Source organism: Chenopodium quinoa, unplaced genomic scaffold, assembly GCF_001683475.1.
Source record: "Chenopodium quinoa cultivar QQ74 unplaced genomic scaffold, ASM168347v1, whole genome shotgun sequence".
Taxonomy (NCBI): Eukaryota; Viridiplantae; Streptophyta; class Magnoliopsida; order Caryophyllales; family Amaranthaceae; genus Chenopodium; species Chenopodium quinoa.
Genome location: NW_018743331.1, coordinates 2,831,389 through 2,893,360, shown reverse-complemented (window position 1 = coordinate 2,893,360; position 61,972 = coordinate 2,831,389). Strand labels below are relative to the sequence as shown.

At 39.3% G+C, this 61,972-nt stretch overlaps 1 protein-coding gene across 2 annotated transcripts; it reads right to left on the bottom strand.

Moving 5' to 3' along the window:
• Positions 1-19,071: 19,071 nt before the first annotated feature.
• On the bottom strand, positions 19,072-30,584 carry LOC110737755. 2 transcript variants are annotated; one of them, XM_021918101.1, is made up of 9 exons: positions 30,144-30,584; positions 25,244-28,065; positions 23,539-23,662; positions 23,031-23,110; positions 22,603-22,844; positions 22,097-22,183; positions 21,821-21,920; positions 21,420-21,621; positions 19,072-21,323 (listed from the first exon to the last, which is right to left on the bottom strand). In XM_021918101.1, exons 2-9 carry the CDS (start codon positions 27,962-27,964, stop codon positions 19,108-19,110), a joined length of 5,772 nt encoding a protein of 1,923 aa, XP_021773793.1. In that variant the 5' UTR covers positions 27,965-28,065; positions 30,144-30,584; the 3' UTR covers positions 19,072-19,107. The 2 variants fall into 2 exon arrangements, with proteins under 2 accessions (XP_021773793.1, XP_021773792.1); XM_021918100.1 differs by having other exon boundaries at positions 21,411-21,621; positions 30,144-30,582.
• Positions 30,585-61,972: the final 31,388 nt, after the last annotated feature.

Here is a 61,972-nt window from a genome sequence, read left to right as displayed (position 1 = left end):
TTTCTGATTGCCGCCTGACTCGCACTGAGCGTATTAGGGTAACAGGCATATGGAGTCTGAGCCGGCCTACACCGGCTGACTATACATGTTTTTTACCAGCTGGGCTACCTTGGGGTAACAGCCATATGAGATTGACTAACTTTTGATTGGGAGTTAGATAGAATTTTTCACCGCCTTAGCTGCCTTGAGGCAAGAAAGGCTACAACGTGAATGTGTAATTTTCCCGTCTGGGGTATCATGGGGTAACAGACCAGTCAGGATCTGTTGGAGGTTGGTTAGTGGGCGCATAAGCTGGCTAAGTTGCTTTTTGGCAATAGCCGCATGCCCAACAAGATTTGATTTTGCCGCCTGTATTACCTTGGGGATAATGACAGGTCATCTTGTTTGCAAAAGGTCATTCGGGCGGTCATGCGATTAACCTAGCTGGTTAAGACCGTCCGACGTTGTGACGCTTAGAACAATGTACCACCCGGAAGGGAGATGCTCTCTTCGACAAATTCACCCGGAAGGGCGTTGCCGGATGCCTGTTCATGGGTAGAACAGGCGGTTTACTCATGTTGGCCATGCTTCTTTAAACGGCTAAGTTAGGTACTTAGCATATTTTTATTTTTTTTTTATTTTTTTATGTTTGAGGCAAACGGATGCCCAATCTTTAGAAATACACAGAAATTGAAATAGGGCATTTCTCATTAATTCTCTGTTTTACAAAAAATGACTACATCCTCCTAGAAGTGGTACTTTTTCAAGTTATCCACGTTCCAGGTCCTAGGTAACTTCCTACCGTCTGGAGTTTCCAGGCGGTAGGTGCCGTCTCTGACTTCGTCATATATCCGATAGGGGCCTTCCCAATTAGGGGTCAGCTTCCCTTGCTCATTTGCTCTGCCAGTGGCCTCCATATTTCGTAGTACGAAGTCCCCCACTTTGAGAGGGCGCTTGCGTAATCTTTTGTTGTAAGCCCTCGTCATCCTTAGACGGTATATTTCGTGGCGTAAAGCGGCATTGCCCCTGCGCTCTGGTAGTGACTCCAATGCTAGGCGCATGGCTTCCTAGTTAGCCTCCTCGTCATAGAGCATGACTCGAAGGGTTGGCTCATAGAGCTCTATTGGCAGAACCGCTTCAGTGTCGTATGTCAATAGAAACGGGGTTTCACCGGTTGCCCCCTTCTCAGTTGTTCTGATGGCCCAAAGGACGTGAGGAAGCTCATCGGCCCACAGACCACCGGCTCTTTCGATCTTCTTTTTTATGCCGTCTGAGATGAGTTTGTTGAAGGCCTCAACTTGACCGTTTGCTTGGGGCCGGCCAACGGATGCAAAGCAATGAGAGATCCCCTGATCTCCTAACCAATCCTTGAGAGCAGGCGTTTCAAACTGAGGACCGTTGTCAAAAACCATGGACATAGGCACCCCAAACCGGGTGATGATGTTTCTCCAAATGAAGGAGATAACGTCCTTTGTCTTGATGCCTTTGACCGCCTCGGCCTCCACCCACTTAGTGAAGTAGTCTACAGCCACCAAAATGTATCTTCTTCCGCCTGAGGCAGGCGTGTAAGGACCTAAGATGTCCATACCCCACTTCGCAAAGGGAACCGGGCTGTAGATAGCCGTCAGGTCGGTTGCCGGACGGTGTATCAGCCGGGCAAACTTCTGACATTTATCACACTTTTTCACTAAGTCCATGGCATCCGCCTCAAGAGTCGGCCAAAAATATCCTTGCCGTCTGGCCCTCTTTGCTAGAGTCCTGCCGCCTATATGTGAAGCGCAAAAGCCCGCATGCAGGTCCTCTAACACCTCTCTTCCCCGCTCTGGGGTTACGCATTTCAGTAACGGCTGGAGTTATCCCCTTCTAAAGAGTTCCCCCTTGAACATTTCAAAGCTTAAAGCTCTCTTTTTAAGTGCTGCCGCTTCTGAGGAAGCATCCGGCAGGGTGCCGTCTACCAAATAGTCCCGGATGGGGTCCATCCAGGTGGAGCTTCGGTCTAAGATTCCGATGGGGTCATGCTCAATGCTTCTTTTTTCCATGACCTCCCAAAAGACTGACCTAGGCGTGTCACAAGTGGCGGATGAGGCCAGTTTGGACAGAGCATCCGCCTGGTTGTTCTCAGACCGGGGCACTTGACATAAACGAAACTCATCAAATGCCCCCGCCTCCGCTTTGACCGCCTGCAGATACTTGATCATTGTCGGATGGGTGGCCTCGTAGTCACCACTGAATTGGCTGACGATCAATTGGGAGTCTGAGCAGGCGTCGACTTTCCTTGCCCCTGCCGCCTTGCACATGCGCATTCCGGCTAACAAGGCTTCATACTCAGCTTCATTGTTTGAAGCTTGAAATTTGAACCGTAGTGCATATTCGTAAGTATCTCCTTCTGGAGATTTGCAAATTACTCTTGCACCACAGCCGTTTGTCGTAGAGCTTCCGTCTACGAATAACTTCCAAACCTGCCCAAGATCTTCCGGCTGGGCCGGCCTAGTCATTTCCACAATGAAGTCAGCAGACGCCTGACCCTTCACTGCCCGTCTAGGCTCGAAAGTTATTTCCAGGCTCTGGATCTCAACAACCCATTTAATCATTCGGCCGGATGACTCCATGGTGGTCATTGGTCGTTTGAGTGGCTGATCTGTATAGACAGTCACCGGATGGGCCAAGAAGTATGGCTTCAGCCGCTTGACTGCTTTGTAGAGAGCCAACCCAAATTTTTCAATCACTGGGTACCGGAGTTCAGCATTTCTGAGGATATGGCTGATGAAATATACTGGAAGCTGCTTGCCGTCTCTCTCAGCAAGGAGCACGGCACTAAGGGAGTGGTCTGAGACGGCAAGGTACATGTAGAGAACCTCCTTGGGTAGGGGGCTCACAAGTCTGGGCAACGAGTGTAGATGTTGCTTTAACCTTTGGAATGTCGCCTCAGCCTCTTCTCCCCATTCAAATCTGGACCTCTTCCTGATTGCTTGGAAGAAGTAAAGGCACTTTTCGCCTGACCGGCTGAGGAATCTTCCTAATGCCGCCAGGCAACCGATTAAATTTTGGGCCTCCTTGACAGTTCGAGGTGATTTCATATCAATCACCGCCTGGACTTTCTCCGGATTGGCCTCTATGCCTCTTTGATCAATCAAGAATCCGAGAAACTTCCCAGACTCAACACCAAAGACACACTTCTTGGGATTAAGCATGACCTTGTGCCGCCTGAGTGTGGTGAAGGTTTCTCGGAGGTCCGTTAGGTGATCCGCCTGGAGCTTGGATTTGACTATCATGTCATCTATATACGCCTCTACATTCCTTCCGATCTGATGGGTGAAGACTGTGTTGATCATTCGTTGGAAGGTAGCAGGCACATTCTTCAGCCCAAACGACATCACCGTGTAGCAGTACAACCCCTGATCAGTGACGAAGGCCGTCTTTTCCTGATCCTTCTTCCATAGGGGAATTTGATGAAAGCCTGAGTAGGCATCCATGAAACTCATCAGGGCATGGCCGGCTGTCGAGTCAACCATACTGTCTATCTTGGGAAGCGGATAACTATCCTTTGGACATGCCCTGTTCAGGTCAGTGTAGTCTACACACATCCGCCAGGTACCATTCGGCTTTTTGACAAGTACCACATTAGCTACCCAATCCGGGTAGTAGCATTGCCGAATGAACCCAGCGTCAAGTAGCTTTTTGACCTCGGCGGCTGCCGCCTGAGACCTTTCCTCGCCATGATCCCTCTTCTTTTGCCTAACTGGCTTTATCTTGGGATCAACAGCTAGTTTGTGGACAGCTAGATCCGGGCTTACGCCTGGCATCTCTTCCACTTCAAAGGCGAAGAGGTCTTTGAACTTTTTCAGAAGTTATGGCAAGTTTGCCCCCAACTGTTCAAAAGCAACCGTCCCAACTTTAATGGTTCTATCAGGACGGCTGTCGTCCAGGACGACATCAATGCTTTCACCAGCCGGCTGGGGCCGAGAGTCATCCGGCCTTTCCCCGGCTAGTGACTGCTATTTCATTTTCTTGGCGAGGGCCAGTTGGTCCGCCTTTCTCTTGGTACCGCCTGCCTTAGGGACAGGCCCGGCTTCTATGTCTTCGAGGTCAGTAGGTTCCTCGCGGGGGCCAGCTGCATGGGCAGTCGGCCTAACGTCTGAGAGATAGCACTCTCTAGCCGCCTTTTGATCCCCACTTAGGGAGCCTACTGACCCATCATCCCTCTCGAACTTAATCAGCATGAGAGAGGGGATGATTACCGCCTTAGACTCATTGAGAGTTGGACGCCCCAATATGAGGTTGTAGGCAGTCAGCTCTTCGACTACCAAAAACTTGACGACCATGTGTCGCCCTTCTCCCTTGCCTCCCAGCCGGATGGGCAGGTCAATCCTACCTACCGGATGCACTACCCCACCTCCAAAGCCGACTAGGGGGTGGGGGGCCTTGTGCATACTGCTGGGCTTGTATTTCAGCTTCGCCAGGCAGCGGTAACTTATTAGGTCAGACGAGCTCCCGGTGTCGATTAGGATCCGGCCAACTCGCTGATTGGCAACTTTACATTCGATGACAATGGGGTCATTGTGGGGCCGCCTGACTGTACCCCTGTCTTTCTCAGAGATGAAGACTTCTAGGAAGACGTCTTTCGACGCCTGGCCTTCGTCCCCTGAGGCGGACAACTTCCTGATGTTGTCCTTGGCACCCCGAATGGTAGGGCCACCACTAGAGAAACCGCCTGCAATGGTGTAGATGTGCTCTTCATCTGTGTCAGAGCTCACCACCGTCTTCTTAGACGACTGCCCTCCATTTGCAGGGTTACCCTTGGACTTTGTCAGGTAGGACTTCAAAGCCCCCTCATCGGCCAACCGGTCCAATAGCCGCCTGAGGCTATAGCAGCCATTGGTGTCATGGCCAATGTCCTCATGGAATTGGCAATACTTGCTCTTATCCCGATTCTTGACAGCGCTCTTTAGGGGAGCCGGCTTTTCAATAGTCAAGCGGTTTTTTATCTCCATGAGGATGGAGGAGCAGTCCTTGTTGAACTCGTACTTGGGGACGTACGGGTCCAACTTCTTTTGCTTCTTCTGGGATGACTGACCTGGGCGGTCAGCTGCCCAGACTTCTTTTCTTTTCTTTTCTTCCTTTCTGGCTGGCTGCTGGAACCGGCTTTCTTTTACGTCAGACCACCTGGGTTCTGACGTGTGCTTGACGGCACAGAGCTCCGTTGCCTGTATATAGGCTTTAGCTTCCATTAGGGCCTCCTGGAGGGTAGCGACCCTCTTGCGAACTAGGTCGAACTTGAATGTCGACCCATCCTTCAGACCCTTGAAGAAGTCTGTGTACTCAACTTCGTCAGACAGTCCTTGTATCTGAATTCTCATCAGATTGAACCGCCTGACATAGGACCGAAGTCCCTCCTTGTCACCCTGCCGGATCGCCCCTAGGTCGAGGCTGGTTTTCTTGGCTGGGATATTCATGGAGAAGTTGGACGCGAACAAATATGCAAGCGTCTTGAAGTTATTGATGCACCCAGCCGGCAAGTTGCCGAACCACCGTTGGGCTATGCCCTTTAGTGTTGCCGGGAAACATCGACACCAGGCGGCGTCGTCCAACCCCTGTAGGTACATGAGGTTGGTGTATGCCATCAAATGGTCTTCTGGGTTGGTGGTGCCATCGTAGGTACCAACCAACACATTCTTAACCTTGGCCGGTTGTGCCGCCTCGGTTATTTTGCGGGAGAAAGCCGAAGGCTGTTCCCCTAAGTTTAGCAGCCTGAGCTGCCAGTCCATGGGCTGGACGGTATTTGTCGCCATTCTCCCAAAAGGAGAATATTGCATGTATGGTGATCCAGCTCCAAATGGCTGCTGAGTCCCAAATGGAGCCTGGTGGATCACATGAGGGGCAGTACGGACGGACGTGCCGTGCGTGTGGCTCCTCGGGTGAGTTTCCGAATGCTTGATCGAAGAATTACGGAAGCTGTCTGGGTATGTCGACGTTGAAGCCGTCTGGGACATACTCTGACCTCTCTTATCTTCGATAAACAGCCGAGCATCTGTGAAAGTATTTTTTGAACCATCCGGCTGTATTTGCCGGATGGCCTTTCGCTGCCCTGATTCGGGGAAACGAATCTTTGAGAGGTCAATTAGGGGCCCCTCTCCCCCTCCAGGCTTTGGATGAGGAGTAGGCACCCGGTCTTTGGTGGGCTTCTTTACTGAAGCCCTCTTGGCCGACTAGCCCTTGTTGGAACCAGCTGACTTTTTGAGGATGTCGGTGATTTCCCCTTTGAAGCTACTCATGAGGTTCATGAGCTCATCTCTGGTGACGGGGGCCGATCCCTCCGCTGCCTGGGTCTGTCCGGTATGCTTGCCGCCTGGGTTGTTGGGGCAAGCCTTGTCTAGACCTCGTTCCCTTCTTTCTTTGGAACGAGTGCGCCTGGAGCGGAAAGACCCGTCTGGGGCCATATAGGTTTCGACATTGCAGTCGTCCCCACTTCCGCTTTCATGATCCGTGTGGACCACAGGGTCAGCCGTGGGCCGGCTGCCCTCTGCTTTTGGTACATTTTCAGATGCCATCCAAGTGGTACTCTCCCCACAGACGACGCCAAATGTTTCGGGGGTTTTTGAGGTGTCCCACGGGAGAGTTACAGCACCGGGAATGTACGCCTGACTTCTGTACCTGAAAACCACAAAACTCCGGTAGGGTGGAGTTTCGCCTCCGACAGTCAAGTTAGAATAACTTCGGGTGAAATAACGTGCAGAAGGTAAATTGGTTCTCTCGGGTTCCGGGAGATTCCGCAATTAATATTGCTCGGGTCTTGTGGGTGTATTTCTGAATGTCAATAAATGAGGTAGATTCCTCTATTTATAGCAGATGGGCCTGCTCCCCCATTGGGGGTACGATGCCATGTGGCATCCATTGGTTGGATGCCCATGGTGCAATGGGGGGATGACACGTGTCAGATCCCCATAGGGCCACGTGTCCAGGGTAACTTTTACCCTAAACAACTGTTACAATAATTTTGATTCTAACTTTAAGAAATAGAAGTTTAACTTTAAGAAATAGAATTATAACTTTAAGAAATAGAAGTGTACTTTAAGAAATAAAAGTATAACTTTAAGAAATAAAAGTGTAACTTTAAGAAATAAAAGTGTAACTTTAAGAAATAGAAGTATAACTTTAAGAAATATAAGTATAACTTTAAGGAATAAAAGTGTAACTTTAAGGAATAAAAGTATAACTTTAAGAAATAAAAGCATAAATCTAAGAAATAGAAGTGTAACTTCTTTTTACAAAAAATAAGTTTCCACAACTTTAATGCCATTAGTTACAAAAGCATGGTATCAATGTAAGTTCTAACTACATTACAAAATATGCATTAAAAAAGCATCAGTACATACTTACAAAAGCATGAAAGTACTAAAAGTTCTAAGTTTCTAACTATATTAGCTTCCCTTAAAAAATACTACAGTTGCTAACACAATATTTACTTCCCCTTCGCAGATTTTTCTTTCTTGTTGTCATCTTTCTTTTTTACCTCTTTACTCAATTTTTTTGCTGCTTTTCCTTTTTCCTTTTTTCTTGCATCATTAACTTTCTCCTTTTCGCAATTTCAGGTGCTAGCTCCAATCGACGCGGATTAAAATTGCATAAAGAATCCAACACTGATTGTCTGCCATCATTCATATCAGACAATACCAGTGTTGCACATATCTCTGCTCAAGGTACAACTCTTGAACTGGGCTGTAATTAACAACTATATATATTAGTATCATGTAATCATAGTAAAAAAAAAAAACAAATTAACTTAAAAAAGTTGCAACTAACCCGCATCAACGCATCACAACTAAAAGAAGCACCTTTAAACAGCAACATACACATCATAGAATATATTCCACAATCTTGATCGTGTCCTTTATTATTCTTCCAATTAAACATCACCTCCTCCATTTCATAATTTCCAACTTCAACAAATTCAGGATGACCAAGACTATTGAATAATGTGCTAAAACAGTCACACTACAAAAAGAAGAACAAAGTACAATTATTAAACATATAATAAACAAATGTAACTTTAACCAAAATAAGTGTAACTTTTACAAAAACAAGTATAACTTTAACAAAATTTAAACAATTACCACTATTTCAAACAAATGCTTAATTGTTTCCAAGGTAGCTTCTTCATAGACCAAATTGTCCAATAATTGCATTGTTTTTTTCTTCAAATTCAACGCAAAAATCCAGAAGTGGTGAAACGCAAAAATAGGAACAAACACCTATCATTTGTAATTTAAAAATACAAAGCATTAGAAAGAAAAAAAAATGATGACACGTGTGAATTAAAATACACAACAGTACAATAATTATTACCAAATCAACAATACTGATATCAAAATTGTTGTTTGTGACTTGAATCCATTCCTTCCAACAATGTTGAAGTTGATCAATAACTTCAATATCATTTTCATCATCCCAAAGCTTTACCAAATTAGCCTATATAACAACAAGACAAAAAGAAATCCATAAGAATTAACTAACTATACACACATTAATTAAAAGAAAATACATATAGCTACACATAAAACTTACACTGCTTTCAACACCAAAACAGAATTTTTTAGGACCTCCATCACGCATTCTTTCATTCTCATTCAACATCATTGCCCAACACTCAATAACTGATTGGTAAATCTCCAAATTAGCAGCTAAAGACACCATGTCTTCTCTTGGAACAGTATGTGTAAGATCATACCACACCAAACACTCACTAAAAAATGAAAAACCAGCTAAAAATTACAAAAAAAAAAAAAAAAAAAAAAAAAAAAAAAAAAAAAAAAAAAAAACTATAACTTTAAAATATAAAAACATAACTTTAAGCAAAAATAATATAACTTTAACTAAAATATAAATGACTTACTGATTCACCATTTCAGTATCATCTAAGAAGCAATAATCAGCAATCTCCTGATACAACTTTGGTAATTTTTTCAAATATTTTTGATAGTTTTTCATCACATGTCCAACAAAAACAACATCAACATCACATGGCCCACAACCTAAAGATATTTTTGCCTTCCCATTACCCAAAGCATTCATAATAATAGATGAAAAAGAACTTTCACCATACTCCAGGTTAATCTTTTCCAACACATTCAGAACAATATTATCAACAAAATCACCCCTAGAAACATTTTCCTCCCTTCCAACATTCTCCTCACCCCCCAAATTCAAATCTGCAGTAATATCTGAAATACCGCCAGACAATTTTTTCACTGATAGCACAATATCAACAATTTCATCAATGATCTCAAACATTCTTGGATCAAAATCCTGACTTTGCAAGACAGGAGATGAACTACTAGAAGCACGAGCCACATCATGCTTCATTAAAATTTCAACCTTCTTCAAATGGTAGTTTGTAACAACTTCTATGTTCCTCTTCATCAACAAAAATTGCTCATGAATAGCCTGAAAATAACAAGTGAATAATTAGAAAGACAACTTTAGGTACAATAAGTATAACTTTAAGAAATAAAAGTATAACTTTAAGAAATAAAAGTATAACTTTAAGAAATACAAGTATAATTTAAGAAATAAAAGTATAACTTTAAGAAATAAAAGGGTAACTTTAAGAAATAGAAGTATAATTTTAAGAAATAAAAGTATAACTTTAAGAAATAGAAGTATAACTTTAAGACATAAAAGTTTAACTTTAAGAAATAAAAGTGTAACTTTAAGAAATAAAAGTATAACTTTAAGAAATAAAAGTATAACTTTAAGAAATAAAAGTAAAACTTTAGCATTAATAAGTGCAACTTTTAACTTACATCAGTAGCAACAGACTGTATTTCTTCATCAGATGTCATAGTAACAGGAACATCAAACTTAATGATCCTTTTTCCAAGTGATACATCATCAGCATTGTCAACTTGAGAAACTTCAGTTTTCTTAGCTTCAGGTGCATTTCGAAGAGGCAGCTCATCTCTAAACACAAAATTCTCAGAAATAGGGTATGTAGTAGTATCCAAAATACCACAACCAAAGGACTTAGCCTCAACCTCTTTTTTCACCCTATCACTGATTTTCTTATCAGTCCAGTGTTTGATAAGAGGCAAACTACAATCTTGTGCCTCATTTCGGAACTTCAAACGCTGAAAATAAACAACCTCCAAGAACAAAAGACAACCACCAACACTGTCTCGACTCTTAGTTTTTTTATACTTCAAAATCGCCCTACACAATCTTTCATGAACATATTTACACCAATTGAACTTCTTAATTTCATCAACATTTACAAGGGCTTTAACAATACTCAAATCAGCAGTTCTATTTGCAATAGGTGTTAAAAATGAAGCAAAAACAACCATCACAAACAGTTTCTTAAACAACTCTCCACCATCCTTTAACAGAACAATCCTAGCCTCTAATTTATGCAAAGGTATGCCTGCACTACCAGAAACATCAAACATACTCCTCCATTCTTGTTTTAATTGAACATCAGTACCTCTAGTACTCTCTACAACATCCATCCCTTTAAAAGGTAACTGAAATACATCATAAACATCATAGGGAGAAATAACAAATTCCTTCCCTGGACTTATAGAAAACATCCAACTAATAGGATCAAAATGATCAACCAACCGAGGAAAAAAAGTTGTAACAGTTCTAGTCAACTTTAAATCCAACAAACCACCAAATCCTATATCAACAACTGATTTAACTTGCTCATCATAAAGATTTTTCATGAGATCTACTAATGTGTGTGGTCTGCAATGAGTACTGAAAAACCTATCCAATCTGAATCAAAAAAAAGAAGAAAAGATAAATAAAATGAACAATTATAACTTTTATTATAATTGTCAGAAGTGTAACTTTAAGGGCATTATCCATAACTTTTAGAGCATAATCCATAACTTTAGAAATAAAAACAATAACTTCAGAAAAGGGTACTTACATTTCAACATCAGAATCAGAATCATCTCTCCCTGATGCACTTTCAACAGTTTCATCTTTTTCAGCATCAGAATCCGGTCTTTTTTTTTCCAATTTTGACAGCCTTGTGAACCACTTTCCGCTTCTTCTCAGCCAGACGACGATATTCTGTTTTTGGTTTTTTCTCAACATGAGCATCATTGGATGCCTTAGCTAGCTTTTTCTCAGGACGTCGATCATCCTTTGCTAGCTTCTTTGCTTTCACACTCAATATTCTTTTTTTCTTATTTCTATCAACAGATTCAGCCTCACTTCCCTCCTCATCATCACCCTCATCCTCTTTTGAACCCTCCTCATCGTCATCTTTTTTTGAACCCTCCTCATCCTCATCATCATCTCGATCCTCTTTTGAAGAATCCTCATTATCACCTCCAACAGCTCCATCATGTTCAGAAAAATTATCCTCGTCACCTCCATCATGCTCCTCTACTACAGGATCCTTTACTACAGGCTCCTCTACACTACCTCCCTTCTTTCCACCCTTATCCACAACAACAATAACTTCTTTGCTTACATCATTAGCACCTAAAGAAATTAATAGTATTAAAATGCAAATCATAACTTTAACTACAAAAATTATAACTACAACTATAATTAACATAACTTTTATAAAACAATCAGGTATATGAGAAAACATAAAGCTTAACTTAAGCAAACATTTATATAACTATAACAAGCTGACGATGCTGAAGTTTAAGATTAACATAACTTTAACTCAAAATAGTATAACTATAACTATAATAAACATAACTTTATAAATCAATCTGACATATAATAAAACATAAAGCATAACTTAACCAAACATTTATATAACTATAACAACTAATTCTGTAACTTTAAGAAAACCTTGAGCAGCATCAGATCCACCAACAGAACTTCGCAAACCACGTCTCCTTTGAAAAGTCGAAAAACCACCTCTAGTCTTCACCATCGCAAATTCAAGAAATTAAACCCTAAAATTCAAAATAAGAATGATTAAATAATCAAATACTGATATAAATAACAAATTGAATGAAAATGCAAGAAAAAACTAAACACAAAACTACTAAAACATTCAATCTAATATGAACACAATTAACCAAAAAAACCATAAAATATGAACAAAATTATGATCAAAAACAAAAAACCCAAAAATCAAACTAATATACTTACGAAAACAACAAATTACAACAAAAACATAGAATTCTACTTTAAAATTCAAATAAAGTAGAGAATTACAAGTTATTAACACAAATGTAAAATGAAAAACCATAACAAATCAACAATTACAACAACTAATGAATAAAACATAAATTATACGATTAAAACCAGAAGTAATTTAAAAACTAACCTCAAAAACCAATGAGAATCCAAAATGTAATTCGTCAACTAAAGAAAATGAACAAACAAATAACAGGGAAGATGAAGAGAAATTGCAGAGAAAGATAGCAGAGGAGAATGAAGTTGCAGAGCATTAAAGAAGAAAACTGAACAGGCGCTAAAATGAAAACAAAAAAAAAACGTAAAGAAAAAATCGTTGGACTGGCACGTGTGAGCCCAGTCCAGATGATAGAAGTGGGCCGGTTTTACACTAAGTTAGTGTAAGCCGGCCTTTTTCTAGAATTTGTGTATCCTCAATAATATACTAGGTAAATTTTTATATATACTATTTTATAATTAGAATTTACCTAAGTTATATTATCATTCTTTTTTCTCAAACTTTATTTTTTGGCTGTAAAATTCATTTCATTAAAAAATTTATTTTGATAACATATACTCCCTCTGTCCCATAATACATGAGACATTGGATTTTTTTTCATTATTCATGCATTAAGTTTGACCATAATTTTTTACTAACATAATAAATATATATATTTTATCATAAAAATGTTGTTAGATAGGTTTTAATATAAATTTTCATAATATAATTTTTTGAATTAAATTCTCATTAATATTAATTACATATAAAAATAAAGTCAAACTAGTGTATTGACATGTGTGTCATGTTTGACTGTGTCACGTATTATGGGATAGAGGGAGTATGATGTATAAAAAAAACACGAAGGGTAATAACTTTGATGTCTATGATATTGGATATAGATTTAATTTAAGTTATTCGCATTGGTAAAAAATAATTTTTTTTTTGTTAATACATTATATAAAAAATAATAATTCGATATAAAATTTAAGATAACCGTGCGTGGCACAGGACTCTAGCTAGTTTATATATAATAGTATGTTGTATATTTATATATTCTTTTTAACCAAGAAAAATTAATCTATTCAGAAAAGAAAAAAAAACCATACGGCAAGCTTGGCTAATATGTTTCACTTGTATTTGCGTACGACAGGCTTGGATGATATGTTTCACTTGTTGGCTGATACTCCCTCTATCCCATAATAATGACATAGTCAACATTGCACACATGCCAATACATTAGTTTGACTTTATTTTTATACAATTAAATATTAATGAATATTATTTTTAAAATTATATTATGAAAATTTATATTAATACCTATTTAACAACATATTTTATGATAAAATATGTTTTTATTATGTTAGTAAGTTTTTATTATGTTAGTAAAAAATTATGGTCAAAGCTAATGCATGAATAGTGAAAAAAATCCAACGTCTCATGTATTATGGGACGGAGGGAGTATGTTTCATTTGTTGGTTATATATATATATATATATAATTGTCTTATATGTTTCATTTTGTTGGCTGATGTGTTTATTTTGTTGACTTATCTATTGCTTTATTTGCTGATTTTATCCTTTTGTTGGCTAATATGCTTCATTTGTTAGCTGATATGTTCCTTATGTTGACTGATATGTATCTTTTGTTGGATGATATGTTCTTTTTGTTGGCTGATATGTTTCATTTGTTGGTTGATATGTTCCTTGTGTTGACTGATACGTTTTTATTAATATCTGATATGTCTCTAATGTTGAATGATATCAGACATCAATTGGCTGATATGTTTATTTTAATGGCTAATATATGTCATTTGTTGGCTAATATGATTAACAACATACAATATATTCTTTTCCTTCTCTCTCCTCTTTTACCCTTCCTCTCTCTTTCAAATGAGTATGGGGTTTCTTCCCCATACAAAGTATTTTGTTAATATTGAATCCACACACCCCTGCCATTACTAGAGGTGTCCACCGTGCGGGCTGTGCAAGTTGGGTTAGGGTTAGGTGGGTTGCGGGTTGGGGTTTCATGACACACGACACGACCCATGTAGGGTAGGGTGGGCCAGGTCGTGTGTTAGGTTAGAGAAATTGGACACACCAAGGTTGGGTTTGTGGGTTAGACGGGTCGTTGGTGGGTCGAGCTTGGTTTGTGGGTTAGACGGGTCGTGGGTGGGTCGAGCTAGGTTCGTGGGTTAGGTGGGTTGGAGGATGGGTCGAGATAGGTCGGAGGGTGGGTCGAGCTGGGTTTGTGGGTTAGGGTCGGGTGAGCCAAATAGCTAAGTGGATTGTGTTGGTCAAAAAAATATACAAGTTTGTTTTTATAATAGTTTTGAACTTTAATTTTGAAATTATTTTTTGCACATATTTATTTTTAAGGTTGTTTAATTTTTACAAAATTAACAATGATTTTTCAAATCTTCAGCTTTGACACCGGGGTCAAGTGCAGTAGAAATTCTATAAATAATTGAGAATTCACTAAAATAAGTATGCCACTTAAGTTTCATGCTATCAAAAACGGTACGAAGTCCATCAATTTTCATATGCTCTTCAATGGTGTGAACAACTTTAACACACTCCAATATAACTAAATGAATGTTAGACTCATAGATATAAGAGAAAATATGAGTTGCATGATCAAAAGCGTATAAAACACACGAACAAAAGAGGCATTATATTCCAATTAGGGGTGAGCACGGATCGGATATCCGATTCGAAATCCGTCCGTATCCGAAATCCAGATATTTGATATCCGATATCCGAAACTTTCGGATCGGATAACTCGGATATCCAATATCCGACCCTTGTTAGGATTGTAGAGTCCTGATATGATGATAACTTGTTTTCTACGATTAAAATGATAAGGAGAAGTTCGGAGGTGGTGGTGGGTGGAAGTAGGAAGATGAGATGGAGTGAATTCCGACCTCCCACGTGGCGGCGGCGGTGGTGGTGGTGATAAAAAAACTTCCCCTGCTAACCCTCTTTATCCCCAATGGCAGGCCGGCAGCCACCCCTGTTGTTTTCTGGGTTTCAGGAGGTGGGGGGTTTCGCGGTGCCGGAGTTCTCAATTTCAAGGGGTTTTGCGGTGTTGCAGTTCTTAATTTCAAGGAGGTGGCCTGGGGGGTTTCTGGGTTAGGGATCAGGTTGGCTGGTTGGGGTTTCAGGTTAATTGGGGCATGATTAACAGGAGCCAAAACATGCTCAAGCCTAGGTGGAGGCTGTTCCGCCCGTGGTGGGAGTTCCAAAACCCGGGATTTCGGCCTCGGCTCAGGCTCAGGGCTCGAATTTCTCAAGAAATTGCTCCGCCAATGTATTAACATCATGTCTTGTTAATTCAAGAGCAGGGAGGGTGCTAGAGAGGGATAGGAAGGGGGATGGGATGGTCGGAAAATCGATCTAAGGAGGGCAAGAGAGAAGAGGGGAAGAGAGAGAAAGTCAGAGAGAAAGAGAAGAAGAGAGGCGGGTGGGGTCTGGGGAAGTGGGGATTGAGGGTAGTTTTAGGGTTTGTCTTTTTTTATATGGGTGATTTTTTCGGATATCGGATCGGATATCCGATATCCGATATCCAACTTTTTTCGGATATCGGATATCCGTAATCCAAAATTTGGATATCCGATATCCGAAAAATCCGGATTGAATATCCGATGCGAAATCAAATTCGGATCGGATATCCATAATTTTCGGATCGTATGCGGATCGGATCATCGGATTTTCGGATCTTCAGATAGTTTTGCTCAGCCTTAATTCCAATGGCTTTCGGTTATTAACTCACTAGGATCAACACGGGCCTCATTGTAAAGTTGGGTCAAAACATCACGATACTTAATAGCATCATTCAATAAATTGAAAGTAGAATTCCAACGGGTAGGGGTATCAGTAGACCATTGTCTTTTCTTACAACCTCTCTCTTTACACATAGTCTTGTACTTTTCATCTAACTGAGGAAGTAAGCCTAATCCATTTTTTATAACAATTCTTATTCGGTTTAGCAATGGTTGCAAATCACCGAGACCCTCTTGAACAAATAAATTCAAAATATGTGCACAACATCTAACATGCAAGAGATTACCACCCAACAAGAAATTCAACTCAAGAGTCATTTTTCAAATAGTCAATACACATTGTGTTTGCAGTTACATTATCAAGAGACCAAAAAAAAAAAGAAAAACAAAAAAACTTTACCATTCAACTGAAATTCTTTTAAACAATCCATAATACGAACTTTGATGTTAAAACCGGTATGCCTTTCTTACATAGCTTGTAAACAAAGTATACGTTTTTGAATAAACCAATCATCATCCACCCAATGAGCAGTAATGCAAAGAAAAGGTTCGCTAAAACAAGAAGTCCATGTAACACTTGTAAAACTAACACGACCATCAAAAATACGAAATAATTCAATCAAACCACTCCTATACTTATAATAAGAAATTCTATGAGCCGTGCGAGTTGGGTGGGTCGTGGGGGTTAGATGGGTTGGGTGGGTCGTGCGTGCGGGGTGAGCTGAGTCGTGGGCCGTACGGGTTGGGCGTGCAAGGTGGGCTGGGTCGTGCGAGCTGGGTCGGGTTGGGTGGGTCGAATTAAATGGGTCAAAACAGGTCCTGCGAGTTGGGCCGAATTAAATGGGTCAAAACGAGCTGGGTTGAAATAGGTTGTGTCGAAAATTTTGGACCCACGATACAACCCGAGCTAAACTCGGGCTGTGTCGGGTTGGTACCGAGTCAAAATCGGGTCGAACGCACGTGAACCATTAGCCGTGCGGGTTAGGGTGGGCTGGGTCCAACCCGACCCACTGGCCACCTCTAGCCATCATTACCATACCAACACACAGCAACATAACAAACAATCAAAACCCCTTAATCATCTTTCTCTTTCCTACTTTTCACACCAACGGCCATTTTCACAATACCATGACTCTTTCACTCTTATCAATTTCCCAGATTTATCAAAACCCCTTAATTCTTCTTCATCCTTCAAACAATCATCAATGGCGTCTTCACCATCTTCACAACCCAACTTTCTCTCTCCTCCTTCACCTCACCTTCACCACCACCATCATCACATCACAGCTTCTCGTCTTCTCCCACCTCTCCTCGGTGCAACCAACCGCCACCAGCAGCAAACATCCCACCGCGAAAGCAACCAGCCCACTCCCGAAAAACCCATCCCACCCCGAAAACAACCAGCCTACTCTCAAAAACAACCCCCTGCCTACCCGAAAATAACCTTACTGTTGACCCTAAGTTTTGATGATGACTCGAAGGAACCTAAGCAAAGTCATAAAAGTTTATCTTTCTATCTTATGCTCTTAGCTGTGATTGATGAAAGGTTCTTGATTGGACTAAGTTGTATGCTACGAAAATCTGGAGTAAGAAAGGAGCATAGAACAATGTTTGAAGACAGTTAATGAAGATAAGAAGAGTAATGAAGACAATCAAAAGTCAAGTTCCTTGAGTGAGGAACAGAAGCTTCAGAGGCAAAGTTTCCTAAAGAGTGTTCGAAGAAGTTTAATTTATCTTTTATATATTTTAGGCTTCTTATGTTCATGTTAAGTACTTTGATAATTAATAGGAGTCAAGTGGATTTTATTTTATATGATAAAGTTTTATTTTCCATATATTGTCTTAGATATTTTATTTTAAGAAATATTTTGGAAAATATCTTTTTCAGTTAAAAGATTTTCTGTTTAATTGTTAAACTTATCTTTTGGAAAATCAGTTTTTGGAAAAAGGATTTTATACATGTGGTTTTACTTGGTCAAAATCGGTTGAGATAATTTAAGGAGCAGTAAAACACTTTTAGCATTATTAGAAAGAAGTGTGTTTTGCTTGCTGCCCAAGATCCCACTACTTGCAGTTCCTATTCTTAAGGAAGTTGTGATTTAGTGGAGCTGAAGCAACGACAAAATTAACCACCTCTCCTCTCTATAAATAGACTTGGTTTTTCTGTTGAAAAACATAAACATACTTGAGCATTGCAATATTTTCTAGTTTTCGAAAAGAGTCAAAATCCACTTGAGTTTTTGAGTGTCTTTGTACTTAGCATTAGAGTTTAAACTTGAGTTGTATTGGGGTAAGAGTTTGGGTAAGAGAAAGAGAGAATTTTAAGAGTTCAACTGATTGAGGGATCGGTTGAAGGGGAACTCGAGTTCGTTGAGGAACTTGAGTTAGAGTCTTAGATTGTAATAGGTTATTTGCCCTATTATAATTAAGAGTTGAGTTTTAAAATCCCTTGTGGTCGTGTGGTTTTTCTTCTTGATTAGGGCCAAGAAGTTTTCCACGTAAAATCTCTCTTTGCACTTTAAGTTTCTGTAAGTCTTATTTTATAAATTCCACAAAAATTACCCTAGTTCCTCTACAATACAATTCAACCCCCCCCCCCCTGTATTGTTCATTCGAGTCAACACTTACCCACCCAAAACAACCTTAATTAACCACCAACATCAACATAAAACAACCAAATTTGACCACCTCAAACAACCCTAACCACCCAAAAACGCACAAAACATCCACAAATCGAGAATAAAACGCCCACAAACACATGAAAATTAAAAAAAAATTGAAGAAATTAGTAGCCTTAGATTCAATCGCACCACCAATTTCGCCTTGTTGCTTCACATTTTCCGACGAGGAAAGAGAAATGAACATGCAATGGAGTTTTTTAGGTGGAAGAAAGAAGAAAGAGGAGAGAGAAAGGTTCTGCAATTTTCAAAGAAAAGAAAAGTGAAGAATAATGGAGAAAGGAGGAAACATAATGTCTGCCGCACGAAACATTGGGTGCGAACTGCCGCACCCAATAGTTTGTGAAACAAAAATCAATGTTGCTTTGAGACCCGTATATTGATCTAAAGCTTGGACCCAACATAGGTCTGTTTGAGCTCACCTTGACTCAAGCTTTGATCAAACAGAATCTGAGAACACGGTGACTATGTTAGAGCTCAACAGCAACAAAGACAAGAAACATTCAGAATATGCACTGATATTATTACTACGGAGGTAAAACACTAGCTTGCTGAGATTGTTCAACCACAGAAAGCTGGTTTTCAGCAACATTTACATACTGGGTTTCTTGACCAGATTCCCCCTCTTGGATTACATTATATTCACAATACAGTTCCGATGAACGCTTTCCTAAACTAAATTCATCGTGGTCAATGAGTTCAGGACCTAATTCCATAGCTTCAACAGCAGCTTCATAGCTGTCTTCCTGAATTGTCCCTGAGTTAATTAAATGAGGAGTCACGACATCACTTGTGTTATTTGCGGTGATTGTTTCCATGCTTTCATCGGTCTTTACATGATTAACTGCCTCTGAATACACCAATATAGTCATCATATTTGCACTATCATTACTTGCAGCTTCTGAATCCATGGCTTCAGCAGCTTCCTCTTCTTCCTTCACCACCTCCGCATTAACCAACTTTTCTTTTGATAAATCCATGTTAACCAACTTTGTTGTTGCATATGCGTACAAATTACTTGAGACCCCAAGGTTCTCGATTTCCTTCATCACCTCCAAACTTGCCAACTTAACAGGCACATTATCACTCAGAATACTCGCAGCTCCAATTTTAATGCCTTCTGTATCTTCATCATCCTCCATCACTAGATCCGAATCATCCGATTTCACCAACTTAAATGTCAGATTTCCGCTCATATTATTTAGAGCACCTTTACCGTCAGTCCCATCTTCCTTCACTGTGTCTGCCTCAGAATCAGCCAACTTGACCATCACACCTTCAGTAAGATTACTTGTCGCCTCATCATTCTCCTTCACTGTTTTCAAATTCACCAGCTTAGTTTTCTCATCTTCCTTCGCTGTTTTTAAATTCACCAACTTAGTTTTCTCATCTTTCTTCACTGTCACCAAATCCACCATGGTCAACATGTTTTCCCTAGTGTTACTGGCTCTTGCAGCCCCTGCTTCCTTGCCTTCTGCAGCTTCCTCTTCTTCATTCACGACATCTAAATTCATCAATCTATTTACCATAATATTACTCATATCACTCGCTACTACTATATCTATGCTTACAGAAGCTTCTTCATCTTCCTTCACAGCCTCTAAATTCATCAACTTAATAGTCAGACTTTCTCTCACATCAATAGCTCCAGAAGATTGCTCACTACAATTAATGCCTACAGCACCTTCCTCTTCTTCCTCTGCAACTTCCACATAATCTGACTTAATAGTCATGGTTTCTCTCACATTACTTGCAGTCCTGACTTCAATACCTCCAGGAGATTGCTTATCTTCCTTTTCTGCCTCCAACTTCACCATTTCAGTTGCCACATATTCACAAATGTTACTTGAAGCATTAACTTTCATGGGTTCGGCAGATCCTTCATCTCCCTTCACTGTCTCTGAACTTTCAAACTTAAAATGCACATTTTGATTCGTTTTACATGCATCATTGGTGATCTCACTTTCCCCACCCTTACAACCCACATGATTTCTGAGCTCTAAAACTGATTCAGCTTCCATAACCATGCTTTCAGCATTAGTTGCATCATCAAGCAGAAGTTCTACATTTTTTTCCATTTTTTTGAAGACAAAATCATCTAGACTCTCCCTTGTGAATTGGTTCGAAAGAGAGTTGTCTAAATTTATATATTCTAGTAATTTTGGAAATCCACAAAATTTATCTGCGGTTAATATTTCAGCTCTGCTATTAGGCTTGTTCTGGGCAGGTGGTGTTTCCATGCATTCCACAGCACTAACAACATATTGGTCATTGGCAGCTCGCAAACGATTGCTCTGATCTTCTATATCAAGTCCAATCTCTGACCCCACGGCAGAAAATTGGGATTTCATCTGGCTATCACCTTCACTCGTTCTAAATAAACCAAATTGCAAAATTTTCCTATCCTCAAACTCATTTGTTTCTATTCCACACCCAACTGATACATGGAAAACCTCCTCCTCATTTCTAAAACCTGTTGTTACATTTGTAAGCCTATCCTCCTGCTCCAAAGAACCCAAACCATTGAAAATTTCAGTATCCATTTCATCAGCAGTAGCACTATGAGCTTCACCTGTCTCCATATCAGATAAGCTCACCGGCTTAACTTCTAGTGCATTTGCATTTCCATTAAAAGGATCGTCTCCAGCATTTCCATACATGGCATTTGTTTCAGGATTCCCTTCCAAGCAATTACCTACCTTAAAAGACTCATCACTGCCCACAGCAGAGAAATCTTCAACTCCTGAATTGGGGACAATTTTGGTCAGTATCATTTTATCATTGTAATTAGAAAATCATGTATGATAAATGACTGTGACTATCATTGAACCTAAATCACCATTTGGTAGAGCTGTAGCTTGATTCACGTAAAGTGTCTTTTTAAGCATCACAGTTCCTGGAAACACCATCAAGTTGATTTTGTTCAAGCTTCTTTTCTCTTCTTCCTCCACAGGAACAAAGCCAAAACCAATGGTCCAAGTTTCTACTAAATCAGAAATTGCAGTAATCACAAGCTTCTCAACTTTCAGGGATATGAGCATCTACAGCCATAAAAGGTTAAAAGAAACAATGAGTTTCCACATACATGAAAAGTGGGGAAACACACAAATCCAACTTTATTAATATAAATTCTGGTTAAAGTAAGTATAATTGGCTTGTGCAGTTATTAATACCAGGGGTAGAAACAAGTCAAACAACCCCAACACCACATAGAAGGCAGCCAAATACAAAGTAAAATACCTTTTCAATAGAATTTAGCAAACTTCGACACATTCCCTGTCGGCGATATTTGCTACAAGTTGCGATGAGTGGCATCTCTGCAACAGCTACTCCATGCACTCTGTAAACGTTGAGGTTAAATACTATCATTAGTTGTTAAGTACAGCAATAAAGCACAATACCAAGAATAAGACGATGACAATTAGGCATGGAAAGTGAATTGTAACTTTCAAATAAATCATTCAAGTATAATGAAGAAATATGAGCCTATGGGATCATAAAAACCACTTATAATACCTGATAGATGCAACTGATATCAGTACATCATCTTTCTCTAAGACAGCAGTATAAAATCCATGATAATCTAGTCTTGGAAATTCTGACCTGGCATCAGTAACATCAAAATCAGTCAAAACAGATGAAAGAAGAGTGCTTCACAGAAATTTCCTTCAAGCCAATCAGTTAATAGCAATTTGATGGACAAAGCATGATGGTCAAATTACAGAGGGGCAGAAAGAATATTTTTTCTGAATTTTCATGAGTAATCCTATTATTGAAGTTGGGGAAGCTTAATGAGATGTTTGGCCTTCATTTTTTGTTCCAATAAATCAGAGACTTCACTCAGAAAACTTCACACTATATATGCATGCTATTAGATTGTCACCAAGGACTATATACGCGGAGTGGATCATGTAGACAAATTAAGTATGACCTCAAATTTACAACTGCATTCATAATTCAGGTATCGATACATGGGGAAAAAAATATATTATTGCTATTAAAATTCAAACAACGGTACTTGCCCCCAATTGTACACCACTTGTGGTATCATATCTATGCCTGTTCTTGGATCGATCATGGAGAGGAAGCACTCCTCCATAATGGTAACAGCAGCAGCTAACTTAGAATTGCATTCAGCCTTTAACGCGAAACGTTGAGCAGAAGAAACTTTTTGGTCATCATGGATGCATCTCAGAAGGGTCCAGGAATAGTCATCAGTAATTTTGTTCAGCAAGCCAATACGAGATTGTAGACCACCAAAGACCTGCATAATCATTTGCAGAAGGACTGTGAAGGTCAACCAAAATTGAGGAAGATCCATGAACAATTTAATTGTCTAAATGGATACCTTACAGTCTACCACTATCTTTCATAATTTGTCCTACATGTAACAGCCAACATTAACATTTCTGATGGGAAAGTTGGGGACTTAAGTTATAGACCTGATTACCTCTTCACAATCTGAGCCACAGAACCAAGGTGCACCACCAAGCTTACTCATACTCTTGTCTGTCAAGCACCCTTGATGATCTGTTGGCAGAATTGACAGTCATAAAAAAAACTTCACAAAGGAAAGGATAAATTACTTATTTACTTATCATGCCCATATATAGAGAATCTCAGGAAGACTTTAAAGTGTAGTATATTTTATTGACAAGCCACTATCACCAAGGTTGATAGCAATACTTCGTTCCTGTCTCTTTAAGATGTAAATTTTAATAAATTAATACGAAGATTAATAAATTCAGTGAATAAAAAAAATATCGAACAAGGCCTACCCTTGTTCAATTCACAACTACAGTTAATCCTAATAAGGTCAAAAAAGTTCAGAAAGGACAACCAGTTAGATGATAAGTTCAGATAAGGACTAACCGACTAATCTATTCAGAAAGGGTTTTTTAGGTGAAAAGAAAGAAGCTTATAGCAAAGAACATTCTAGAACAGTAAAAGAAATATACACTTTTTGTCGCATTGGAAACACTTCAGTGCAGCATAAGAACTTGAGGTTCCTGCATCGTTGGTTAGAGCTCCACATACCTCACAAGTGCAGTTTGGGCAATACCAACTTCCTTCGGGAAGCTCCTGTGCCAAACAAATAATATTCAGAATAACTTCATATTGAGGACGCTATATTGTAGAAAAAGCAAAACATAATTTTTTTTCCCTGCGTGTTACACTGACTTTGAGCATCATTCACATACCCTACTTTGACCATACATTCTCTAGTAACAAAGAAAAAAAATGTCATTATTTAATTTATATCGTATTATATTTTTTAAATATCATCCTCCTATAATTTTACTAATACATGATAAAAGATATTAAAGGTTAAAGTTGTGTGTTGGCAAAAGTGACATGTCAAATTAAATAAAGAAAAAAGTATATACTATATACACAATCACCAAATCTTAAATCATAACACAGGAGATTTTACAGATTTCAACAGCTAAGACAAATACATGATAGGAGCATGCACAGCACATGCTTCTTACACAGGCACAAATACCAGTCCTGCCAATGATTTTCACATGAAGTATCATTGTGGCAGATTCAACTATTATATTCTATACTGATACCAGTTCATATATTCGAAAGTAGACCAATTCATTCAGAAAGTAAGAAACAAACACCTAAACACATGCAGGCTAGAGAGAAAAACTAAGCATACCAAGATTTACGCCACAACACGACAGTAATATTTGAAGGTGAAGACTTCTACCAGTTGCACCTTCACCCATATTAGCAAGTGTTCATAGATTCAAAGTAAAGATTGAAAGTATCAAATGGATAGCATTATACAACATGCAAAAAGGATATACATAGTAGCCTGGTAGGAGATCTTAATCTTCTTACATGGAGATTGACATCTCCAATCATGTATATACTTGTACAGTCTCTAGTTCTCTACTTTAATTCAAAGCTCATGTTACTCTTTGCATAAAAGCTTACCATACTCGAGTAATCTGTATTTAAAAGTCATTTTACAATTAGATAGCAGGGAAGTTTTTGTGCCAGATAAACTTTTTTATCTTGTATTCTTCCATACTGAAAGTGTCCCTTATTCCTAGGAGGATAGGATTGAGTCATTGAGATAACTATTTATGGTGTGAAGCCTGAAACATCTATTGATACATGCTCAGGACCCTCATCAATCAGGTCAATGAATACAAAGATACTTCCAGCCTAAAATATGGCTGCTCCATTTTCAGAAGGTATTGATCAACAAAATGAGAGCAGTGGAAAGAAACTCTGGCAGCAAATGGAGTCTTATATTAATTTTAGTAGAATCCATTCTGAGACCTATCTTTAGGCAGACCCAAAAAATAATAGCTAATTACCAGTCAAACAAGTTTTGGTACCAATTTGAGTGGCGTAAACAACATAATGCATGCAAATTTCCCATCCAAATTAGAGCCTGAAAGTACTAGAACAGTTTACATCAGCAACAATATAAAAGTTCAGAAGCACAATTTTATCCAGTTAATATTACACATAATTCCTACTCTTGACACAGGTCTATATGGCTATTCTGCAACTGGTGGGCAGATGATGTCATCTAAAGGAGTAATCAATAATTTTATTTTATTTTTTTAAAATAGCCAACGTGATTAGGAATATTAATAGTAGAAGGAAGAAACATAAGCAAATAAGCCACAAACAAACCTCTGCTGACAAGCATGACTGATGAAATGTAGAAGGACAGTTATCACAACACAGCAATTCTCCTCCATCACCACAAAGTCCACAAGAATCATCATTTTTGTCAAACCTATCAGCTGACACATGTCTTGGGCCACTTTTCCTGATCTTGTATTCAGCCGACCATGCTTGAAGCTGGCATAGAGTATATGGCCTACCAGACCCCACAAATAGATTCAAACAAGGACGATTCTGATTAAAACCTGCATGGATTTTAAACCTAGAGACAGAAAACACCTTACTGCAACAATTACAAAGAATCCCATCCTTTGTAATAACACCTTCTTTAGCCACAGCATCATCCTTCGGGTCACGGTATTGAACTACTTCCTTTACAAGTATAGCCCCAGCACTAATTACCAATGCCAAAACCGTCCTATTATCAATCAATGTCCACCTATCTGTGACATGTTTCCCACCCTTACCAGTGCCCCGCAGAAGCAACCTGCAACTACCTTTCTGAGTCTTGCGCTTCTGCAGAGATTTTAACTTAAACTTCCCAGGCTCAGAGCCGCGTTCATTAATGCTGGATTTGAAGCTTCTTTTCTTTATTATTGCCGAGATTAACAAGTCGTCATCCTTAAGCCGGGAACCCATTGATCGCCTCTTGCTGCTGTGATGCTTTTTAGGCCTCATACTTTTCTTGCAGGACTGAGATTCAAAAGATCCATCATATGCATGGGGTTTATTGGTATCATTGCCAGCTTTTAGATTTTCTAAACAACAATCACTAAGATATCTGCTTTGGTGAGATTTTCCAAGTATAGACCTTTTTAATCCATTTTGATGCTCAAAGAGGCCAGTTGGAAACTTATCTGAGATTCTATCATTGGCAGCAAAATCCATAGACCATCCCTGGACATCAACCAACTTCAATTGACTGCTCCTATCAATGGTCAGACGAATATCATCAGCTTCTGATTGGCATAGCTTGGAGAGTTCAACACCAGAAAACCCTTCAGTTTCACAGTCCATTTTCTTCAGTCCTGCATTAATGACAGATCTTTCCGACGGTTCAGCTCCTTCCTCCAACAAACAAACTGACGATTCTTTGGAGCCTTCCTTGATAAATTTTAGGTTATGTTTATCAAAGCTTGGAGAGCTCATACAATTCCATGGATGAGATAAAGGCTGTTTATTGATTGCATGGGTCTCAGTAGAGCCAACAGGAACATCATACAAATAAGCAGGATGCTGTAAACATGTGCTATCAGAACCACATGCTGATAAGCGACATGGATTCATACTTTCATCTGTACAAGCTCCCACATAGTGATTTCCAGTGTTAGCAACTGTCTTTACAAGACGCATGCTATGTCCTTCAGAAACATAAAATGATTTGGTTTTATGAGTCTCCACAGTATTAACGGCCATGGAAGGCCTCTTCTTATCACCTTTCCTGGATTTTGGTCTAAAATCTATCCCACCTTCTCTGTCCACGTCAGGTACATAACTTTGCTTTGCTTTGACTACAGTTCCAGCTCTGAGTGCATGAATCTTTCTGTTCACAAGAACCACATTCACAAAGGGATCCAGAAGTCTCCATTGACAACTCAATGAACACTTAGGCTTCCCATCGGGCATTATACTATCAATATACCTTAGTGTCTCATACATATCAGAGCAGAACTGATGAACATTAGTCCACTCTTTGTCACTTACTGTCACTTTACTGTTGCCATAGGCAAATAATCTCTGACCAACCAAGTCCCAAACTTTTGAAAATTCACGAACAAGCTTTCCATCTGGTGATCGGTAAACATATCTGTTCCTCCCATCATTTCTTATTCGCTTCTCAGGAGACCATCCAGCTTTTTCAAGCAATAGGTATACTCGGGAACGAAGAATAGCGTGGGCATCCTTCATGTTGTCACAATTCAATATTTCATCATCTTCGCATTCAAGATAAGTTGCAGCATTTTTAGTACTTATGTCAGCACGCTCTAGTGACCCACACTCACTAACTGCAACGGCCGTGGGGCTGGGGGCCAAAAGTTTGGTAGCAGAACTTTCCTGGGAAATTGGTGAGGCTATAGATTTACTACAACCAACTTGCTTTACTTCACTTCCATCCAAGCCTGACAAGCTACCATTAAGAGTTACGCTATCTCCTAAGTTGCCATCTTGGTCTGATTCAGAATATTGCTTTAACAGGTAACAACTAGATGTCACGCCTTCACAGCACGATTCAACCACATGGCACATAAGAATTTGGCAGGGAGAAGGCAACACAGGATGATAAGTTTCAGAAACAACTTGCTTCAGCGGAACAGATGAAGCCACAGCCTTATCAAGGTAAGGTTTAAAATTAGACAGCTCATTCACTGAATATCTCATCCGCTTTGCATGAACATCATGATCAATCCTTTCATTCAGAATAGATCCTTCTGTGGAGCTTATTGCTTGAAAGTCCCTTTGGAGTTCATCAGAAGCAGCCTCCTTCTGACTCAGATCTTTTGAGGAAGCTTCATGGGTTACGGCCGAGTTTTCACTGTGAGAACTAGGTGAAATCTCTAGCATTTCATCATGCTCCTTTAAGGAGCTGGTAACTCCAGGAATCTCACATTTTTTACTACAGGCAACCGCAGCATTTCCATAGAACACCTCCTGGGAAATGCGGATCTCGTCATTTGAGTCCTCAAAGCCATCATCTCCTATATCAAAGATATCCTGGCTGAACATCATTTCTGGTCTTAGGCTATTTTCATTTCACTAGAATGCACCTTCCCTCCAGCTTGCAACATTGAAAAGGTCAGATTCAAAATCTTTGTAAAGCATCTCAAACCCTGCACCAAAATAATAGAGGTAATTAAATGTCATATTCACCCTAGCAACAATTTTTGACATCTTAAATTGCTATATTTTGTAGGCATCTTTACATCTTAAAAATAATATAGTTACTTTCTTTCTTCTCTTTTAACTGCAACAGAGGGGATGGGAGGGAGGTGAGAGTCACGAAAAGCCCATATGCTGAGGACAGAGATGGAGACAGTCAAACAGGCAAGTCAAGCAACCCATGTGATGTGAAGAGAGATAGAAGTGACTTAAGCCAAGAAAAGTAATGTCGCAATTCAAAAAGACTGGATTAATTATTTATTAAGTTAACACTATGATGTAAATATATTAAATGTCCTAAAGTTGCATTAGTTTCTGAAGTAAAATTAATTTCCTCCGTTTGTTTTTTTAGTTGACAGGTTTCTTTAGTCCCGTTTGCCAATGCACAACTTCAACCATTAATATCTCTAATTACCGATAAACAAAAATTATAAAAAGTTGAAATTTTGAAAATATATATTGTGACGAATCTAACAAGATTCCACATGACTATACTTTTCATCAGGCATAAAGCACAAAACACGGTCAAAGGGGAGTGAGTGAATAGTGCTAAAGTCAAAACGTGTCAACTAAAAAAAAAACGGAGGTAGTACTTCATAATAAATATCACCTCGAACAGAACTTTTGATAGTAAAATTTAGTTGAAGTCATCTAAAACCCTGGATTTACACTAAATCGTACAATAATGATTCAGTTAGGAGTTAGCTTAATACTATTTACTACGTAGTACGAATGATACAAACAAATAACTCAACTGACTCAAACAGGCCCACCTGTTTGAAAATGAACTAATAATAATCAATTGAAAATGAACTACAATAATTCAACAAAGCTTCAGAATTCCCAAAAAACTAATATCCTACAACATAACTTATGGAGAATTGTGATGTATTTGGCAGTTGAATACATAATTTATGGAGGCAAATGTTTGACAACTATTCAAGAGGAAAAACTTTTTCAGTTCCACATTATGATATAAAACCAAAAGATGCATTTAAAACTAAGCTTGAGTTTACAGGGAAAACAAGGTTTCGCCCAAAATAATTGTAAGCTTTGAATTGTACTCTTGCAATAGTGAGCCAAGACTAAAGCTTCTAAGATCAACTCAACTTGCTGTGGGCAGAGTCAAGCTACCTAAGATCGATTCAGCTTGTTATCATCCCTAGGTGTAGTGTTAAAAAACACGATTCTTTTTCTTAAAAAAAGGGGGGGGGGGGGGGGAATCCCACTACACAACAGACAAAGAAGAATGAAGTCTAATAAAAAACATACTATTCCACAGAACCCACACGAAATAAGCAATGAAAGGACATACTCTAGTAACTTTAAGTCATTTCTTTCCAAGAACAGCAACTACACTCTGCAAACAAACTGCAGGCATAGAACCTAGATCAATGTGTCATACAGTCTATACCACAAACCAAGTAACGAAATCACGAATCAGTGGCTTACATCCCCCCCCCCCCTCTCCCCGGTAGGCCAGTAGTCACATAAGCTAGCCACAAGTAAAGAGCTCACAGATAAGCAGCACTTAGTCTCTCCATTATCATAGTACATGAGATAGCTCTAGTCACTTGGTTTCTCAAGCAAGCATTACATCAATTACTTCTCTGAATACAGTATTTAGCTAAATATGTACATATTTTACTTTTTTAGCAACAAACTTCTTCACAAAGTGCAATATAATATCTCATAAACACAAGCATCATAGTATACTAATTATGGAACACAACCCATAAAAACATTAGCCATAAAATTCCTTTTCTGTGCATGCAAATATCACTATACAGAATTCCCATTTCATTACAAACACTAATTATGAACAAAACCCAGAAAATATTTCCAAAATCTAACATCAACCCATCAAAAAAAAATAATAAATTCCAAAATCACCAATAAAATTTTTACAGAAATTGCTAAAAAAAAATTACATAATCTAACCGAAAAATTGAGAAATAGTATAATGAAAGATCTGAGATTAAGCTAAGAACAACACTTAAATAAAATGGTAAAGAATAGATCTACTAACCTTTTTAAGAGAAATCCCAAAATAACATGCAAATTGAGCTCCAAATGGTATGAATTAGGGATTCAGAAATTGGGTAATTTTTTTCTTCGAATTTGCCGAAAAGCCCAGAAATTTCAGTGCAAAATCACAACCCAACAACAACAAAACTGAGCAAAAAGGTGTGAATAAATATGATTATATAAAAAAAAATAAGTGAAAAAATCTTGGTTTTTGAAGCCGAATTCTGCTGAAAGCTCAACAAATGGCAATGGGTTTCTCTCTCTAAAGTGGCAAAGTTAAGCCATAGGTGAGGTGAAGTCAGTTGGGTTGGGTGTGTGCATGTACTATTGTCTATTCTATCTTCAGACCACTTATCTTTGATGTTAATTAACTTATTATCATGAATGCTTTTCCTAAATAATGTTGAAAATTTCTCTAATTCCCCAAATACAACAACTTTTTTTTTTATTCCTACTATACCGTCCACGTCATCGGTCCAGTGGAAATTTTTTTAAATTGATTTTTTTTACAAACCGCTATTTCAAGTAGCGATGTACTGAATAAAACCGCTACTTCAAGTAGCGGTTTTCTTAATAGAAACCGCTACTTCAAGTAGCGGTTTATATTTACTAAGTTTTTTTACATTCAACTACGCATGGGAGGTAAAGGCTGGGTAAGTGACCTCCTTTCACTTTCCCCTTCTCCTCTTCTCTCTCTACGCCTCACTTCTCTTTCTCTCTCCTCTCCTCTTTCCTCTTCTCTCTGAACTCCTCTCCTCTTTCCTTCTCTCCTCCCTCCTTCTCTCTCCTCCGCCATTGGAGGTGCTGTCTACGCAACCTACGCTCCTTGGAGGTGATGTCTGCCTTCTTTCTCGCCGGTGTCGCATGGTAATTCAGGTCAAATTCGACCATGAAACCTCTAGATCTAGAGGCTTCATGATCGAATTTGGCCGTATTAAACCAAATTCGATGAGAAATTAACATTTAATTTCGGTGTTAAGATATGTTTTTTTTTGTTAATTTTTGGGTGGTTGTTTGGTTAGGGTTGTAGATCTTGGTTTGGTTTGGGTGTGTTTGGGTGGGTTAAGGTGGGGGTTACTAGGTTGTGGTGGTGGTGGTTAATTTGATTTGATTTCAATTTAGTTCCACTATTGGCGATTGATACTGCAGGAAGTAATCAGTGTATATGCAGAAAATTCGACATTTTCAGGTTTGATAGTTCGTACTTAGCGTTTTGAGCCTTAAAAAGATGCTATAGTTCCTACAAATAATTTGTACAAAGCGCACAAAGTATAAGATTTCTACTAGTAGTTTTTACTGTATGTTTACAAATGTTATAATTTCTGTTAAAATCTTGTCAATTCATAAAAAACTGGAAGGATTTTTGCCCAGATCAATCAAATCGATATTAGCAAAGCAAAATTCACACATAATCAATTTTGTGATTTTTTTTTTTTTGGTATCAAATTATTTGTGTTTCCAGATTTTGGAGTACATGAACAATTGGTGGTAGAGAACTCGGCACTTTTTTTTTTTTATTATTGTGGGTGGTGGTCAAAAATCACTTTCCCCTTCTCTTTGTATATTATTGATAGTTTTTTTTAAAAAAAAATTACATCAAAAACCGCTACTTCTAGTAGCGGTTTCTATTTTATAAACCGCTACTTAAAGTAGCGGTTTTAATTTTATAAATCGCTACTTGAAGTAGCGGTTTGTTGCTGGACCGATAAAAAAAAAAACCGGTTTTTTTCACTTAGCTGACGTGGACGGTAGATTGGGAATTAAAAAAAGATTAGCTGTATTTTGGGAATTAGATAAGTTCCCAACATTATTTAGGGAAAGAGCTCTATTATCATACATGATTTTGTAACGTAATACAAATACTGTACAAAGTTGCTATTTTCATGTACATAAATAATTTGTGAAAATGGAAATTATGTGTAATCAAGAACTTTTTTTATGCACATAACTTGCTCTAAATCATGTTGTTTGTACATAGTTGTAATGTGTGTTTATACTAAACATGGAGTAATCTAAATTCATTATAGGCTCTGTTTGGCAATTTTGAAATGGAGTTGAAACTGATAAGTTACCTGAAACTGATAAAGTGACACCCGAAACTACTCCTATGAAGTTAAAACTGATAAGGTAACCGGTATTATTAATTGTTTGGCAGAACTAGTTGTTTAAGTACCAAAAATTCATGATATTTCTTATATTTTCACATCTAAATATATTATGTGATGATATAAATTATATACCAACATACGGGCAGAGTTTGAAGCGATTCACAATAGTCTGGAAGCCACAACAGGGGCGGCAGCCCTCCATGTTCAAATAAGCACGAAAAGCAGAGATGTTGCGGCCATTTTCAAAGGCAATAAGGAGGAGCGCGTTAACATTAGAACATTGTTGCAAAAATCAAAATCCTCTTTGCTTGCTTTCATTGTGTTTCTTGTGTCTCTGTGTTGGCGAGGAGCTAGCTCCTTTACCTCTTCGTAAAATTTATAAAAATAAAAAATAAAAAATCGATCAACGTTATATGAAACTAAATGTAACTAGATGTCTAGATAATTATTGAGTCGAGCCATGCTTGATTTTTAACATTATTATTAGTAAATTAAAATATGGAAGCTTTTAGAGACCATGGGTTTACTCGGTTAGTGTTATAAAGGTTACTCTGTTATAGTTATAAGGGTTACTTATTAATATAAGGGTTACTTTGTCAATATTGTAAGGGTTACCCAATAAGTATAATAAGGGGTTACTCTGAGTATGATAAGGGTTACTAAGTCATGTTATAGGGGCTATTCTATTTTTTTACGAGTTGTCACACTATGTGACCAGCCGCAAAGAAATGATATGCGTTGTGTAAAGAAATGTAACTCAATACTCAATCACAAATAAAAAAATAAAATAAATTTCCTAGTCAAATTAATTATTCTTAAAAAAAAAGATAAAGTATAATTTAGGAGGGAAAATTCCCTAAAAAAAAAACTTCACTTTATTATAGGTATATAATATGATTATAATGATTTTTGAATATTTCTTCTAATTTTTTTTAAACTTATACGAATACTTTATAGTGAATAGTTTTTCTTTATATCATTACATAGGCAATGATGTCACTATTTTGAGTTCACATATATGTCTTTGTTTATAAAATTAAATCAATCTTAAGAATTTAAAAAATGATTATTCTTACATAAATCCAAATACATCATATTATAATAAATACGAACAAAGTGTTGACTCAACTGATAAGTTTCTTACCTCAAATCTTAGAGGTATAGGGTTCGAATTCTACGAAGTAAGGGTGTTTGAGGGTATAGATTCCCTTACCCTGTCCTCTATTCTCAAGTGTCTCAAAATTATTAAAAAATACTTTATTTCTAGCGTTTGACTTACATTTTCCTCCATCTGTGTGCGCATGTGATGCACTCCATTGAATGAGGAGATAGTTAAATTAAGGTAGAATGATTTGAAGTTCTTATTTATACATTGGATGGCTCTCACAAGCTCCATTGTGACCATAATTGGTGAAAAAAATGAAAGGCAAACGCTGAAAACTTGACTTTTTGGTAGTAAAGGTGCCATTTTAAAAACAAAATTTAATTCAAGTTAATATTTGACAAGAAAATTAAAGTAAGATACTTTCCCCGGTTCTTTTTAGTTGACATATTTCATTACTCATATTTACCAATACACAAATTCAACAATTAATATATTTTATTACCAATAAACAAAAATTATACTTCCTCCGTTCTTTTTTTACCGCTTTGACTTTTACACTATTCACCATCCCTCCTTTGACCGTCTTTTGTGAATCCATACCTTATAAAAAGTACAAGATTACTCTTATATATAGTGTGCTGCCAATTATATCCTTAAAAATGTGCATTTACATATTTACCCTAATTACTATTTACTATTTACAAGTTTATATTTTGCCTTCATCAATTTTAATTGTCTTTTTTTATCTTTATTAATTCTACGTACCTTTTTTTTTGAACTATTTAGCATAGTGTGAAGACATTTATACCCCTAAAATATTTATTTACATATTTTCCCTTATCAATGTAACCAACAACTGAAAAAGGTCCCTGGACATGGCTAACTATAGCGTGCATCACGCGCCTTAGCCACCCTAGTAATACATAAGGAAAAACATATTCATGTGGAATCATTTTAAATTCGTCTCAATAAGTACTATCATAATATATAACTTTTATAATTTTTACTTATGGAAAATTAAAGTTATTGATCGTTAAAGTTTTTCATTGGCAAGCGTGATAAAAGAAACAAGTCTCGTAAAAAAGAACAAAGGAAGTATAAATTGTTATTTTGAAAATATATATATCATTATGAATCAAACAAGATCGCACATGACTATATTCTTTATTACGTATAAATCACAAAACACAATCAAACAGAAGTGTGTGATTGTGCGAATGGTGCTAAGAAAAAGCAGGTACTATTAAAGTATAGGAAAATGCTATAAATAGCCCTAAGGGATATGTATAATAAGAAGTTAGGAAACTATTAATGAAAAATATTTATTAATTACACTGATTTGTGCGTGATTTTGTCCTGTATTCCTAAATTACTACCAAATAAGAAAAGATATTTAACGCTGTTGAGAAAAATCCGAAGATGATTGAAGTTCACATGCATGTAGTTTTAACTGATTGATGCAATTTTACCTAGTACAATAATTTACATGTAGTACAATAATGTATACTATTATACTCCATAATTTTGGCTATATAAGAGAAGTTCGCGTATGTGAACGAGTGCGGGTAAAAACCAAAAACTTCTATCATACTACTTACTTTCTATAACTTCACTGATAAATCCCAACTATCGGTAAAAATTTTAACACGTTATCAGCACCAATTCCTAGTCAGGTATATTTATACCTACTCTCAAAATTTATAACAAATAATACTATCTACTACTAAATGTTTTGAGGAGTATGCTCTATAGTTGCCCATATTTGGGATCCTCTATACCAGAAACTCAAACATTTACTATATCATATATTGTGCAAATGTTATCTCAAAAACATCGGTGAAAAAATTCCCTTACTTATTGTAGGCGTCATTCGAAGCGCGCCTACTTAAGCATGTGTGAATATGCTTGACAATCATAGAAGTGAGATTTGACATATACGATTAGGGACAAAGCAAGGTAGGGAGCCGCCAAAAAGTTTTTAAGGAACTTGTAAACCGTCCACGGATCATTTAAGGCAACCATGATTAAGGGATAACGATAGACAACAACGATTGACCCATGAAGGTTACACCCTATTCATAATCCATGAGATTACTAACTTCATATGGTTCGGAACCATGGAAGGAGAATCGGGGATGATGGTACGAAGTGAGTCATGGAGTCACATTCGCCCGTATTGGCCTCTACTCGATTCTTATAGTGAAAAGTATCCCTACGATCTCAAAGGCATACAAACAAAGATTCAATTTGCTCCAAACTAAATTAGGCTAAATTGGTTGAGTATTAATGCAACATATAATTCTAAATATCGTGATCGCTTCAATTAACAACAAAATTAAAAAGGATCCTAAACCGGTCGTCCAAATTATCTTATTAAGCGTGATTTTCAATTACACATTCCCTTTAACATGCGATATGGTGATCAACAAATATAATAGAATAAGCAATAATATTGGAAGCAATTTAACCATAATATCAATAGTCAAATCATCAAAAATATAATAATAAATCTAAACATGATACTAACAATATAAATAAGATAAGTAATTAAATTAAATAATTACACACATATTGTGTGCTCCTTTAAATTGCTACATCATGAATAAATTGTTAGTAACTTCAACAAAAATATAAATTGAATTGAAAGAATTATTTTAAAGAATTATAAATATTGATTTCACCCTCAGGATTATACCTTCATGCCTTAGTAAAAAAGGTAGAGCCTTCAGATCTTGTGTTTAGATTTTGAATTACTTGAATAAGATTAGAAATAAAGCTAAGAACAATAGAAATTGTACGTCAAAGCCTTTTGGGAAATGTGGGATGAAATATAGTTGTTGGATCTCCAAATCGCCTCCCTCAAAATCAGAGATAAGGTGGAATTTATAGGCTTAACTATCGAGTGAAGATATAATTTGAAAAGAAGATAGAATTTAGAAAACACGTAGTGTAGGTCAACAGATTTGCGATTTTTGTTTTTATCATAACTTTTGATCCATAACTCAGAATAAAATAAATAATATATCGTTATAAAGCTCTAGAAGTGACTTTCCAACCCAATTAGAATCAGATTGATATCTTTTGTAAAATTAAAGATATAGACGAAATAGTGGGACGGTTTTAGTTTTTGATAGAGTTTGGTATTTCGTTCATATCTTTTTTGTTATATCTTGGAATTAGGCTTATGATATATCACTAGTTGAGCAAATGTGCGCAACGCACGTGATAGCCCAATATGGTAAAATCGGGTGTGGATATTATGTAGCGTAAGTGTATGTATGCAATTAATCAGTGTAGTTATTGTTATTTTTTTTGTTATTGCTATATTTTACTATAAAAAATATAATCTTGGAAAATAGTAATATGTCTTGGGAAATATATTACTTTAGAAAATATATTCGTATTAATAAAAGTATTTTTTTTATGGTTTTGCTGATATTAGAAGTATTAATTAAATTTATATCTAAATTGTTTTTATGGTTTTGTTGAAATTATAAAGTCAATTCATGTTAGCTTCCCCCTATCCTTTTATCACTTGTCATAAAGTTTTTCCTATCTTTTCTTCCCTCAATGTTGTTGTGTACCCTTTATTTTCCTAAGCTAATTGTCGTATTTCCCTCAAATGATCTTTCTTAAGTGGTCTTTCTCCCTCCAAAGCTAATTTCCCTATAAGCGACCTTTTGGCATCTCTATCTCTTTCTCTCTCTCATTAACTAATTGACTTGAGTTTCTTAAATGATCTTTCTTAAGTGGTCTCTTTCTCTCCTAAGCTATTTCCATGATTTTCTTAAGTGATTTTTGTAAGAGGTCTCTCTCTCTCTCTCTCTCGTGCGCATTTTAGTAAGCCTTTTTCCTTAACTAATCGCCCTGAATTTCTTTAGTGATCTTTCATAAGTAGTCCCTTTATCTATCTCCTAAGCTAATTGGCTTGATTTTTAAAGTGAGCCTTCTTAAGTGATCTTTCTCACTATCCTAATTTGATTGCTTTCCACCTACCCCATTATCTCCATATTTTATTACTTTCTCCAATTTCTAAAACTCCGTGCATGGAGAAATGGAGGGAGTATATACATAATTGGGTACTCGAAATCGATACCTGGTGGTTCCAATTCCTAAATTTTAGGACCTGGTCCCAAACAATTTCAGGTCCAGTTTCTAAAATTTTCACCAGGTACCTGGTTTGCTCAGCCCTAATACTCCCTATTTACTTTTTCTTACCCCATTGTAAAAAATTGGGTCAAATTTCAAAATTTTGTAGTTATATATTTTTTTTTTGTTATTGCTATATATTACTTTAAAAAATATAAAACTTTTGAAAAATATAATCATGGAAAATAGTAATATGTCTTGGGAAATATATTACTTTAGAAAATATATTAGTATTAATAAAAGTATTTTTTTTGTGGTTTTGCTGATATTAGAAGTATTAATTAAATTTATATCTAAATTGTTTTTATGGTTTTGTTGAAATTATAAAGTCAATTCATGTTAGCTTCCCCCATCCTTTTATCACTTGTCATAAAGTTTTTCCTATCTCTTCTTCCCTCATTGTTGTTGTGTACCCTCTATTTTCCTAAGCTAATTGTCGTATTTCCCTCAAGTGATCTTTCTTAAGTGGTCTTTCTCCCTCCAAAGCTAATTGCACTAATTTTCTTAAGTGATCTTTCATAAGTGGCATCTCTCTCTCTCTCTCTCTCTCTCTCTCTCTCTCTCTCTCTCTCTCTCACATTAACTAATTAACTTGAGTTTCTTAAATGATCTTTCTTAAGTGGTCTCTCTCTCTCCTAAGCTATTTCCATGATTTTCTTAAGTGTTCTATCTCTCTCTCTCTCTCACTCTCTCTCGTGCGCATTTTAGTAAGCCTTTTTCCTTAACTAATCTCCCTGACTTTATTTAGTGATCTTAACATTCATATGTAGTCTCTCTATCTCTCTCCTAAGCTAATTGCCTTGTTTTTTTTTAAGTGAGCCTTCTTAAGTGATCTCTCTCACTCTCCTAATTTGATTACCCTGATTTTTCTTAAGAGATATTTGGTAAGTGGTCTCTCTCTCTCTCTTCTTCCTAAGATAATTTCCCCGATTTTCTTAAATGAACTTTTTTCTTAAGTGATCTTTCTTAAGTGGTCTATTTATCACTCTATCCCTATTCTAAGCTAATTGCCTTGCCTTAAGTGATCTTTCTTAAGTGGTCTCATGATTTTCTTAGAGGATCTTTCTGTTAAGTTACCTTTCTTCTTAAGTGATCATTCTGCTTAATTGTTCTTTCTTCTTAATTGATCTTTCTTAGGTGATCTTTCTTCTTAAGTGATCTTTCTTTCTTCTTGAGTGGTCTTTCTTTTTAAGTGATCTTTATTAAGTTCTCTCTCTCTCTCTCTCTCTCTCTCTCTCTCTCTATATATATATATATATATATATATATATATATCTGGGATTTAGTAACTCTTTTTTCCTAAGGTAATTTCTCTTATTTTCTTATTTGATCTTTCTTAAGTGGTATCTCTATTTTTGTTAAATGATCTTTCTTAATTGGTTTCTCTCAAATGATCTTTCTTAAGTGGTCTCTTTCTCTCTCTCTACCTAAGCTAATTGTGTTTTTCTTGGCTAATTGACCTGATTGTCTTAAGTTATCTTTTTTCAGTGGTCTCTCTCTCTCTCTTTCCCTCTTTCTCGCATTTTAACGTAATCCTTTTTCTAAGCTAATTGCTCTGATTTTCTTAAGTGATATTTCTCTCTTTATTCTAAGCTTATTGCCTTGATTTTTTTTTTTTTTTTTTTTTATCCTTTCTTAATTGGTCTCTCATCTCTCCAAAGCCAATTGATCCTATTTTCATAAGTAATTTTTCTTAAGTGACCTCTTACTCTTTTTCTCTCTTAAGATAATTGCCATGATTTTCTTAAGTGATCTTCTTGTGTTGTCTCTCTTTCTCTCTCACATTTTAGTAAGCCTTTTTCCTAAGCTAATTGCCCTAATTTTCTTAGGTGATATTTCTTAAGTGGTCTCTCTCATTCACTCTTTCTTTCTCTCCCTTTCTTAAGCTAATTGCCTAGATTTTCTTAAATGGCTTTTCTTTTTAAGTGATGATCTTTCTTCTTGAGCAATTTTCTTTTTCTTGAGTTATTTTTATTCTTAAGTGATCTTTTTAAAGTGGTATCTCTCTCTTTCTAACATTTCACTAACTCTTTTTCCAAAACTAATTTCTCTTATTTTCTAAATTGATATTTTTTAAGTGGTCTCCCTTTTTTTGTTAAGTGATCTTTATAAAGTAGTCTCTTTCTTTCTCTCTCTCTCTCTCTCTCTCTCTCTCTCTCTCTCTCTCTCGTGATCTTTCTTCATAAATTAGTTTAAGAATCGTAATAATTAGCTTAAGTGGACCAACATTTTAGTAAGCCTTTTCCTAAGCTAATTGCTCAATTTTCAATCTTAAGTGATATTTCTCTCTCCCTCCCCTTTCTCTCTCTCTCTTTCCCCCTTCCCTCTATCTCACTCTCTCTATAGCATTTTAGTAAGTCTCTTCTTAAGCTAATTGTGCTTTCCTAATTGATTGCCCTGATTTTCTTAAGTGGCTTCTCTCCCTCTCTTCCCCCCCTCATTTTAGTAAGTTTCTTCTTAAGCTAGATTGCCCTAATTTTCTTACGTTTCCTCTCTCCCCCGACCCCCCCTCTCTCTCTCCATATCTAGCATTTTAGTAAGCCTTTTGCTAAGCTAATTGTGTTTTCCTAAGCTAATTGCCCTCATTATCTTAACTGATATTTCTTAAGTGGTCTCTTTCACTTTCTTCAAAGCTAATTGTCGTGATTTTTTTTTATGTGATCTTTTTTAATTGTTCACTTTCTCTAAAGCCAATTGACTCGATTTTCCTAAGTGATCTTTCTTAAGTCGTTTATCCTTCTCTCTCTTAAGCTAATTGCCATGATCTTCTTAAGTGATCTTTCTTATGTGGTCTCTCTTTTTCTCTCTTAAGCTAATTTCCGTGTTCTTCTTAAGTGATCTTTTTTTTCTTAAGTGATCCTTCTTCTTAAGCGATCTTTCTTTTCTCAAGTGATCTTTCTTCTTGAGTGACCTTTCTTAAGTGGTCCCCCCCTCTCTCTCTAGCATTTAGTAAGTCTTTTTTCTATGCTAATTTCTTTTATTTTATTAAGTGATCTTTCTTAAGTGGTCACTTTCTCTTAAAAAGACTCAATATTTCCTTCTATATTTTACTTTAAAAAAATATTAGTATTAAATTATTATTTTTGGTTTTGCTGATATTATAATTATATCCAAATTATTTTATTGTTGATACTATAAAGTTAATTCGTGTTAGCTAATTGTCCTAATTTTCTTAAGTGGTCTCTCTCTCTCTCTCCTATACTAATTAACCTGATTTTATCAAGCAATCTTTCTTAAGTGGTCTCTCTTTCTCCTAAACTAATTGCCTGATTTTCTTAAGTGATCTTTTTTAAGTGGCCTCTCTCTCTCTCTCTCTTTCTCTTTCTCTCTACCCCTCTCTCTCATAAGCTAATTGCCTTAATTTTCTTAAGTGATCTTTCTTAAGTAGTCTCTATCTCTCCCTCGTATGCATTTTAGTAAGCCTATTTCCTAAGCTAATAGCTTTGATTCTCTTTAGTGATCTGTCATAAGTGGTATCTCTCTATCTGAGCTCCTAAGCTAATTGTCTCGATCTTTCTTAAGTGGCCTTTCTCTCTCCTAAGCTAATTACCCTGGTTTTCTTAAGTGATCTTTGTTAAGTGGTCTCTCTCTCTCTCTCTCTCCCCGCTAATTGCCTTAATTTTCTTAAGTGATCTTTCTTAAGTGGTTTCTTGATTTTCTTAAGTAATCTTTCTTCTTAAGTGGTCTTTCTCTCATTCTCTCCCTATTATAAAATAATTACCTTTATTTTATCTGATTTTCTTAAGTGGTCTCTTGATTATCTTAAGTGATCTTTTCTTTGCTTAAGTGACCTTTCTTCTTAAGCGATCTTTCTTAAGTGATATTTCTTTTAAAGTGACCTTTCTTAAGTGATCTTTCTTCTTGAGTGATCTTTCTTTCTTCTTGAGTGGTCTTTCTTCTTAAGTGATCTTTCTTAAGTGGTCTCTCTCTCTCTCTCTCTCTCTCTCTCTCGCATTTAGTAACTCTTTCCTAAACTAATTCCTCTGACTTTCTTAAGTGATGATCTTTCTTAATTGGTCTCTTTCTTTTTGTTAAGTGATTTTTCTTAAGTGGCCTATCTCAAATGATCTTTCGTAAACAGTCTCTCTCTCTCTCTCTCTCTCAAGTGATATTTCCTGAGTGGTCTCTGTCTTAAGTGATCTTTCATAAGAAATAACCTTAAGAAAACATACTTATCATAAATGGTCCAATAGTTTAGTAAGTCTTTTCCTAAGCTAATTGCGATTTCCTAACCTAATTGGTCTGATTTCTTAAGTATTCTCTCTCTCTCTCTCTCTCTCTCTCTCTCTCTCTCTCTCTCTCTATCCTTGTATCTCTCCTAAGCCAATTGCCCTGATTTTCTTAAGTGATCTTTCTAAGTGGTCTCTTGATTTTCTTATGTGATCTTTCTTTTCTTAAGTGATCCTTCTTTTTAAGTAATCTTTCTTAAGTGACGTTTCTTTTCTTAAGTGATATTTCTTTCTTCTTGTGCTTAAGTGATCTTTCTTTAGTGTTCTCTTTCTCTCTCTCTCTCTCTCTCTCTCTCTCTCTATTTATCTCTCTCTCTCTAGTATTTCAATAAGTCTCATCCTAAGCTAATTGTGTTTTACTTAGCTAATTGGCCTAATTTTCTTAAGTGATCTTTCATTAATGGTCTCTCTCTCTCTCTTGCATATTAGTAAGCCTTTTTCTAAGCTAATTGCCTTGAAATTTTATGTGATCTTTTTTAATTGGTCCCTCATCTCTCCAAAGCTAATTGAACCTATTTCACGTCAAATAAATCTATCCGTTTCAAATCTTGTGTTTACAACATTACCTTAATAAAGGCGATGTATACATTCAATATAAAAAGCTAAACTATATAAATAATACCTTAACATAGTTTATACGCAAATATGCACTATCATAAATCATTGATTTGTCCAACTAAAGTATGTTAAAAGCACACCCATCGAACTATCATTTCATCGATCCATCGCCATAACATGAAAATTGGCAAATCTAAAGTGTACAATGATATAGCACATTTCATATTAGTAACAATTAGAAGTTGATGAATAAAATTTTAAAAAGAGTTACATAATACTTCCTTTGCTTTTTTTTTTCAAAGTTGAATATTTTGACTTAACCACTATTCAAGCACTTCTCTTTAACCGTGTTGTATAAACTTACATAAAACTATTAGTAAATGTGCATAAAATTACACAAAGATATTAGTAAACTTACATTAAAATACACATTTTTGAAGTTTGAGTAAATGGATAGAAGTTTGAAAAAAGCAGGCTACCAAGAAGCATGTACAAGGAAGCATATGTCCATATCAATTGTGCCCATCGCCAACTCTTTCCAGAACAAGACATCAAGTAAGAGGCAAACCAGTAGAGAGGTGGGCTATCAGATAAAAACCGAGTTGCAACCTGCAAAGAATTAATGTTAAAATCAAAACAGGACTCCAAAATGAAGTTTCTAAAGTTGTCATCCTACTTATCCATATTATACAAAAGATTCTAAACTTAATCCTTTAAAACTGACTATGAGATAATGAGAATAACTATCACCTGAACATGCATAACAAACAAGGTTGTGGCAACCATGAAGCTCAAGTGAATAATGAAAGGATTCACACTTGCCGAATAGTATCTAGATTTCACCGAGATCTGATTCTCTTTAGGAAACACTTATCTTTCAACTGTCGTGGACTTTTTTGGTCGTCGCCTTACATTTATAGGCTGCCACACAAAAAACGAAGGATTCTTAAGTGGGCTCTTTACAAAAATACGAAATCTAAATATGACATATTTTTTCAAGAACTAAAACCAATTCCATGAGACACAAAATACATATGAAACACAAGTAGACAATTAGTGACTGAAATACAAAAGAAGATACATTATCACCTTCGTTTGCAGTAGAGTGATAATCATCTTCTACTGGCTTTTCCTTGAAGGATTTATGTCTTCGTCAAGTGCAATTACTAGATATATAATGGATCAAATTATGGAGATAATTAAGTTCGTTCATTGGGTCGTCGTTATATCATATGTAGAGGTACTGACGATCTTTGGGCTAGTAAAATAGTCTAGAGCCCAACTGAACGGATCCTATAAGGTCACACAAAGGGCCTAGATTGAGTATAAGAGGAAGAGGCCTATGATGGGCCTTCTCCCTCTAGGTGGATGGCTATATATGTGGGTAGTATTGTAGGGTTTGGGCTTTGCTTCCTAGTCTAATTATAATATGATTATAAATAGACTAGGCGCCTAGGGTTGAATAGAACATTTTAGTGATCTTTTGATCAAACCCTAATTAGAAAACACTAACCAAACCCTCTCATACTTCCTCTCACACGTCTCTCTCTCTCCTCCTTGCACCGTTGGTGTGCACGGTGGTGGTGGTGGTTTGTGGTGGCCGGTTGTCCGTAAAAGTGGTGATATGATTGTGGTGCATTCCTCCTTCATCCGACCAATATAGCATTGGTGGACGGCTCATTCGAATCCCGTGGACTAAGTAGAGGAGCAACGTTTGGGGCTCTATTCTCTCCATAATTGATAGTCAATCACATCGTAGAAATCATGCGTCAAAGTAATGAATTATGTGATTCTTTACGTGTTATGCTTGTAGATCCTGTTTAGGTGCCAACGAATATGATTCGTGAAATTCCGTAATATAGTACCTAAATCCCTATAGTGGTATCAATTATCCTCTTTCATTTATGCATATTGATCATAGTAATTTGATTATTTTGATGTCCATATTAATTTTAATTCAATTAAGAGGGAGAATTCTAATTATGGTTCAATCTTTATTTTAAATGGAGATTTAAGGTTTGGAATTTGTTTAAATGTGATTTAAATTTCTTAATTATTCCTAATAAAATCGAATCAAACCCTAAATGCCCTAATTAATTTCGAAATTGATTGATGTATTGTGAATGCTTATAATTTTCAAATTTTAAGTATTTAATTTATATAATTTGGTCTAATTTAATTATTCATGCATAAAAGTGTTGTGTGTGATTAATATCATGTAAAAGGGTTTTATGTGAATTATGGATTAAATTGTATGAAAAGTCCTAAATTGGAGACTTTAGATTAATTTTGAATTAGGCATAAAAGAGTTTATGTTTAATTTAATTAGATCACCAAATTAATTTTGCAAAAGTTGTGAAAATGATTTAACTTAAAAAAAAATTAAGGTTTGAGTGGGAGCAGCCACGGCTGGGTGGCAAAGCCACCTACCGATGGGCCAAGGTGGCTGCTCTTGTGGTCGAGTGGGTGGGGTAGAAAGGGCGGCCGTTTGAGAGGGGCGGTGGCTGAAACGTGCAAGGGCTGCACAATTTAGTTATTGCCTAAGCTAGTTTGCGTGGTTGGGCACTCCACCTATCTGCGCGGCTAGCTATGGCTGCAGCTGGAGCTACGGTGCGGCTAGGCAGGATGCTCAGGCATGAAGGTAGTAGGGCTGGAGTTTAGGGGAGGGGTGGTGGCTGGACGGTGCAAGCGTTGCCCTTCTAGCTGCTGCTCTACTGGCTGTGTGGCTGGGCTTGAGGCCTGGTTGTGCTAGCTGGCCACTGCGGTGGCTAGTCTGAGTAAAGAAATCGATTTTAAATTCTTAGACTCATGCACATCCTAACCAGGCTCAAGACTATAACTAACTCAAGAAAGACTCAAAATTACTCAACAATGACTCGAAAGGCAAACGCGCGAAACTCTATCGCCCTCTACCCCCCTTAAAAGGAGTTACGTCCTCATAACTCGACCAACACATTAACTCATTAAATTAACTATATTAACACTTTATCAACCATCATCAATCAAAGTAAGGAAAACCAGCACGTTTCAAACAGTCATAAGAGCTTAGGTTTTAAAATGATTTGTTTACAAAAGTAGTAAGAAAACTCGTAAAATATTTTTTTGAGTCATTCAAAAAATTTAAAATACTTTCATTAGGAGAAATCGTTGAAAACACTATAAGGTATCAACTAAAATCAAAATATTTAATAAAATATTTTAAAAGATCTATGAAAGTTTTCAATCTAAACCATTATATAAAAACAAGGAATACAAAACTTTATTTTGAAAATATATTTGAAAATTCATTTTGCATACTTGTAAAATGCTTGTTTTAATAAAAGTCTTACTTTTTAATAAAGAAACTCTATAATTACAATAATTACAATAATTACATATTCAACTTCATAGCAAAGATTGCCATATAAGTACCAAGCATAAAAGGAACACATATTATCTTGACCTTCTTATCGCTCGTAGATTAGTAACATGTCTCAGGGTATCTTCCAAAAGTATTTGACAAATTCATGAATCCTGGTAATACAACCTTAAATCGTAATCATTAACTCTTGATCACTTCAAATAACATAATACTTCGCATTTAAAACATTCAAAAACTTGATAATAACTTCCAATTTCTCAATCTGGTTGTAATAATCCATAACTTATCTCTAAGGCAATTCGTTAAATAACTCAATTGATTCTTCCATCATTAATAACTTCTCTATATCAATTAACTTTGTCGTCAATCGCTTAGAGTAAAATCTTTTAAGTAACCATCCAAACAATCATTCCTAGACTAACTTCCATAAATCCCTTCACAAGGTATTATTTCTTCAAAATAACTTCAATTTAAAACAAATTCCTTTATCTCAAATACTATTTCTTATACTTCCTTTCACTTCAATTGACTCAAAATCCTCTAACTTTTGTATTAAGTTTCTTCAAAGATTCAATCATCAACAATTTCGCTTTAAATAATCATCACAATACTCATTCTCGCAATATGAATACTTTCCACCTTTAGATACAAACGATCATAAATTAATGCTAATATCAAAATTCATATCTCCCAAAAATACATACCTTATTCCAACACTTCTGTAGAACCTTTAACTCGTCATTACCACAAATAATATTTCCATGCTCAACATAAATCATATTTCAAACATTAGTAAAGACTTAATAACACAAAAATTCTCCAAATATTCATGATAACAATCCAAAATAACTCCTTATTTACCCCATGGTAATCATCAAATCCTTCAAAATAACAAACTCAACCATATTGACCACTTGTAAACTTCGTATATATGATTCAAATACATGCCACATATCACATAGTTAATTATACCAAATAAGGTCAAAGAAATTAATCAATATTCACACTTAAATGGATAAACCAATACAACCACTTATTGAAATTCACAACAAACACAATCATTCCAAAATGCGATTTTAATGAAAGAAATATTTCACATAACATCTATTTCCATATAAGGAAATTATTTACCAATTTCAACATTAGGAACACCCATTAAATAATTCTCATTCCACCAATAATCTTGGAATTATATTCATAAATTTCATCATCCAACTTATCACTCCAATCCTTCCTAGATTTTACTACCGCCTTCTCTAAAATAGCCTTAATCTCACGATTAGAAACCTCAACTTGGCCACTAGTTTGGGGATGGTAAGCTAAACCCGTCCTATGGTAGACACCATACTTCTTGAGAAGGGTATCTAACTTCCGCTCATGAAAGTGAGATCCTCCATCCCTAATAACGGCCCTAGAGACTCCAAATCTAGGAAAAATGGTTTCCTTGAAGAGCTTATGGACCACCTTGGCATCATTGGTAGGTGTGGCAATGGCTTCAACCCACTTGGATATATAATCAATGGGGACAAGGATATAGCGATTCCCTTTTGAAGAGGGAAAAGGTCCCATATAATTAACACCCCAAACATCAAAATTCAACTTCCAAAAATACCAGTTTGACGCATCTCACGCCGCCGCGAGATGTTGGGAGTCCTCTGGTAAGAGTCACAAGCTTGAACAAAAGAGTGAGCATCCTTAAACATGGTAGGCCAATAGAAACCCGACTCATTGATCTTTGCAACCGTCTTGGTGGGACCATGATGTCCACCATATGGTGAGTTGTGGCAGCTAGTAAGAATACCGTGAACTTCCTATTCGGGTACACACCTGTGAAATAGTCCATCTGCACACTCACGAAACAAAAAAGGATCATCCCAAAAATAATGTTTAACATCATAAAGGAACCTCTTTTTTCTGTTGGTAAGACAAATCGGGAGGTAAAGTACTGCCCACCAAGTAATTAGCATAATCGGCATACCAAGGATGTTGCTCTACAACTGCAAACAAGTGGTCATCAGGGAAAGAATCATCTATAGGAAGAGGATCCTTACCCTCATCATACCTGATCCTCGATAAGTGTGATCTGCAACAACATTCTCTGCTCCTTTTTTATCCTTAATTTCCACATTAAAATTTTAGAGCAAGAGAACCCTACAGAGGAGCCTAGGCTTTGTTTCCGCCTTAGCTATAAGATATTTCAAAGCTGCATTATCAGTAAAAACAATAATTTTAGAACCAACTAGATATGATCTAAATTTTTCTAAAGCATAAATCACAGCAAGAAACTCCTTCTCTATGGTGGTATAATTGATTTGGGCTTCATCCAAAGTTTCCCTTGCATAATAAATAGCATGCAAAACTTTGTTCTTTATTTGTCCTAGCACAACTCCTACTGCAAAATCACTGGCATCACACATAAATCTCGAAAGGAAGATTCTAATCGGGAGCGCATATGATAGGTGCCGATATCAAGGCCTGCTTATCCTGTTAAAAGCCTCAAGACACTCGTCACTAAAATCAAATGGGGCATCCTTGAGTAAAAGCTGAGTTAGTAGTTTAGCAATTTTAGAATGTTTTTTTTGATAAAGCGACAGTAAAACCCCGCATGACCTAAGAAACTTCTAACCCCCTTAACATTAACTGGTGGAGGTAATTGCTCAATCATAGGAACCTTAGCTTTATCTACTTGTATACCCTTATCAGATACAATATGACCAAGAACCACTCTTTCTGTCACCATAAAGTGACACTTTTCCCAATTTAGGACCAAATTACATTCTTCACATCTTTTCAAAATTTTAGTGAGATTAGCTAGACATGCATCAAATGAAGACCCATACACACTAAAATAATCCATAAAGACATTCATGATAGACTCTATGAAATCAGAAAAGATACTGATCATGCAACGTTGAAAAGTATTAGGGGCATTACATAGACCAAAGGGCATCCTACGATATGCAAAAGTACCATAAGGGCATGTAAATGTGGTCTTTTCCTGATCTTCAGGGTGAATTGGAATTTGGAAAAATCCCGAATACCCATCCAAATAACAAAAGAACTTATGATTAGCTAACCTTTCAAGCATTTGATCAATAAAAGGGAGAGGGAAGTGATCTTTCTTAGTGGCGATATTTAATCTACGTTAATCAATACACATACGCCACCCTGTTACAGTTCTAGTGGGAATCAATTCATTTTTATCATTTCTAATCACAATCATCCCACCCTTTTTAGGATCTACCTGTACAGGACTCGCCCACTTTGAGTCAGAAATAGGATAGATAATACCTGCATCAAGTACTTTCATAAGCTCTTTCTTCACTACTTCCTACATGTTAGGATTCAACCTTCTGTAGGGTTGAATACATGGCTTGTGATTGTCCTCTAAATGTATCGTGTGTGTTTGGGGTAAAATTACCCCAGCCACGTGGCCCAATGGCTGAACGACACGTGACACCTTGCCATTGGTCAGCAGGGCTCCAATCCCCTGCTGACACGTGTCCTAGTAATCCTAAATGGGGAACCAATACTCCCCACTATAAATAGTGGGAGAATCCTCATTAATGGGCATTGAATGGGCATTGAATACAATCATAAAGACACTTACACCAAAACCGAGCAATCTTAATTGCGGAATTCTCCCATTACGCGAGAAGTCATTTCACGCTTTACGCACTTTCTTCCTCCCGTCCATCACTGACTTGATCGTCGGAGGCGGAGCTCCACCCAACCGGAGTCTTCGTGGTTTTGCAGGTACAGGCGGTCGAAGGGCATTCTTGGAATTGTAACTCTCCCGCAGGACACTTCAGAAAATCCCGAAACATTTGGCGCCGTCTGTGGGGAGAGTACTTCTGAGATGGCTTCTAACCCTGTACCACCGGATTAGGACAGGCGGCCATCGGCCGAGCCTGAGGTCCAGACGGACCATGAAAGCGGTGGCGATTACGAACTCGACACCTATGTGGCCACAGACGGGTCCTTCAGAACAAAGCACACCCGTTCTAGGGATAAGAAGGAACGGGATAACACCCAAGTTGGTCCAAGCAACCCAGCTGGCAACACGGTTGGGGCTGCCCAGGCGGCAGAGGGTTCTGCTCCCGTCACTAGGAACGAACTCATGACCTTCATGAATAATTTCAAGGGCGAGATCCAGAACCTCTTTCGGTCAGCTACTCCCAAGAAGAGTCAGCCGGCCAAGAAGCCTTCTTCTAGCAAGAAGGCTATTAAAGACCGGGTCCCTACCCCTCATCCAAAGCCGAAGGAGGGGGAGGGTATCAAGTTCGATCAAAACCGGCTCCGCTTCCCACAAGAAGAGCTCAGAAAACCCATCCGGCACTTGCAGCCGGATGGTTCAAAAAAGATATTCTCAGACGCCCGGACGTTTCTCCAAGAAAAGAGAAGTCTGGCGTCTGCGTCGGCTTCAACGTCGACCTTTCCGGACAGTTTCCGTGACACCTCTAACAGGCGTACGGGAACAAGTCTAGGGAGTCAGATGGGCGAACCATCCGCCCGGTCTGGACCCCAAGTGATCCAACCTGGTCTATTTGGTTCGCCGAATGGGCTGGGTGGATCCCGTTATACCCAAACGGGTCCGTTTGGTAGAAATATGCAGCAGCCGTTCCAGCTCATGGATTGGCAGCAGCGCCTGCTAAATTTAGGAGAACAGCCCTCGGCGTTCTCCCATGAGATAACCCAGGCGGCACAGCCGGCTAAGATCAAAAAACGTGTTGGTAGGGGCCTATGATGGTACCTCCAACCCAGAAGATCATTTAATGGCTTATTCCAACCTCATGTACCTACAGGGGTTGGATGATGTCGTCTGGTGCCGATGCTTCCCGGCTACCCTAAAGGGCATTGCCCAACGGTGGTTTGGTAACTTACCAGCCGGCTGCATCAACAGCTTCAAGACCTTGGCGTACTTGTTTACGTCAAACTTCTCCATGAACATCCCGGCTAAAAAGACAAGCCTCGATCTGGGGGCAATACAGCAGGGTGACAGAGAAGGGCTCCGGTCGTATGTCAGGCGGTTCAATCTGATGAGAATTCAGATTCAAGGGCTGTCTGACGAAGTTGCTTACACAGACTTCTTTAAGGGTCTGAAGGATGGGTCAATCTTCAAGTTCGACCTCGTCTGGAAAAGGGTAGCCACCCTCCAAGAGGCGTTAATGGAAGCTGAAGCCTACATACAGGTGACGGAGCTTTGTGCTGTAAAGCAGCCGTTGGATTTCAAAAAATCCGATAGAAGAGACAGCCGACAACAACAACAACAGCCGACTAAAAAGGAAGAAAAGAAGAGAAAGGAGGTCTGGGCGACTGACCGATCTGGTCAGCCGGCTCAGAAGCCCAGATGGAAATCTGAACTGTACGTTCCCAGGTACGAGTTCACAAAGGACTGCTCCTCCATTCTCATGGAGATCAAGGACCGGATGTCTCTCGACAAGCTGGCTGTTATGAAAAGCCCCGTAGCCAGCCGGGACAAAAGCAAATACTGCCAGTACCATGAGGATGTTGGCCATGACACTAATGGTTGCTATAGCCTCAGGCGGCTATTAGACCGTCTGGCTAATGAAGGGGCTCTAAAGTCTTATCTGCCCAAAGCTAAGGGCAACACCCTGGCCAAGAAAGGGCAGGCGGCAAAAGCTGTTCTTGCCAATTCAGAAACGGATGAAGAGACATTCTTCACAATCGCAGGCCGCTTTGCCGGTGGGGGTCCCACCATCCGGGGCACCAAAGATAACATCAGAAAGCTGGTTAACTTAGTTGAGGAGACCCAGGCGTCGAAAGACATCTTTCCTGAGGTCCTTATTTCTGAAAAGGACCGAGGCAAGGTCAGACGGCCTCACGATGACCCCATAGTCATCGAATGCAAGGTTGCCAATCAGAGAGTTGGCCGGATCTTAATAGATACCGGGAGCTCGTCTAACCTATTCAGTTATCAGTGCTTGACCAAGCTCAAGTGCAAATCCAGTAGCATGCACCAGGCTCCCCACCCGCTTGTTGGTTTTGGGGGAGGTGTAGTGCATCCGGTAGGGAGCATAGATCTACCCATCCGGCTGGGTGAAAAGGGGAAAGGACGCCACATGGTGATTAAATTCCTGGTTGTAGAAGAGCTTGCCGCCTACAACATGATTTTTGGCCGGCCGACCCTCAATGAGTCCAAGGCTGTCATCGCTCCCTCTCTCATACTTGTAAAATTTGAAAAGGACGATGGTACAGTTGGTTCCCTTAAAGGGGACCAGAGGACGGCTAGGGAGTGTTATCTCTCTGACGTCAAACCTACTATGGGGGCAGCCGGAGACGGCAACCCTATAGACCTTGATAACTGCGATACAGCAGTCCCGGCTCCAAGGGCAGCCGGTAAGAAAAGAAAGGCGGGCCAGACGGATCCCGTCAAACAAGAAAAATAGCAATCACTAGCCGAGGAAAGGTCAGATGATCAACGACCTTAGCTGGCTGGTGACTGCATTGATGTCGTCCTCGACGACAGCCGTCCTGACAGAACTGTCAAGGTTGGGACGGTTGCTTATGAACGGTTGGGAGCAGACCTGCTCCAACTTCTAAGAGAATTCAAAGACATATTTGCCTTTGAAGTGGAAGAGATGTCAGGCGTCAGCCCGGATCTAGCTGTCCACAAGCTTGCCGTAGATCCTAAAAAGAAGCCGGTCAGGCAGAAAAAGAGGGATCACGGTGAAGAGAGATCTCAGGCGGCAGGGGCTGAGGTCAAAAAATTGTTAGATGTTGGGTTCATCCGGCAATGCTACTACCCGGATTGGGTAGCAAACGTTGTCCTCGTGAAAAAGCCGAATGGTACCTGGCGGATGTGTGTAGACTACACAGATCTGAACAGAGCATGCCCAAAGGACAGTTACCCGCTTCCAAAGATCGACAATCTGGTCGATTCTACAGCCGGTCATGCTCTGATGAGTTTTATGGATGCCTACTCAGGTTTCCACCAAATACCCCTATGGAAAAAAGATCAGGAGAAGACGGCCTTCGTCACTGATCAGGGGTTCTTTTGTTACAAGGTGATTCCGTTTGGGTTAAAGAATGCACCGGCTACATTCAGCGCATGATAAACACCGTCTTCATCAATCAGATTGGCAGGAATGTAGAGGCGTACATTGATGACATGATAGTCAAATCCAAGCTACAGACGGATCACCTACTGGACCTCCGAGAAACATTCACCACACTCAGGCGGCACCGGGTCATGCTTAACCCAAAGAAGTGTGTATTTGGTGTTGAGTTTGGGAAGTTTCTCGGATTTTTGATCGATCAGAGGGGCATAGAGGCTAATCCGGAAAAAGTACAGGCGGTCATTGACATGCGTTCTCCCCGCACTGTAAAAGAAGCCTAGAAATTGACCGGTTGCCTGGCGGCGTTGGGAAGATTTCTCAGCCGGTCAGGTGACAAGTGCCTCTATTTCTTCCAGGCCATCCGGAAGAGGTCCAGATTCGAGTGGAGTGAAGAGGCGGAAATGGCATTCCAGAAGCTAAAGCAACATTTGCATTCGTTGCCAAGGCTATTGAGCCCCCTGCCCCGGGAGGTCCTCTATATGTATCTAGCCGTCTCTGATCATGCCCTTAGTGTCGTTCTCCTCGCTGAGAGAGACGCTAATCAGCTCCCGGTGTATTTCATCAGCCATGTTCTTGAGAATGCTGAACTCCGGTACCCCATGATCGAAAAATTTGGGTTGGCCCTGTTCGTCGCAGTCAAACGGTTGAAGCCCTATTTTTTGGCTCATCCGGTGATTGTATATACAGACCAGCCGCTCAAGCGCCCAATGACAACCATCGAGTCATCCGGCAGAATGATCAAGTGGGCTGTTGAAATACAAAGCCTTGAGATAACTTTTGAACCCAGGCGGGCAGTGAAAGGTCAGGCGTTTGCCGACTTCATTGTCGAGATGACTAGGCCGGTGGAACCGGAAAATCCTGATCAGGTTTGGAAGTTATTCGTAGACGGTAGCTCTACGGTGAACGGCTGTGGTGCAGGCGTCATATGTCATTCTCCGGAAGGGGATAAGTTTGAGTATGCACTACGGTTTCGGTTCCAAGCCTCTAATAATGAGGCAGAGTATGAAGCCTTGTACGCATGTGTAAGGCAGCAGGGGCAACAAAGATCGCCGCCTGCTCAGACTCTCAATTGATTGTTAGCCAGTACAATGGTGACTACGAGGCCACCCATCCGGCTATGATCAAATATCTGCAGGCGGTCAGAGAAGAGGCCGTGTCACTTGATGAATTTCATCTGAGTCAGGTGCCCCGGTCAGAGAATAATCAGGCGGATGCCCTTTCCAAATTGGTGTCATCCGCCTCCTGTGATGCACCAAGGACGGTTTTTTGGGAAGTCATTGAAAAACGAAGCATTGATCATGACCCTATAGGTATCCTGGACCGAAGTGCCACCTGGATGGACCCCATCCGGGATTACTTGGCAGACGGTATTTTACCGGATGACCCTTCTGAAGCAATGGCGCTCAAGAAGCGTGCTCTAAGCTTCGTCATGCACCATGGAGAACTTCTCCGGAAGGGTTATCTATAGCCATATCTAAAGTTTGCCCGGCTGATACATCGACCGACAACTGACTTGACAACCATCCATAGTCCGGTTCCATTCGCAAAATGGGGCATGGACATCTTGGGTCCGTATACGCCTGCATCAGGCGGTCGACGGTATATTTTGGTGGCAGTGGATTACTTCACCTAATGGGTTGAAGCAGAGGCGGTCAAAGGCATAAAAACAAAGGACGTGATCTCCCTCATTTGGAGAAATGTCATCACCCGGTTTGGGGTCCCAATGTCTATGGTCTTTGATAATGGACCTCAATTCGAAACGCCTGTCCTCAAGAGCTGGTTGGGAGACCAAGGAATCTCCCATTGTTTTGCATCCGTTGGCCGTCCTCAGGCAAACGGTCAAGTTGAGGCCTTCAATAAGCTGATCTCAGACGGTATAAAAAAGAAGGTGGAAAGAGTCGGTGGACTATGGGCAGAAGAGCTACCTCATGTCCTTTGGGCCATCAGGACCACTGAAAAAAGGGGCAACCGGTGAAACCCCATTTCTTATGACATACGGCACTGAGGCGGTGCTCCCCATTGAACATTATGAGCCAACGCCTCGCATCATGCTATATGATGAGGCGAGCAACTGGGAAGCCATGCGGCTTGCATTAGATGCTCTCCCAGAGCGAAGGGGCAACGCAGCCTTGCGTCATGAGATTTACCGCCTGAGAATGACAAGAGCCTACAACAAGCGGGTTCACAAACGGCCCCTGAAAGTAGGAGATTTTGTGCTTCATAAAATGGAAGCAACCGGTAGGGCCAATAAACAAGGCAAATTAACCCCAAATTGGGAGGGACCCTACCGGATCTTTGAAGAAGTACGAGACGGCACATACCGCCTGGAAACCCCAGATGGTAGAAAGCTGCCTAGAACTTGGAATGTAGATAATCTCAAAAAGTACTACTTCTAGAAATTGTATAGTTTTTGTATATTTCTGTATAATTAATGAGAAAGATTTACTACATATAGTGCCTACATGCGCCATGTCTTGTGCCTAACACAAGCGACCTCCTTTACTTATTTCCCATGCGTCCTGTCTTGTGCCCAACACAAGCAGGCCCGGAAATTTAATGAACCAGCCGGTGACGCCCATTCGGGTGAATTCATCGAAGAGAACATCTCCCATTTGGGTGGAAAATTGTTCTAGTGATAAAAAATCAGGCGGTCCTAACCGCCTGAGTGATCCATAGCACCAAGGAATTGTGGGTTAGCATTCCCAAACATGCAACAGCCCCCTCTTTGGATCAAGTACCATATTAAGGCTGATCTCGAAACAGACAGCCGGTACCCAACACACCGCCTAATCGACTAAGAGAAGGCAGGCCTCAAAAAATTTGGGTTAGGCCAATGATCTATGAAGGGTGTTCTTGCAAAAGCCCAACCGGCAAATTAACGCCCTAAATCCTAAGAAAAAGGTCTCTCCCAAAAGACTCAGACGGTTGACACTTAGCACTTAGCTAAAGTCGTTAGCATTTGCGCTATAGCACATGGATAGCCGCCTGGCACCATTTCGTCTATGCCAGCCTCCTATCCAGGGGCAATTACCTACCCTAACCCCAACAAGTCATGCGGAAAAACATTCATGGTTTACCAAGGCAAAAAATACAATTGCTTGCGAAGACTTAGACGGTAATGGTACCGACTGGGTTTTCTTGGCCTACCCTCAAATTTCTTTGCCTAGCTTGCAAAGACACAGATGGCAGTGATGCCGGCTGGGTTTTCTTGGCTATCCTCGCAAAAATAATCAAAGCAAGAAAAATGCGATATTCAAAACAGCAAAAAGAAAGAAGCAAATTCATTCAAAACCGGACCAACCGGTAGAAATATAGCAGAAATAACCGGCATAGCCGGTGAAAATGTTAAAATGTTTACAGAATAAAACGGCACAACCGGTGAGAATTTCAATATTCAAAATAGAAGACAATAGCAGAGTAATCCGACCCTTCCGGCGCTATTACAAGATAATGCACGGCGCGCAGGCCGGGAGGTCGTTGCTACTCTACTTCCACTGTTACCCGGTCGCCCTGAGCCCAGCTCCCTTCCGGATGAGTTGGGTCGGTGTTGGGGACGGAGCCGGGAGCAACCTCATCCTCGACTGTCGCCTCCAGAACAGCCGCTTCCGCCTGCATTCACTAGAACTCGACCTCCACCCATTGCTCATACGGTTCGTGCCCCGGCTGGCCCTCCTCTTCAGCCAGAATGGCCAGGTCTGCGTATTTGTAGGCGAGCTTCCAGACGTTGTAGTCTGCACCCGGGTGGATGATGGAGAACGCCCTCTTCATTTTGTTTTGGCAGTCCTGCTCATTCTCCTCAATGAGCCGGCTCTGATCAGCTTCAAGGGTAGCCTGGAAATTGCGCTGAGCATCTGCAGCCTCCTTGACCAGGCGGTCATTCTCTAATTGCAGCCGTTTGCTGCTCTTCTCCGCCTGGTCGAGCCGCTTGAGGGGCTCTTCATGCTTTTTAAGCTCATCTTCAGCGTTATCCAAGGCCGCCTGGAGGTTGTCTAGCTTGAGCTTTTGCTTTGAGAGGGCCCGTTGGAGGGACTTGACCTGATCCGCCTGTTGCATGATTATAGCTTTAGTTTCTAAGTCATGCACAATCATGGAATAGTGAGCAACGCTATGTGCGTCATCCGCAGAACGTTTGGCTCTTCTTACCTCTTCCTGTTTGCGGATGTAGGCCTTCTTAAGCCCCTCCACGCGGAGCAGTGCCTGCAACAACAACACAACTGGTATTAGTTGAAAGACCGGATGGGTGTATTACAAATTAAATTCCGGGTGGGTACTCAGTTACTTACATCGGCCAGGTCGACCATAACCCGGTCGGCATCGAAGGTGTAGATTCCAGGAATCGCCTCCTTCTCGTCCCGGGGGACGGCTTTCAGCATGGCCCGGGCGTATTGAGTAGCGTCCGGCCAGCGTGGTGAGTTATCTGCACCAGAAACAGACGGTGAGAATGTTGTATACGCTCCACCAACGGACAACCGGCTGATCGGAGAATCTCCCGGCTGCGAAGAAGAGTACGATTTTACCCGCATGGGTATGTCGAGCAATGTGAGGTTGAAAGGGTTTGTACCTTTTTGGGAAGCCTTTTGGCTTCCAGCAGCAGATGGACCGGTTGCGGTCCTTATTGGAGTGGCCTCTAAGGCCTTCTCAGTGTTAGACCCGCCTGGGGTCTTTATTGATTTACCGCCGGTAGTAGCCCGGTCGGTAGAAGCAGTTCTCGGCACCTTAAGTGCCGGTTCTTCAACAAACGGCCTTTGCCGGATCTGTTTTTGCAAAGAGCGGGGAATAGCACCCCCATCCTGAAACAAGACCACAAACGGTCAGGTGAATAAAACGGCTAAAACAACATCTAAGCCAAACGTATATAGAAGGTCAGGTGGGCTAACCTTTTTAGCCGCCTGAGCGGCAAGTTTCTTCTCCAGATTATCCTTTCGGATATCTGAAGCCTTTTTTGCGGGTGTCTTGGCGGTGGGCAGCATCTTCTTAGCTTCTTCTGCAAAACGAAAGTTCATCCGGTCAGAAATATGAATTTTACATTGCAATCAAGAGAAAAAGGTCAGCCGACATCAAATTAACCGGCTAGGGTTCGTAACCTTTGGTCTTAAACATTCTGCTAAGCCCACAGGCGAACAAGAAGCACTCGTCTTTGAAAAATTCATGACTAGGCACCCAATTCTTGGGTACCCTTATTATCTCTCCGGTTGAGAGAGAGGTAGAGGTCAACTCAAAAAATCCGGAGTCCAGAATGGCCCTCCTATCATTATCGGGAACTGGGGGCAGCCGACACTTCTTCCCCATAAGCTCTGGTTTCCGGTTGTAGGTCCGGTACTCCCTATTGTCCTCCTCAAACGGGGCCTTGACCAGGTAGAACCGGTTCTTCCAGTCCGACCATTTAGACAGCTTGTCCAAGGTCATCATGTATTGGGGGTGAGTGGTCAGGGTGTACCAGGCCCTCCAGCCGCCTGGACTCCGGCTCAGGTAGTGCGTATGGGCAAACGCCTCCCAGCCGGGGTTGAGACCCTGCATCTCGCAGGCGGCGATGTACCCTAATATATTCACCCAAGAATTCGGGGTGAGTTGCCAAACGCCTAAGCCATACCCCCTAAGTATGGCCTTGATCGTGTTGTGAAGGGGGAAGCGGACGCCGGCTAGGAAAGCCGCCTCATAGCGTCCAAACCAACCGTTAGCGTTGGACTGGTCATCTTCCCATACAACCGTCCCAAACTCCCCCGGTACGGTCATCTTGTATCCTTCACCAAGCGAACGCCTGGTGATAAAGTCTTGTAGAGAAGACCGCATGAGGGCGCGGTCCTTCAAGGAGACGGCGATCATGAGAGGGTCGTTTTGGCTTTGCCACGAAGGCCTCTCCGCCTCCTCGCTATCTTCTGACACGGTTAAGTAGCTGGAGCTACTACTTTCAACCCGACCGTCATCAGAGCCGGATAGGGAGTAGGGAGCATCATTGGCAGCTTCTGGCTGCTCAGCCTCCTCAGCCGGAGAGGTCTCCTTGTTGTAAGAGCCTAGAATGCTATCGCTTGGGGTGGCGGGGGTACCGCCGGATGGTTCTCTAACCTCCCCGTCTGGGCCTTGATTTTTAGGCGATAACTCGTTTGAGTCCCCTCCTCTGTAATTGGGGTCCTGGCCATGGTGTCCTGCACAGACACGTTTCAGAAGAGAGTTGTTCCCCTAATTCTGGCCATGGTGTCCTGCACAGACACGGAGTCGGTCGATACAGGCGTTGAAAAGGGGAAATTCCAAAGATTAGAGGCGGCAGATCCAGTTCTAGACTCAGCCGTACTAATTGATCGGCTGAGTTCACAACTATGGTCCGGGTATAAGTATAAAGGGTCCATCTACCTATGGGACTTATAAAAAAAAATGCAAGCAAAAGACGCAAACGGAAATACATGGAAAAGCGAGAAAGAATAGAGACGGTACCTAAAGTAGAGTGTTGAAAACCTCAAGAAATTTCTTGGGGATGCTTGCGAAATACCGGCTGGGTTCTCTGAGGTACCCTCTCGAAAAACTTTTGCTTGCTTGCTACTGCACAGGCGGTCTGAAAACCGGCTGCTCGTAAAATCTCCGTGTGCTCTGAATTTCAAGTACCGGATGCTCTCAAAATTCAAGAAAATTCACGAAGTTTGAAAATGAGCTCTTGTGCGCTTCCTCCCCTATTTATAGGGGTTGTCCCGAAAGGTGAAGAGGCGCGACCCTTCCCCTTCTGCTTTTCCCTCTTCCTTCAGTTAGAATTTGAAGGGGTTTCAAAAAAAAAAAAAAAAAAAAAAAAAAAAAAAAAAAAAAATCTCTTTCGTCAGCTCTCTTCTCAGGTGCCACGTGGCACCTTGCCACATCAGCACCTGAGAGGGGCAAATGTTTGGGGTAAAATTACCCCAGCCACGTGGCCCAATGGCTGAGCGACACGTGGCACCTTGCCATTGGTCAGCAGGGCTCCAATCCGCTGCTGACACGTGTCCTAGTAATCCTAAATGGGGAACCAATGCTCCCCACTATAAATAGTGGGAGAATCCTCATTAATGGGCATTGAATGGGCATTGAATACAATCATAAATACATTTACACCAAAATCGAGCAATCTTAATTGCGGAATTCTCCCATTACGCGAGAAGTCATTTCACGCTTTACGCACTTTCTTCCTCCCGTCCATCACTGACTTGATCGTCGGAGGCGGAGCTCCACCCAACCGGAGTCTTCGTGGTTTTGCAGGTACAGGCGGTCGAAGGGCATTCTTGGAATTGTAACTCTCCCGCAGGACACTTCAGAAAATCCCGAAACAGTGTGCATACAAAAGTCAGGGCTAATACCCTTGAGATCATCAATAATGTACCCAATTGCCCTTTTGTGGGTTCGAAGAACCTCTAGAAGTTTGGAAGTTTGTGGGTCATCAAGTGCAGTACTAATGATCACAGGGTGTAATTCCTATTCATCAAGAAAAACATATTTTAAATGAGAAGGGAGAGGTTTTAGTTAAGGTTTCTTAACCTCTGCAGGTTTTGATTCCTGAACTAATTTTACTACCTTCTTGCTCTCTTTAGGATCAAGTTCTTCAATAGAGAGAGCTTTCTCAATGGCATCCACCTCACTACTCCAAATCCCTGCATCACCTGTAGTAAATTCACCACAAAGAACTTCCTCCAAGGGATCCCTTGCAAGAACCTGTGGTAAGCTATCTTCAAAAATAACATCAATCACATCAATTAAGGAACAATTTTCCTCTAACATAGGACCTTTCAAAACCTTCTCTAAATTAAAAGTGATATTATCATCTCCAACAGAAAGAGTTAGTTTTCCATTTTTAACATCAATAATGGCTCCTGCAGTGTGGAGGAAAGGCCTACCTAAAATTATGGGAAGTTGAGTATCCTCAGCCATGTCTAAACAACAAAATCAACAGGGATAAAAAATTTACCAACCCTAACAGGAAGATCCTCTAAAATACCTAAAGGGTATTTAACAGAACGGTCTGCCATTTGCAAAGTAATGTTTGTAACTTTTAAAATCACCCATATTAAGCTTTGAGCACACAGACGATGGCGTAACACTAACACTAGCACCCAAATCACATAAAGCTTTATCAATGAAGACATTACCAATATGACAAGGAATAGAAAAACTACCAGGATCCTTTAATTTAGGAGGGGATTTTTTTTGCAATAAAGCACTACATTCCTTTGTAAAAGCTACAGTCTCTACCTCATTAAAGGCTCTCTTCCTAGTCAAAATATCTTTCATAAATTTAGCATATGCAGGAACTTGTGTAATTAACTCTATGAAAGGAACTATTACCTGCACATTCTTCACAACCTCCAAAAACTTACCAAACTGCTTATCCAACTGATTCTTCAAATTTCTATTAGGGAATGGAAGTTCGATAGCTAGGCCCTACACATCTCCACCCTTATCCTGGGGTTTAACCTGCAAAGAATTATTAGAAGAGTTAGTTTTTTCCTAGAGCCCTACAGGGTTAGTAACAATAGCATTTGGTATAATAGAATCAGGATTAGCAATTGTTATTATAACAGGTTCATCATCCTTAGGCATAGGAGGCCCATCATAGTGTGAACCACTCCTTAGAGTAATTGCATTTGCATGATCTGAAGGTTGTACTGGCTGCGATGGTAGAGCTCCCTGCTAAACGAGTTTGTAGAGAAGAGGAAAGTTGCGCAATTTGATTATCCATGATTTTATTATGAGCTAAGATCGAATCAGTTTGTGCATCCCTACTATGCATATGCTTTTGCATACTAGCTAACATCGTTCTAATTTCTGACAAGGCAGGGTCAGTAGATGGAGGTGGAGTTTGTGGTTGGGTCTTTTGGTTAGGAGGTTGGTAGTATTTTTGCTGTGTTTGTTGCGGTGCTTGTTGTTGAGGTTGTTAAGGAGTTGGAGGGTTTTGCACATTGGTACTCCGGTAAGAAAGATATGGATGATTCTGGAGGCCAGGATTATAGGTGTTGGAGTATGGGTTATTTTTCCTATAAGCTTGGAAAGCATTAACTTGCTCCACGGGACTCCTACAATCTTGTTCCAAATGACCTACAATTCCACAATTTTCACAAAAAGATTCATTAGTGTTATTATTAACAGCAGAAACGTTAGCTATAGTAGTAGGAATAACAGTACTAATATTATCTAATTTCTGACAAATAGATGTTAATTGAGCTTGCACAGAGGATACGAAATCAACACTATGTTTCCCTTTGTTCGCAAAGCCTCTAAGATTCCCATATTG

Coding starts and splice junctions, on each gene's coding strand:
- LOC110737755 (XM_021918100.1), bottom strand. CDS start 27,964: ATGATGTTCAGCCAGGATATCTTTGATATAGGAGATGATGGCTTTGAG. Junction 23,111..23,538: donor TTTCCAATGCGACAAAAAGT/GTATATTTCTTT, acceptor TTCTGCCAACAG/ATCATCAAGGGTGCTTGACA. Junction 22,184..22,602: donor CAAGTGGTGTACAATTGGGG/GCAAGTACCGTT, acceptor TACTGATGCCAG/GTCAGAATTTCCAAGACTAG.